The sequence below is a fragment of the Manacus candei genome, unplaced genomic scaffold (genome assembly GCF_025592945.1).
Source record: "Manacus candei isolate 608988 ecotype Guabito, Panama unplaced genomic scaffold, ASM2559294v1 h1tg000028l, whole genome shotgun sequence".
Lineage (NCBI taxonomy): Eukaryota > Metazoa > Chordata > Aves > Passeriformes > Pipridae > Manacus > Manacus candei.
The window spans coordinates 10638673-10710761 of NW_026138076.1; the positions used below are offsets into that span (position 1 = coordinate 10638673).

Consider the following 72089-nt stretch of genomic DNA (forward strand, 5'->3'; position numbering starts at 1 on the left):
AGACAGCATTACCTGTCCTAACATACTGCCAACAGTACCACAGTGAGAACCGAAGAGAGGAACACGTGGGCTGGCTGCAAAGAACCTTTCTGGTTTAAACTTACACTTTTTGGACAAAGACAGAAAAAAGACCTAAGAGAAACCTCCGCTGCTTAAGAAATTTTCTTTTTCTTCTATAATCCAAACAGAATATAGACAAAAGAACTTAAAGCATTCAATGTAATACATTGGAAAGGGCAACTCCATTTATCACCATGATTATTAAAAGTAAATGAAGTGGCAAGGTTCAAACCAATTCACCTTTGTTTCCCACTTACTGCAGCTATTTATAGCCAGGCAAAGCACATGGAATATTGTTGCCACTTTGATTTTGAGATCTAACATTCAGCTAATGCTTGTGAAAATGAGGCACATGATGCAGGGCCACGCGGAGTTTGGCTTCATGTGATCAGGGATGTGCAGGACCTAAAGGCAGGCCACCAACTGAAAAAGCACTAATCAAGGAGAACAGGGAGAAACCTGTCACAATAACAACATCACATGTTCCTTGATAATGCTTCAGTGGAAACCTCTCATAGCATACTCTGTGTTGCCTTTGCATCTTTAAGAAATTAAACTGTAAATCTTCCAAGTATACATATAAAAATTTCTAGCTTGCTTTTTTTCCTACAGAAGCAGAAACCAAAGACAACTGGAAAATCTGTAGTTCACTAAAAAATTAAGTATTTCAGTATTATTTTTCTCCTCCCTAGAATTAACTTGATGAGACTAGTACCTAGTAAGAAATATGATTTTAAAACACTATTTGAGTTTTCAACTGTTGGTGTGCTAACAAAAAAGTATTCCATTTTGCAGCAGAGGAAGGATTCACCATCAAAGGAGACTGGCTGTCAGAGATGAAAGAGAGTAAAGAAATGGAGAGAGCCATTTTAAACATATAAGACAAGACTTTCATCTCATGCTGGACCATGTGGGACAGTGCTGTTAACCTTGGGAAAAAAACTGACAGGAGTGAAAAAGGAAAAAAGATGAAGAAAAAAAAGGAATAATTTACCTTCAATAACTTTTCTGATCTGTACTGACATGTTTCAAGAAGTCTACATTTATGCTTTTCCGTGGGTGAAGGTTTTGCCATGTGTTCCCTACATATTTCTGTACATCCAGAAGTGTTGATACGGGTTTTTTGACAGTCCGTGTGTCCTTCGCCCACTTGCCTGCTCAAGTGCTGTCTTTGGATACCTGGGCAGAGCATAGCTGGCCAATGCATGGACTACTCCTTTGCCTGGGTCACTCACATACCTTTCTTTCACCTCAGCAGTGTGTGACACTAACTGAAAAAGCAGTGTTAAAGCCAGACGTTTCTGCAGTTTGTGTTATTTCTGCCTGAAGAGCAGCTCCACTCCAATTCTGCAGCTACAGAAGCGAGTGCTCCCAGATCCTCCTTGTCAGTCGTCTCATTGGTGCTTGAAAAACTCCCTCTGTGGGATTCCACAACCTCTTCTCCGCAATGCATTTGTAGACTAAATTCTCTTTTCTCTTTGCAAGTGCCTTCCTTACACTTAAGTGATTTTTTTTCTGAGAACTAAATGGATTACTTTTTATCTTGCCCTTGAGGGACATGAAAAACAATTGCTCACAATCTTTTTTGTAAGAACCTTTTCCATGTTTAAGTTCCCTGTCAGCTTTCTCTTTTCCATACCAAATCAGTCAGTTCTTTCAAGTCTTCCCTTTGTGTCACAGCATATACTTTTAAGTCTCACTCTAGGTGCTTTGACCCTTAATAGGTGGCAGCCCAGAGCGGGCTCAGCTGATCTCAGCAATGCAAGCCACGTTGGAAGCGACAGCTTCGGTGCCCACGGAATCTGCTGTTAACATCTCCAGGAACTCTCAGTGAGGATTTTAGAGCTAGGCAAATGGCTTTGTACCTGCCCTTTAAGGGGTGCTCCCTCCGCTTCCAGGCCCCAGCTCGGCCGCTTCCTGCCACTTTCCTCCGGACCACACTGCCACCTGGGTTTCCCCAGCCCCGCGGCCCCGATCCCTCGGGGTGGCTCGGCGGTGCAGAATGCTGCCCCACGAGGAGAGCAAGCTCTCCCTCACCACAGCACTGTGTGGTGGCCACTGGGGTCTTCCTTTCTTAAATCATTTTGTTCAGGGATCTCTATGTCGTGCCCAAACGAAGCAAACCGGGGCGCTCCCCTTCCACCGGGGGGGCGGGGGTAGCTGCTCACCTGCGCCCATCCCCGCGGTGCGGGGCGGGGGCGCGGGGCGGGCAGCGGGGCGGGGCCGGCTGTACTCGGCACCCTCCCGCGGGGGCTCGGGCATCTCTGCACGCCGGGCGGTGCGAGCTGCAGCCGCACCGGGAGCGGGGGGTGGTGGTGGAGGTGGAGGCGGAGGCGGCGGCATGGAGGGCGCGAACCTCGTCCGGGAGCTGGCGCACGCCGCGCTGCTGCTGCTGAGCCTCTTCCCCGCAGGTGGGAGCCGCGGGCGCGGGGGGCGCGGAGCCCGCCGGGGCCGGGGCCGGGGTCGGCGCGGGCGGCGGCGGGGAAAACTTCAGCGCTGGCGGCCCCTTCCAGCGGAGGTCGAGCGGCAGCCCACGGTGTGTCCAGCATCGCCCCGCGCTGCCCTTGCTGGACGCCCCGCCGGGGGAAAATAAAGTCCTTTGTTTGCTGTGCGCGGGTATCTGGGGCTAGGAGAGGCGCAGGCAGGGACCCCTCCACCCCCTTCCCCCGCCTCATCTCCTCCGCCGGGCTGTTTTGACAATAAACTATCTGGTGATCGGTACAAAATGTCCCCGCGGTTCAGTGCTCGTTGAACAATGGGCAGGAACGAGCGTCCTCCGCCAGGTGTCCAGCGCGCCCGGCGGGGTGAAGCCTCCCCGGCGGGCTGATGGGCGCTGAGCCCCGAGGTGTGGCGCTCGCCGCGGGACGGGGCATCGGATCCGGTATGCTCTGGCACTGACGGACTGTCGCGGTGAAGGGGAGGGTGAGCGGTGCCGCTCAGGCCTTCGGGATGTCAGCCGGTGGTAAAACTTTGGTGTGTCGGAGGTTCCCTTCCACTCCTTGCTAAAAAGGGGGTTTACCTGCGTGACCTGACAGCCCTGGCGCACAGGGCTACTGATTTTTAAATACTGCATCTGGCTGTAGCGCTGGGCAACTTTGCACATGGCTTTCGGAGTCGCCGTGCAACTCCTTGCCTGGTTTGTAGGCTTACGAGGAGTTTGGCAGTGTCCAGAGCAAGGTGCTGTAAGGAGGTCGGTGCTAGACCCGTGGAGGAATTTGGCCCTGGGCATGTAAGTCTGAAAGCAGATAACGTGAAAGGTTATTTTACTACTTACCTCAGAGCAAACTGAGGATCCAGGGAAGCGATGCACGGCGTTAGGTGTTTAACGTCTGCTGCCACCAGCAGAGAGGAGCCTTGCAGAGCACTCTGTGTGAGACAGTCAGGGAGGGCTCCGCCAGCTTCTGCCCATGCTGCTGGGAGCAAATACAACTAAAACATCGGGAACTAACTGTGGTGACAATTTATATTTCTTTTTGTAAGCAGTTTACTTAGGGATGTGAGGGAGTCACTCACTAATTTATGAATATTTTTGTTTGTAGTTTTGTTAAGGTAACTTTTTGTGTTTACTCCCTTTTGTTCATTGATAATCTGAACGAGAGTGTGATATCTGAAAATCTGGACTTTCCTATTAAGAAATATCCACATAGGGCTGCAAAATGCTGTGGCCACGGGGGTGGGAAAGTCACCTACCAATGAGCTATTCCTAGAAAGAAATTTAAAAAATATTGAAATGATCAATACCTGCCAACTTTCTTTACTTCATTTATTTCTTACCTGCACTTGAAGGTTATCCTTCATCGTATGGTTAGACTGTCCTTAAAGAGAGCTTGGGGAACAGGTCACACTGGCAGCATCTCCCGAAGACAGAGATGCAAGTTCCAGAGTACTGGAGAGGTAAGGAGGGAACCTTTGTCATGATCCTTCCTGTTGTTCTGGATTCATACACTTAACCTGTGGGAGACTTCACCTCAGGGGTACATCAAACAAACTTGTGTAAACAAAAACACACCGTGTTGTAGGCAGAAATTACTTGCTGCTGCAAAAGACAACTGTCTTTGGGTATGTATGCGTCTCATCTGCGTATCACACAGATGTGTGAGTGTATGAGTATTCCGGGCTAGTTTTATGCTGCTGGAGGAGGTATCAGAGTGATGGCTCCTGTCCTTGCAACTGCCTAGGGAACATCAGAAGTGACAGGCGGGACAGAGCTAATTTGCTGTTCTGGATTGCTCTGGAGCTGGCATGATCCTGGGTTACTTTTGGGTTTGCCTCAGTGCAGACACTTGGCCAGGATAATCTCCCACATTCCCTATTGAGACCTATCCTGTTTATCAGTATACACGTTTATATTAAGTATTTTTCTTTGGCTGTTGGTCAAGAGCTTCTTCCTTTGGTTGCAAACAGGGAAGGAGGATGTAGAAAACAGAGCTTAACATAGCTTCTCAAAGGGTAAACCATTCATCTCTTCTGTCCATAGCCCCTTTCTACTTTTTGTTTTTCTTGCATCCTAACATATGCTTCCACACTTCCTTCCATTTGGGAATTGCCTAATCCTCATTTTGATGCAATATTCTGGAATGATCTTTTGTCTGCCTCTTCTGTCCTCTCTCAGGGCTTGCCCTGTCCCCCACTGCCCAGTACTCTTACAGAGTCTCTGGCATTTCCATCCTGTGGTCATGGAAGACCGGGCCTGGTTCCTTTCAGCATCCATCAGTGCAACCTTTTTTTTTCAGTCAGCTACAGAGTAATAGGAGACTCTCCCTGTGCCCAGAGGGAAGAATGTTTTTGTGATGCTTCCTGCTACCTGTCAGCCATGAGAGAGGAGGCTTGAAGGAGGAAGATTGAATCTGATGAGGATTCTGATTGCTTTCACTCAGTCATTGCCTTGACCCCCCTCAAGCCATCTGAGTATCCTGCCCTCCCTACTCCCTTGTTTCCATTTCTGCTCTCTCCTTCTCCTTTTCCACCCTCCCTCATGGAAGTGCAGATTCTCCTGTACAGAAATGTGGCCCGAGGCCACTGCCAGGAGAGGAATGGGAATGTCAAAGATTGCTCAATATTCAACTCTTTTTCCTGCGTTACAACCGGGAACCCTCTGCCAGCAAGTGCGTAAGTGATTTTTGTTCAGGCTTTATAATAAAGAATGTGACAAATTTGGCAAGAAGTGAGACTCCCATTTGCATCCTGTTTAAATACCATTCATAGAGACTGGAGGCATTTCCATGTGCTTATTTTGCCAGAGAGAACCTCTTGTCAACAGATGACAGCAGCTGTAGTACTGTTAAGTTTTACTGGCTCTCCGTGGGTTTTCCATCCTGCTTCAGCTCTCCCAGAATTCTATCACTGATTGTCCAAACAGTAATGCTTCTTTGCAGGTGCCTGAATTAATCACAGGATCCTGTGTCACCTCTAGAAGGGATATGCTGCACCAGGGCACAGGTGGAATTGGAAGGGATATGTCTTTAGCACATGTAAACACAAGCTAGGACAGGTCTTGAGAGGAACATCTGAGTCATATTCAAGTCAGTAGGAGGTCCTTGCAGTGCAATTTGTCCTTTTCATTCTCTGGTCCGTTCTGAGAGACTCTAATGATACGTTTATAGTCTTTTGATTTCAGTCTGAACTATAATTTGGATTGTGCGAGCTATCAGAAAGATTTTTAAGGCATATCTGGAGATGTCAAACTAAATACCAAATATTAGACATTTGTAGTTTGAAGGAAAGCTGCTTTCTAGACCGAACAGTAAACACCCTGGTGTATTCTGAAGGTAAGGAATAACAAATTCTGGATAAAAAGAGAACGACATGGCATCAAAGAGTTTCAACAACATACATGTTTATCTACAACACACAACGACTGATATAATCTCATCAGTTTTGTAGAAGAGAGGCAGTAATTGCTCAAGGTTAAACCACTTCTCAACTTTTTTTCTCTGTCCACAAAGATGAATGCCTTTGCAGAGATCAAGTGTTGCACATTGTCTTGCTGTATGGTTGTGACACATGATTTTACAGATGTTGTTTTCTTTTTCATCTAGTACAAACATCTTCCAGGATTTTGACTCATTTCCTTAAGTCTCTTTCAGCTGTTCAGAGAATGGCTAGAGGAAATGAGGTCTGATATCCTAATGCATTATATTTACTGTAAACACCCTCTCACTTTAAGTATAGAACTTTGGTTTTAAAAAATTTCTGAATGTCTTTCTGACTACTCCCCACTCCCCTTGCTGATGTTTGTGTCCTTTAGAAACTTATCTTCCCTGGTTCAGACTTCTCAGCCATAACAGGGCTTAAGGTGTTCATTGTAACCTTAGGCAGGAGAGAAGAGCTGATGGTAAAGACATCTAGTAAAAGTGGTGGATTTCACACTGGATTTCAGTGTGTTACGTATTTTGCACATTTATTAAAAAAATCTGGAGAGAATGCACATAGAAATTACTAGACCTTGAAATGAAAGGAATTTTAAAATTACTACTATTCTTCTATATTATTTTACTGCTGAAGCATTTTGCTTGGCTTTTTCAGTGACTCTTAGGAAACCAGAAAGGTTTTTTCCAACAGGACCCTCTTTGACAATGAATCCTACAAACAGTCATAAATGAACGTAATTTTATGTGTGTTAGCAGTCTCCTTGGCTGGTTGCCAAACCTAATGACAACTGAAGTGTATTGTTTGTCCACTGGCCAAGATTGCTGCCGTTAGTGATAAAAGCGTAAGGAGAGTGTAAATATCTGTGTTTGAAGGGAGAATGTGACTCCTCTTTTCTAGGGTATACCAATTAGAAAGCACAGTAAATGTTATTCTCTCAGTGGATTTACTCTAGGGGATTATATTGATTTATTCTGAAAACATAAGTTTTCAGATTTAATGGATTTTTAATGATATTTTTGTGGGGGTTTGAAAAATTGAGCCAGAGTAAACCCATGACAATTTTTCATGTCCAAAGAATTTATTTTTTTTTTTTTTTTTTTTTAGCAGCACAGCTCTTGGCTTTAACAGCAAACAGGCATGTAAATAACAGAAAAGTTTCTAGTGTTGCTATTATGCTATGCAACTCCTGGGATGCTCCATGTGGATCCTGGAGATTAAACTAGAATGAAGCATCACTGATAACATGAGCTACAGGGTTTTTTGTCGCTGGGGGTGAGGAGCGTGTGGGGCGTGCTGACCGCATTAAATGTCTATAATTTTAAATGCCATCTTGACAGTTGAATCTGTGATCACATAACATGATCATTAAATATTTGATACAGAAAAGAATTCTCTGGTCAACTATGCATTGACGGTTGTAAATCTAAGTGATAAAGAGGATGCACAGTCTGATTTAAGTTAATAAGAGATGAAAACTGGCAGGGAAATCAGAGAGATGCATCTCTTACATGTTCTTTGGGAACCTGGCAAATGCCAGGTTAGTCTTGCATCTCCTTTCTTTTCCCATCAGTAATTGTTTTAAGCTAAGCAGTATTCCTCTGCTTATGCTGGGTGAACATATTCCTCATGAGGGATCAGAGAACTGGAGCACCTCTCCTATGAAGACAGGCTGAGGGAGTTGGGGTTGTTCAGCCTGGAGAAGAGAAGGCTTCCACTACCAAAAGGGGCCCCTACAAGAAAGCTGGAGGGGGACTTTTTACAAAGGCACATGGTGGTACGACAGGGTAAACTGAAAGGGGGGAGGTTTAGATTAGGTGTTATGAAGAAATTCTTTACTGTGAGTGTGGTGAGATGCGGGACCAGGATACCCAGAGAAGTTGTGGATGCCCCATCACTGGAAGTGTTCAAGGCCAGGTTGGGATGGATCTTTGGGTAATGTAGTCTAATGGAAGGTGTTCCTGCCCACAGCAAGGGGTTGGAACTAGATGATCTTTAAGGTCCCTTCTAACCCAAACCAATCTATGATTCTATGACATGAAGTGGACTTCTTTTACAGAAAGGCTTTGTGCAAAAGTCACACAGGAAAAAGAAATCAAGCTTTTTGGTTATAACCTGTCATTCAGAGCTTGCATGCTTTGAAGGGGGAGGAAACATCTCAGTGAGCTGGGTAATAGAAATATTTTGGATGTTCACATACCTAGACGGTTCAGAACTGACTAGATTCCTGCTGAAGGGTATCACGAGATTTAAAACTTGCTCTTGGCTCTCTTAATCTGTTTTTTGTTCAGGGCTTAATGGCAGCAGTTATGTCACATGTCCAAGGTTTTGTCCACAGCCCTCAGGACTGGAAACCTCACTCTTTGCTGAATGAAATCTGGCTTTATCATGCATTCACCTGCCTCCTGCAGCCAGGTTTCTAAGAGACACGGCAAGTCTTGGGAAGCTCCCACAGAACTGTAGGAGTAAGGTTGGAGGAGACCTGCAGAGATCTGGTCTATCCCCTGCTCTTCCCTGTAGTAAAACAGAGCATTTAGACTTTGTCTAACCGGCTGTAAGGCAGACTTGTGGTGCAGAGTCTACCACGCATTTTTTCCAGCACACAGTTGTTAAAGGTCAAAAGCTTCTTCCAATACCTAACCTTATCTCCCTTGCTGGTTGCTTAAGTGCATCCTTTTTTCCCCCCCGTCTATTGGATAGAATGAACTTCTGATCACTGTGCTATTTATAATAATATTTTACACATTGACAATGTAACACTGTTGACTTCACTTTTCTGTGTAAACCTTTTCTAGCCTTTTCTTTTAGTGTATCTTCTGTAACTCCTCGTCCTCTTCTTGTTAGCCCTCTCCGACTGGTTTTCATTTCCTCCAGCTACAATGTGTAAAATTGATATCTGACTGCACATGAGAAATATAGTTACCACTTCAATAAAAGTTACCTCCCCCATACTACATGCTCCAATTTGATTCAAAGCATTGTAAATCTGATTTTAATCATGATTTAAATCAGCCAACAGTAAGCCTCGTTTTAACTGTTTTGCATTTGTACTTAATCATTTTGTAAAGAAAGCTTTAACCTCCTTTATTACCATTGAGATAGTTTTAATTAAATATAGCCTTTGCAGTTAGTTACACTTTGATTAATCAATGTGCCTGTATTTAAGCAATTATGTAGCTTGTTATATATACACTCATTCTTCATGTGTATGTTTTAGTATGAAAATAGAAAGTATTGACATTTCTTGTATTAGATAATTGATTTTTACTGATGATATGCATCGATTACAATGAAGGAAACAAGAATTCTGAAATGTTCTTCCGTTAGATAAATAGTACCACATAGAAGCCAGCCAATTCAGAAGAAAAAACTCATTGAGAAATGTTTTGAAATAAAGAATTAACATCTGAAAGGCCTATCTGTAGTCAAAACTGGTGGTTTTGAATCACTATGCTACAAAAATTTTAGAACTAGTCCATCTCATCCTCTTTTTATTCTTAGAATGGTAATGGAAGGAAACATTCATGAGGTTTTCTTAACTCCTGATCAGTAGCTCCCCTTTGAGTGGTCTAGTTGCTTAATTAAGTGGTACTGAATGAACTGAAATAAAGAAAATATTTTCTCTGCACCTGCTAGGAAACTCCAGATGCCAAAGGCTGGTTTATCACTCCCTATAGGTGGTCAGTGACTGAATTCCATGAATCCAGTAGTTTGATTATCTTTAAAATGTTGGCAGCAAGTATAACTTGAATAATTTTTTCTTTTATTTTTTTAAATGATAAGAGGAGCTGTAAGTTTAAATTTATGTAATTGTATTTTCAGAATCACTGTTGAATATTTTTCCCTTTTAAAAGGAAAATGTGCATTATAAAAATGCTATATTTTTACTTTTAATGCAATATTAAATTAAATGTGTGGTTTAGTAGTGTGTTTTTACTTGAAGTGGTTCTGTTTGTAGGATTTGTATGCAATTCTGCACTAGGACCTGATACTGAGGCATTTATTTTCTGCTGCTCAGTGACTGATGGATTCTCTATTTTTGCTGCCTCTTTGTTTGCTATTTTGTATGACATGGAAGTGATTTTTATGCCTGGATGAGCATAACTTTTTAATTTTGAAAAGAAATTATGTTATCTTCTACAAAATAAAAGCTTTGTCCCAATAGTGTTCATTGTAACACAAGCTGTTGAAGTTTCCTATTCAATAGTATGTCTGACTTCCAGGTATTATACATAAAATTGCTGACTTTGCAGTAGTGCTAATATTATCATCCCTAGGATTTGAGGTATGCAGCACAATAAAAGAGGTCAAATGGAAGGAGGAGAAGTAAACCCTGTATTTCTGGTCTCCTTCCATAATCTAGACACATTCAGAAGTGATACTGAAATGGGATTCCCTGCTTAGGCAGATACTCAGGCTTCACCCAGTGCAATGTCCTCTGCATATCCCTCCTGGAATAGGAGGGAGGATGACTTTTCAATAAGCAGCTAGCTATATATATGCCATGTATATGCAGTTTGTGATAGGGCTTATAAAAAAGAAATAATAGAAACTAAATACAATTTAAAATACAATTTAAAAGCAAAAAATACAAGTGGGAATTCTGCTGACATTGGAGATGAAGTTCAGTAGCTGAGTTCTACATCTCCTTGCCAGAAGACTGGGGAAATGAAATGGATTGTCAGAAATATACCCAAGTCTCGGTATTTAAGACATTTGTAAGACAAAATCAGTGACAGATGTTTCTGGGTGTTAGTGTGGTGTCTGAGGTGAGATTTTTCACCCGAGGAGGTTTTGAAGAACATGCCAAAGATTCCTCCAGAAGATGTCCTAGTCACAGTTTCAGAAGGCACGTACAAAGATGCTTCTCTAATACTGGGTACCTCATTAAAAAAATGTTTGTTTGTTCTGGTATGTGTTGTCTGTAAAACAACACTTTTACAAGAATTTTTTACCAACATCTTAGTTAGTGGGAAAGTTTGTGCATTAGTCAGACAAAGGAAATCTAACTTATTGCAGGCTTATTGGAAATCTCTGGATAGATACACTTAATTTATATAGGAAAATATGGAAATATTCTAAAACCTGCTTCCTAAGTAGACACATGTACCTGTATGACATGTGATGCAATGACTTGTATTTCAGTAATGGAACTATATAAATACTGCATCTTATTACTAAACCCAATATTTTTTCCATTAATTTGCCATTTTTTTTCAGTGAAAAGAGAATACAAAGTATTATGAATATAAGGTAGCTGTGTCTTTTCTACAAAATTTGGTGAACGTGTTTGTTAATCTGGCAGTCATTTTTATTCTGTAATCTTCTAGGAAAATGTACAGAACTAAATATCTAGAGAAAGTAAAAAGCAGTGCTCCTCTGTGTGGTATTTAATGTGGTCCATCATACAAGCAATGATAATATAATTATGCAATTATTGGTATATTTTCCCCTCCGGAGGCCTTATGTAGATGATTACTAGTGCACCTTTTAATGAAATTGCTACAATTCAATAAAAATGCTGCCAAGACTTGAAATAATTAGAATTTGCCTTGCCAGAAGTCTTACATCTCCTTCCTCAGTTGAACCTTTTCCAAATAGGCATTAATTCAGATTGCAAAACGATTCACTGTTCTCCAGTTTTCCAGTTTTCTCATTTCTCTTCATTAAAACTACCTTTCACTGCTTTTCAGAAAACATGCTTTTGAGCCCCTGTTGCTCATTACAAGGAACATTTGTTCAAAATGGAGGTTGAAAGATACTGCACCTTTTAATGAAAATGTCAGCAAAGAGAAGTGAGAAGAAAGAGCTGCTCAAGGAATAGATGGGGCGCACGACAGCTGAATATGAATACACTATGCATTAGCGTGCTTCTTCATTCCTTCTAGTCTTTCTCCACACTTATTTTATAATTTGTTTATTTATGTGTCTAGCAGCTGACAAAAATAACTGTGGGAACAGCTGGTTAATAAGTAATTTTGGAAATTAAAGGAAGGCAATAATTCAGTAGAAGTAGAGATCAGTCTAAATGTATAAATCTCAATATTGACAAGTGTTGTGGAAAACAATTGTTCTTTTTTTTTTTTTTTGCAAATCCTACTTCTATATATTTAGCTGTCCTGTATTTCTCTTTGAATAAGAATTATCAGGTAGTTGTTTTAAGCATAGGCCATTCAAGTTAAAAAAAGACATGGGTCAGTCATGCTTTGGATTCAGTTTTGTTCATTAGTGCATTGCCTGTAGATTCCTTCAGTGGTGGGAAGTTTAAGTATGAGACACCATAGTGCATCAATGGGGTATAATAAAATTAATCGTATAGAATAGGTTGTAGCTCATGACTTCAAGATAAGAGACTGAACTGCTGTGGTGCATATGGTGCTCCTTCAAAAAACAAGCCTCAAAACAACAGAAAAAGCCCCAAAGCCATGACTTCTCTGAAAAAGAGGATTCAGGAAAGTATCATACTCAGCCTTGGAGAGGAGGATGGTGTTTGATCCTGCTGTGGCCATTCAGTATTGTGCTAAACTCGAATTGTATTATATTCTGTGTCTGCCTTTTATGAATTCCTCTATTAGCAGAGTGAGTAATGCCTGTCAGAAAGGGCAACCTGCTCGGCAGGCAGGAACAGTAGCCTGTTTCCGTGGCTGGAGTTTCCTCATGCCAGCAAGGGAAAACAAAACGAGTGGGGAAAAGGAAGGTACATCTCTGTCTCTGGAAGGTGCAGTTGCATTTCCCCAGCCCCCTGCCTTGGTGGTGTTGCACTTACATGGACAGGGCAGCTCTCACGTGGTTTTGGAAGTCACGTGCAGAATCTGCTCTGCTAAGCCTGCTTCCAAAGTACAGAAGCAAAGTATTCCTAGCTACATCACTAATTGTTGTGGCAAGATGCCCTCCAGGAGGATGTGCTGGCTTCTACCCACAAGCAAAGGATCAGCCCAAGTGCCCATGCTTATCCTGCCTGAAGATCCTGTGAATGTCTCTCTTGGAGAGTGAGATGTGCGGGGGCTGGAGAGCTGGCTGGATTTGTCTTTGTGCCACCTGTCTCTGATGCTGGCTCTTTCTGATTCACCATATCTCATTCAGAGGGCTGCATAATTTATCTTCAGGTGTAGCTGGGTGTCTGCTCAGTCACCTGAGCTGTTTTCTCTGCAAGGGGTAAGCACCAAGTGCCTTTTACTTGTTCTGTGGAGTGCCCTCCCAGGGCATAATTGTTTCTTGTGGGAGGTCCCTGTAGGAGCAATCCCAGACTGGGGAGCTGAAAGCTTACTGTGGGGCATCACTGCAAAGGGGGACGTCTCACAGCCACAGTCATGGTCTGGCTGCCTCCGGTTCTCCATGCTCATGCCTCCACAGATGATAAAGACAACTATTGTTCTAGCCTCCTGCCACTTTCTCTCTCAGGTTTGCCATGGATTGGAATCAGCTGGCTGGTTCCACACTTGCTCTTTATGTGGGGAGATCCCTGTTTTGCCTTGATGCTGCTTGCAGATGGAGTGAGATTGGCTGTGCCTTTGAGTGCTGGGCTGGCGAGCTCCTGCCTTCTGCCCTCTACAGTGCCCTTCCTCTGCCCCCTTTCCTTTCAGAGTGAGGGGGCAGGCAAGGCTGGATGAGAAGACAGGGGTTGCCCTCATGCAGCTGGTTAAAAATCAAAGCCCCCATTAATCCTCTCCCCTGGTTTTCTGCTTAGTAACATATAAGCACCGAGAATACAAAACCTCAGAGCAAGCACAAGCTCATGAGCTTGGTGTTTCTGCTTGGGAAAGACAGCATTGAAGAGTCTGTTGGTCAGCAGATAGCACTGGCCCTGTTAGATGGGTTAGAAACAAACTGCTCAGTTCTGCAGGGAAACCTAATCAGCTTAGACCCTTAAATATGTGTCTGGTGACAGTTATTTTTTGGTCTCTGAAATGAAGCTGGGGCAGAGGAGATGGTCAGCATTTTGTCAGCAAGGATTTGTGTCATTCATATATGATGAGAGTCTGTGACGCTTGTAGGGACAATCATGTCTTTGGTTTTTTTTGGACTATGTCTTTGAGGAAGACACTAGCATGGGTGTTGGCATGGATGGTTTCTTTTATGAAGTAAGAGCCTGTACTACTATCTACCTTTTCCCCCGCAGCCTGGCTGAAATGGGTTCTGATGTAGCTTTCAGATCAAATCATTTAAAATTGACATTTGCCATTGCTAAACTTTTCATCTAGCATAAGGGAGAGTGTCTGTTTAGTGAAGCGGAACAAAACAAGTAAGCATATGATAGCATCTCTGCTTTGAAAAATCTGGGAGATTTTATACATCAGACTAAATTCAAGTTGTTTCGGTGCAATTAACATGCAAGTTTGATGCTTTATTTTTTTCCTTGGGGCATGAAATGACAGGACAAAGAAAATATAATTGAAAAGGTTTTACATTCATGTCCATCATAGCATATGTCAAGTGTCTTAGTGGCTTTAACAAATAAGAGGCAGAGTTGGAAGTGCGATAGTCTTCAATTAGACACATATATAAATACTATAGAGAAGAATGAGCAGGCTTCTGGCTAGAACCTCTGCACTTGTGTAAAAGAGATGTTTTTGCTTCTCCTCTTCTTTCCGACCTGCAGGGGACTTGTGTGTCTGAAAATATGTTCATTTTTTCTAAGAGGTTTGGGTATGCTGAAAGGGAACATTACCTCCCTGCAAGCCATGTCTTGCTGATATCCCTGGACTCTTGCATCTACAACAGTGCTACTACTTTAACTGATAATGCATATCTCTTGTTTCTGCTCTCTTATGTTGTTGTAGATGAGAAACCGCGGTGAGGGAGGTCTGTGTGATAGCCTTTGAAATGAACCCAGTGCTCAGAATGCATAGGCACTCTCCAATTGTATCTAATCCCCACAATCTTACACAAAAGTTGCGGACATTTTGTCACTTGAAGTTTAGCTCCTCTGTGCGTTTATCACAGAAAAACATTAACTGCTTTAGAAATCATGGTCAGGATCAGGTCACAGCCAGGTCACAGCTTTCATTGTGCGGTGTTTGTACAGCTTACATGATGATGACTATGGAGGTTATGGCAACTGCAAGGGGAAAAGGCAGAAGCTCAGAAGAGACTGCCATGCCCTCACAATGTGTCCCAGCCCTGGGGGAGGCAGGGCAAAGGATTTGCTCTTGCTGAGCAGCAATGAACCTGTTGTCAGGGCGCTGCCAGTCCCATAGGCTTGGCAGAGAGGCTGGTACAGGATGTGAGCAGTTTGTGGCTGTACTGTGAAGCTGTGCTGTGCCTCTGTCTTGGGAGATATTTGAGATGAGTTTAATGTGGATGGGGGTGGGATAAGGCACAGGGGTTTTTGTTTTGCTTTATTTTTCTCTGGAAGCTTGTGTTATAGAGCTGCCACAAACTTCTTGTTCCTTTTAATGTTTAGATAAGAGTTGAAAGAGGAAGCTGCCACAGAGGGACTAACCTTAGGGCTTAAGGTTGTGCAGGAAATCTGTGGCAGAGCTGGGAATAAAATCCACAGTGCTCGACTCTTCATCTTATTCCATGGCAGTCCCACATCCTTTGTTTGCTTGGCAGCTGGAGATGGTTTCTAGTTGCTTGTGAGTTTGATATGGACTTGCACTTGATGTGCTTTTCCGTGCTACGGCAGTGTTGTGCTGAGGCCGAAAAGCTCCAGCATAAACCATATTTTTTCCCCAGGATGGTGCACTCCTTAGTCAGAGCTTTTTTTGTTTGCACATCCCTTAATAGTTACAGGAACATTCTGCTGTCCTTAATCATATCCCTGCAATTTGACCTGCATTTCCTATCAGTATTATATAGAGCTGTTTGATTTTCTAATTCCTTGAGTCTGGTTTTCCAGATGTTCCTTCTGCATGCAGAAGTCACAACTGCTGTACTCCCTCTCTTTCCTCCCTCTCCCTTCATTTTTAGGGCTCAGGGAGCTGCTTGTAATATATTCATATATTCTTTTTTTTGATTACACAGCCTTGTTCACAAGTGATCCCAGCATTGTAGTTTTTAACTCAAATTTGTTATATTACAAGGAGAAGCTAGAGTGGTGGAAGTGAATCTTTTCAGCAGTAGGACACAAAATTAATACATCCAAAATGGATCTTGGGCTGTCCAACTCTGAGCTTGGCAATTTGTGTGATTTTTTTTAATTGTTAATTATGAAATATTTTCCTTTTTCAGCTTATTTTTGTTAGCATATAATAACTACACCTGCAAGTTGCCCTTGAGGACAACTCTAGTGGGTCCTCTAGAACCCCAGTGTGGTACTCTGGCTATGCAGTGTATGGGGAATGTTGGATGTTTTGCAGTGGGATCCACAGTATGTGATTGACAGTGGGATCACAGAACCCACTTGAGTCCACAGGAACCATGTGGGCAGAAGATGGGTTTCCTCTCTTCTCCTCATCCTGAGTTGTTCCTGTGGTCAGATGTCCCCCTCACTGAGATGGGGACACTCAGCTGAATATTGAAGTAGCAGTCCACCTCCTTTTCCAAGTTGTAAGGAGATAGAGAGATGGTGGAGGCATGCCCATGTATGGGTCAGATAACAGAGTAAGGATTCACATCCACACCTGGAAAACTTCAGGGGAGACATAGCGGTGTGTTCCTCCATCCCATTACTCAGAAAGTTTACAGTCCCACTAGTGACTGGTAAAGTCATGGTCCTGCCTGGGCTGAACATAGAGCCCTGGTAGGAGACAGCAGGCACTGTATCCCATGGGGTTTGGCACTTTGAGATTTCTTACTATCCCAGGCATGTAGCCTGCCAACACAACCGATTCCTGAATTACTAGCGTTAGTGTCATGGTTATGATTACATGATTGATGTCACTGGAGTGCCCAAGAGAAACAGTGGGCCTGGAAGAGCCCTATCACTTGGGTGCCGTACAAATGGAGCAGTGTCAGATGTGAGTCTGAGAAAAGATGAAGAGAGAGCAGATGGACACATGCTGTGGGGATTAGTGCACTGGATTACGAGTTGATGCTTAAACTCTCAGATTTCTGTCGCTTAATTATTCCTCCAAAAAGAAGGTACAAAGTCATTCTCATCTTTGTAAACACCATTTTAATTCTTTTTTTAAAGACAGACTGCTATTTAGGTGCATAATACAAAGCAAATGTAGTCATTGCATTTACAACCTGTTGACCTTACACTGCCATAGTTTTCTTGGCAGTGTAGAAGGCAAAAGGAAAAAAAGCCCTTTACATTGTGGCAATTCTTTGCAGAAGGCATTAATTCCATTTGTAAATTATTCTGAGAATTCATAGGCTGCGTACAAGGAACCGTAGCAAAGTCATGTTGAAAGATGAGTGATAGTTCACCACAGTGTGCTTGTTCCCTCTTCTCCATTTTTTCCCCAACTCCGGTACATAACATATTTCTTGTGCTTCTGGAGGAAGTCATGCCCTGCTGCGTTGTTTACCACCTTTAAAAACTTTCCAACAACTTGCTAGATAGTCCTTATAATAAGTGTTGCAAAATTGTGAACTCCTAACCTGAATGGGTAGGATGAGAGCTAGGGGAAAGAATAGGTAAGAGTCATAAATGTTCCACAAAAATGTGAAATTCTGTTTTTCTAATCCTTCTGGCAGTTATTTTTTTGTGGCATACTTGTTCGTATGTTCAGTCATGTGAGTTTGTGCAGGGGATTAGTGGACCGCATGTGGAAAATCTCTGATCGTGCTGGAAAAACAGGCGCTGGTGGATTGGATTGGTCTGTTGGATTTAGCATTGATAAATCTTCATCTGAGGGAGATGGGGAGAGAACCAAGGGCTCCCTTCAAAACCCAGACCACAACAAAGTTATTAGGCTCCACAGGTGGTCTGCCATCCTTTGCTTCCTACTTTGTGGTGGATTTGACAGGAAGAGGAGCAGTTACCTGACCTGGTCTTAATCCGGTATATACTTTAAGAACAACTAAAGCTGTGAGATGAGTGAATAAGTCTGGAGAGTATAACCTCATCCCAACTAATTATCCAATTGTTTTTCTTGAACGTCTGTTGTTATTTGTGTGGGTAGGGAAATTCAACCTCTGAATGGAGCTGCAGAGTGTGTTTTTGCATGCAAGTGGTGTTGGTTTTTGAGAAATGTTCCCCCCCAGCTCAAGCATGGCTATTACATGTCCAGTCCAGCTGTGCAATACTGTACTGTGCATCAGAGGGACATGAAGCGATCTGTATTTATACAACTATTGAGCCAACATTCATGGGGGGAAGAGATAGTGTCTGCAGAACCTGTCAGCATTTACGCACAACACAGTGATGTGTATGGTTGGACAGATCCATCCTCATGTAGTAGGTCAGTTATATTAATCTTTGCACTGCAACCTCCAGTGGGTCCCTTTTACTCTTCAAACCTGTTGGTGATAGCCTACACTTGACCTTCACACACCCTTGTGCCCTAGGGTTGGGTGCTTCGGTGGGTTTGGGAAGGAGGAGAAGCCCAATGCCTGTCTGCAGTACTTTACAGGCTGGTTTTGTCTGGGTAGTTTGGAACATACACTTACCCTGTGTGTCATTATTTGGCTGTCTAAATACCTCCAGGAGGAAAGTGGAGGGAGCAGTTCATCAAGCCAGGCTGGCTTGGTATTTCCTAAGGGGCAAGTAAATGAGTTTGTTGTCCGTGTAGCTCTGGGCTTTTGGAATGAAGCCACTCCTCACCACAGCTGAGAGCATCTGTCTGCATCATACCAGGTGTTGGGAGCTGAGGCCAGGCCATCAGCAGCATGGCCCCTAGTTCTGGTGAAGGAGGGCTGCCCCATGGTGTGATGAGGGGCTACTTTGGTGTTTGATGCATGGTGGGGGCTGTATGACCTTCTCAGGACTGTGCTCCTCGAGGGGGTGGGCAGTGGGGCCAACCCAGTCCAGCCACATGTGCACCTCCCTGGCAGGCCCCAGGCTGAGGCCTTGCTGGCTGCAGGCGTGGAGTGGTGCCATTGAAGGTTATCCAGATCTTCTCCTTTCTCAACCTTCCCTGACTTGTCTGTGAAACTACTGCCAGATTAGATATACACCATATTGCACTTCTGTTTTATGTAGCTCATGTGATTTTTCTCTTGGAAGTGCTCTATGGTCTGTGGGAAGCAGCAGAGAAGTTTTCCAAAGACATCCCCATGAAGAGCCTGCATGGTCATATATAAGACCTTCTTAGAGGTCTTTGCCCTCTTCCTTCTCAAGTGCCAAAGTTCCTGGCTCTGATCTGAGGGGTTTGCATATCAGAGGTCTTCTTGCCTCTACCCTGCTGTCAGGCACCTCTTCGTCCAGAGCAAAGGATTTTTCCAGCTTTTGTTCCTGCCCAACCACTGTTGGCTGGGACCTGTGCTTCTGAGACTTTGGACTTTCACTCTTCTCATTTGAGCTGCTGTATTACAGCTCAGGCTCACACCTCCACTTTGAGGGACAAGATTTGAAATTAAAACTTGTTTTTTTTCTGGCAATTTTTATTTCTAGGGTGGTTGTTAAGTGTTCAGTCATTGAAGCATATATGCAGGGTTAGTGAAACTCATGTGGAAAATTTCTGGTGACACTGGAAAAATGACTGCCAGTTGAGTTTAAGCACTGATAAATAAATTCTAATTTGAAGGAGATGGGTAGAAAATGAAGGCTCCTTCCAGACCACAAACAAAGTTATTAGACTCCACAGGTGGTCTACCATCCTTTGCTTCCTACTCTGTCGTGGATTTGTCAGGATGAGGAGCAGTTACCTGACCTGATCTTAATCCAGTATATACTTTAAGAACAACTAAAGCTGTGAGATGAGTGAATTAAGTCTGGAGAGTATAACCTCATCCCAGCTAATTATCCAATTGTTTTTCTTGAACGTCTGTTGTTATCTGTGTGGGTAGGGAAATTCAACCTCTGAATGGAGCTGCAGAGTGTGTATTTGCATGCAAGTAGTATTTTCATTGGCATGACTACTACTACGCACGGATGTTGTACAGTCTTGTACAACTGGGTGACATGAGTTAGCAGCATAGCTACTGCAGGCTAAGGATTACTTGTAGGACTAAAGAGCTACTCTGAAAGGGGAAGGGTTTGTTCCTGCAAGATCACCTCTACATTTACATATGTTCTTCTGGTGTACAAGTAGGTCCATAAAAGTAAGAATTTATCTGTTTTTTTGGTGTGAACTCCATTTTGAAGGTTCACTAATATTTTCACATCACGGGTGTGCTAACTCAGCAACCCCCTACTTGGTTTGTCTTAACAGTGGAACGAGAGAACCCTGAATGTCCTCCTTTCTCCCTGTGGTCAGTTGGGAAGTGGTTGGGAATGGTGAATTAGAGCTACTAATTTTACAGAGCTTTATTTCATGAGAACTTTTAAAACTTTGTGTTACGGCGTGTTCAGTGAAAAAGAAGCTAAATGGTCATTTAGAGCAGCTTTTGTGACTGGGAGATTGTTGCTGCAGTGAAACTAATTTTGTAGCATTGGGATGGAAGCTTAAATATTTTGCATGATTTTTTTTTTTTTTTAATGTAAGAAATGATGAATTGGAACTTCAGGTAAAGAAATAAGCAAGTATGGAAAGCGTATACTGATGCCTTCATTAAACTGGATACTGCTAACCTAAGTGTGAGTGGAGCTTCTGAATACGTGAGAAAGCAGTTATAAAAAGATCACTGTTGAGTAAGGAGACTATAGTTCTTGGCAACACACTGAGTAAATGACAAAGAATGATTAAAAGTGCTGCCATGTAGAATCAGGCTCATATGTTCTTGAATATAATTTTTAAATAGCTTGGGTCTGTTGTCATTCAAAAGCCAAAACATTGCAGAAAGTGGTGCATCTGAAACTAGTTTCAAAAGGTGTTTTAGAGGCTGGTTTACACCTGCAGTGGTTATTTTCTCTGTGTACCAAAGGCCTTACTAGCCAAAAGGTGTTTGTAGAATTGCACAGTGCCATTGCAGCTTAGTATTTTTTAAGAAATAACTCCTAAAATATTAACTGCACATATGCAACTATATATATGATAACTTTGCTGCAGAAAAAATGGAGTGTTATAGACTGTTGTATTGACAGGCATTGTTTTGTGCTTTTTTTTTTTCCCAGGTGGTTCACTGCCCCATGAAGAGTCTTCAGTGGTTGTGAATAAAGGGGAGGAATTAAGGCTGAGGTGCAATGAGGAGGGACCCGTGACTTGGAATTTCCAGAACTCAGACCCATCGGCAAAAGCAAGGAGTTCTAATGAGAAAGAGTGGTACACCAAAAATGCAACAGTCAGAGACATAGGCAGATACATATGCAGAAGCAAAGGGAGTATTGTCACCTCTTTTTATGTTTTTGTTAAAGGTAAATATCAATGAAGGCATTATTTTTGCTTCCTCCCCACTCCCTTTCCCATTCCTAAAATAATAGGACAATAAATGTTGGAGGAGGGAATGAATTTGAAGTACAGAGGGAGAACGCAGTGTGATAGAAGAAGCCTTCTTCCCTGTCCAGTAGGAAGAAACCTCACTCTTGGCTTTGCTTGCACCAGAGCAAAGTTCTGGATGAGTACCTCTGTACATCCCCATTGTTTTGTTGTGAAGTATACCAAAGCTGTCTTTCTAGACTCTAGCCAGGTGACCTGAGTCTGTTGTATGAGTCAGTTGTACTGTGAGGAAGCAAGCAATATGTAGAAATGTCTTTTTAATTACACGCCATCCATCAGTATAGAGTCATATAAGGCTTGGTCCCAAGCTTTTGATTTAGTGAGGCAGTTAGCCTAAAGGATTTGGTTTTTTTGAGGCCGTGCTTCGGGCCTCAGCCAACAAACAGAAATGATTCCTCTGCCTCCAGCTTCTGATATACCTTGTGACTGATCAGAAACATCTCAGACAAGAAAAAAAAGTGCTTCTTCTCTGACACATTTTTTCAATCCTTTAATACTCTTCTTTTTGCAGTGTTTTCTTCAGATTTCTTCTGGTTTTGGCTCCTAATCTGTGGCTTCATCAACTGCCCTCAAACTGACAGTTTATTATGCCTGGCATTCCCTTTTACTTTCTAAGGAAAGTGGTTATTTTGCTTCTTCTTCACATGGCTCTAGTGGTCTTCCTTCACTGTTGATGGAAAAAAGTCCTACAGCATCCACTTTCTTGGAGACAGCATTTTGTGTCCAATGGGGATGTCTCAAAGAGCCTCTTCTGAACCCTGCCAGTCCTTTGTAAATTACTGCAAGGTTGTTCTCCAAGACAGGGAGATGGCAACACAACATTCTTTTAACAATGAATGCTCTTTTAACCACTCGTGAATTGTCCAAATAGCCATGCATGTTTCTCTGAGACTATGACTAAAAGTAATCTGACATGTATTTTACCTATATGTGGTAAACAATGTTGACTTTATCTACCATGATTGTTTTCCTGAAGGTCATGGTAATTATCTCAGAGAGCTGTGATCATAGAGAAGTTTTTGCCTGCTGTTACAAGAGTGACTCCTCCATCTCAGGACACCAGGCAGTCCTCCACCATAGCATCAGGGAAGTTGTGTGGCCTTCATGCAATACATTGTTAATTTTTTTGTGTCCCTTGTTTGAAAACTGCACAAGCTTCACTTTGACAAGTTTCTGACAGTGAAATAAGTATGTTTGTGAGGTTGGCTATCATTTTGCAATAGGTTCTGGCTTAATGACATCTTACATAACCTATAAGATGCTGCCATGTGCTCTGCTGCTTGTGGCATTGCCACAAGCACCCCATACAGTTTCTACTTGTAAAGCTGAAAGTGAAGAGAGAACAGGACCAAGAACCTTGATCCTGCACAGTCCCAAGTGACACATGAAATGATGGCGTCTGTTTATACCTCACATTCTTCTGGATCTACTAAACCTAAATTTCCTATGTTTCTGTGACCAAGAGTGACACAGTGTTGACAAACCATGGGCGCTTACCTGTTTCACCTTTCTGTTTTGGCTGAAAGGGCCTGTGTTGTGTCTATAGAAGCAGTTTATGTTCTGATCCAAGCAAGACTAGTGAAGATCAAGTTAGTTCAAACACCTACATAAGAGAGAAAAATCTTTTAATTTTGATCTCAAGTATTTTCAGATGCAAGCAATGATTAGCTCCACCATATCTTGTGTTGGAAACCTGTGGTATGCACAGAAAGCAAGTAAAACCCAAGATGTACATGGGGTGGAAATCCGTGAAAGGAGGAACATGACCATGAGCAGCTTTGTTTGTGCGTGGATTCCCTACAGGAAATCTTTTCATGTCTTTTCACTGTGATATGTCCCTTCTAGAGGGGGATTGAAGATGCAAGAGGAGAACCTCAACAATTCTGCTTGCCCCAGTCAAGGCCTTCCCCACAATTTCAGCTGTTAGCAAAACAGGTCTTTGTTTCTTTCTTCTGTTTTCAAAAAATGTTGTTCTTCTTTCTCCTGGGGAGCCGTACTTTCTGCGTAATGAAGATATCTTGGCTCTGTCCATATTGGAGAAAAAGTGGACTGAGTGGAAACCAATCAGTTAAGTCTCTGTTAGCAGGGACATTTAGATGAGCTTTTCTAATCCATCCTGTTCCAGCTCAGGAGTGACATCTAGTCATAGCATTTATCTAAGTATCTCTGTGTGCAAAAGGTCACATTTTCTGTTTGGACATGCTTTACTTTAGTTCTAGACTGATGCTTCAAAACTTGTAGTTTGTGGGGGCATCTTGGGTGGTAGTGTAAAATGAGGTTGAAGCTACACCCTCACTCTAAGCTAGAAACCGGCCAGTAACTTCTCTGTTCAGTGATGAGCAGCATTCAGCTTAGCAGATTGCTTACGTAAAATCCCATGCTTCATTTTCAGCCTGGTACTTGTTGTCCAAAATCTTAAAACCAAATTCTCTTAGTCTTCCTTGTTAAGTCATGGTTTGTTGATCTCTAATCATTCAAGTTGTAAGCATGTTTGCAAAATAGAAAGAAAACTTTTCCCTCTGTTTTTGTGTTTCTAATTCATTCTACTCTGTAGGGAGGGCAGATGGAATCTGAAATAAGCTTTTACAGAGGGTTTGTCATCACACATTCTTTTATTTTTGTGTTTGCCAGGTTCTTTGCATTTCAAGGTCATGACCTATCACGGGCTCCAACTTTGGTTGTAAAAGTTTTTAAAGTACTGTATGTTTGTGTGCTGTGGTTGGCTAAGATGAAATGCTTTAGAAAAGTTACCTTGTGAAAGATTGCATGATGATTTTTCAATCAGATATGCTGTTTGTATGCCCAGTTTTTCTTCTAAGGAGGCTAAAAATAATCCCTGCTTTCAAGGAGGGGAGAGAAAGAGAGAAGTTGTTTGATGCTTCCTCTGGTAGCAGTGTGTGTTCATTTAGATTATGTATTTTACAGAAGTGAAAACCATAATCTAGGTGCTTTTCAACTTCCATTTGCTCATAAATTTCTTCCAAATCCTCCTGTGGGCATGAAACCTTACAGCCCTGCCACTAGCTAAAAGCAAATTACTTTTAATGGTCTGCGAAAATCTGTTTACTGTTGTGGGGATATTTTGGAGGTAAACAAGGCAAAAAACCCCTCCATCTCCAAATATAAAAGCAGTAAGATTATTTTTAGTGCACATGATTCTTTAGTGTGTCTAGTATTGAATGCTACTGCATATCTCCTCTCATGCTGCTCTTTTAAGACTAAATTTAATGTCTCTTGGTAAACGTGAATTGGGCAATACTCAGTTTTACTGTCTGAAAGTAAAACTTTCTTTGATATAAGTGCCCAATTGCAGAGTTCTAGGGTCATCAGAAGTTCCCTGTGCAATGCCAGCTTCTCTGACAGATCTTTGTTTCTCCACAGATCCAAATGTGCTCTTCCTCGTTGATTCTCTGATCTACGGAAAAGAAGACAGTGACATCCTGCTAGTGTGCCCGCTAACAGATCCAAATATTACGGATTTCACACTGAAAAAGTGTGACAGCAAACGTCTCCCAAAAAACATGACATTCATTCCCAATCCCCAGAAAGGCATCATTATAAAGAACGTCCAGAGGTCATTTAAAGGCTGCTACCAGTGCTTGGCCAAGCACAATGGAGTTGAGAAGATATCAGAGAACATTTACCTGAATGTGAGACCAGGTAACGTGGGATTTTTGCCTTTGTATACAGCACCTGGTTTTACTCTTCACCTTCCAGAAGCTGATGGAAGGGACTGTGAAACCTCACCACTGTTCAAAGGAAAGTGATGAGCTTAGAAAGCTTGTTCTGGGCAAATTGTGTTGGGGCACAGATTGATCTCGTGACACTTAGCTTGTAGATGTGCTGAGAAGGTTTGGCCATGATCAGTTTTGTTTTCTGTTCCTGGTGATTTCCAGGAGGTTTTTTCATCATTATGAGAAATGTGGGTTGTGCTGTTGAACTCTGAGGACAAAACTGTGCCTTGAGGTTTGGACAGGTTTGTGCAAGCAAGATGGAGATTTCAGTGCCTGACTCACATGTCTGTCGCCCACAAGTGACAGCAGGAGGAACTGATTGATGGCATTGAAGAAGAGGGATTTGGTGGAGAAGCAGAACTTGGAGAAGAAGGTCCTTGTTTCCGTATCTGGGAGTGAAGATGATCAGAACAGCATTTGTGTACTCAGATTGTGGTGAGGAATGTGTTGTGGCTGAGCTGCTACATGCACCAGTGAGCTTGGCAAACCTGTTGGTGATAGCCTACACTTGACCTTCACACACTCTTGTGCCCTAGGGTTGGGTGCTTCGGTGGGTTTGGGAAGGAGGAGAAGCCCAATGCCTGTCTGCAGTACTTTACAGGCTGGTTTTGTCTGGGTAGTTTGGAGTGTACACTTACCCTGTGTACACTTACCCTGTGTGTCATTATTTGGCTGTCTAAATACCTCCAGGAGGAAAGTGGAGGGAGCAGTTCATCAAACCAGGCTGGCTCGGTATTTCCTAAGGGGCAAGTAAATGAGTTTGTTGTCCGTGTAGCTCTGGGCCCCTGGAATGAAGCCACTCCTCACCACAGCTGAGAGCGTGTCTCTGCTCAGGCATGTGTGTGATGTGGAGGCTGCAGTGGGGTCTGGGGAGAGAGCATCCCCTGTCTGGGCACACTCATAGGCTGTGCACTAGGAGATTACCTTGGCTGCAAGGGCATTTCTGCTCAGGTATCTGGTTGGGTTTTTGTTATTGAAAGGAGAGCAGCACATGGGGGCTATGCTGGTTGGCTTTGTGCTTCCTATAGCATCCATCTGTCAGCGCTGCTATCCCAGTGGTGCTGCCAAGGCTGCTGCCAAAGGAGGGCTGGGCCAGCGAGCTGGTGTGCGTCTCCCTTGTTGCCTGCGCTGTGCCATGTGTTGGGAGCTGAGGCCAGGCCATCAGCAGCATGGAGTTCTGGAGAAAGAGGGCTGCCCCATGGTGTAATGAGGGCACATGTTGTTGTTTGCTTCATGGCGGGGGCTCTGTGACCTGCCTGGGGCTCTGTGACCTGCCCAGTGACATGCTCCTTGGTGGTGGGGCAAGGACTTGAGCAGTGGGGACTTTCTTAAGTGTGGAGTTTGGTGTGGCAAATTTAAAAAGTCTTTTTTTCTTGGTGATTTGGAAATTCTGATGTAGTGAATTTTAAGGAGTTATAAAATTTCAATTAATGAGAAGATAACAAAAGTTGAGTCAGTGCAGGCATCTCTGGCATTTGCCTTTGACAAACAAAAATCAAGTCCATTCTTGCTGTCTCTTATTATTTGTTCTGTAACAAGTGTTTTTTTCATCTGTTTCTTCAGTAGTGTCCAAAGAAAGAAACCAGCTATTTGACATAACTGATGTTTCTCTGACAAAGGAGGGTGCAAGTTGTAGTATTGGACTTTTTCATTTTTTAATGGATAAAAGCTTGTACTTGCTCAATACAGTGGTGACTTCAGATGGAAGAGTGCTGAGCTGGCACCATTGCCAGCAGCCCATTGATGGTGGGCAGCCGTAGGTGGCTGGGGGCACCTCGGCATTCTGCCCACGTTTTCTGTCAGGGGGGAAGCCTGCAGTAAGTGGAAACATCTGCTGAAATCCATCAACAGCATTATCACTCTCAGTCTTGTAATTACCGTGTGGTAGTGTTCAGTCCTTATTGAGTTAAAAGGTAAAAAAGGTAAAACTCCCAGTTTCTCCTTCTCTCAACATTTAAATGCATTGGAGACCCTTTGTTGGGTAATGTTTTTGTAGCTACAACCGTGGCACTCAGACCTCCAGATCTGAGTTTCTGGTGCAGAAAGACAGGCATCCATGAAACAGGGAGCTGTGCAGGTGCACTCAGACTTACACCAACTACAACAGCACAGGTAGAGTTTATGTCCAGCCCACCTCAAAACAATGAGGGGCTTTATGGACTTAGGGCTTGTTTTTTTGGATGTCCATAGATATTTCTGACAGATGAGAACACAGAATGTCTTCTGCACCAGCTTCCTCCTGTCTCTTGGGTACTGCTGAATGCTGGTGTGCATTTTTGTGTGAGCCTTTATATCTGAAGAGAGCAACATGTTTCTTCTCTTCTGTAACCACTTACAGCAACATGAGGAAAACATTATTATTAAAGTACTAATACCTGAAAAGCCTGGTGTTTTCCTAAGTTTCGTACAATTTACCTAAGACAACTACAAAACCTGTGTCAGAGGCAGGAAAAGAGTCTGGATGACCTTATCTGATATATGTTACATTCACAGTTTGAAAGTGAGTCATCCTGTGTAAAAGCCCTAGTGGGAAGTTCACTGGAGTCTAATAAAAGAAAATTTGAAGAAAGGATGAAGAAAACAGAAAAACAAAGCATGAAGGGAACAGGGGAAGAGCTGAAGAGCTTTGTGGAAACAAGAAACACACAGTCCTCAGATATACTTCACTGTTGACAAAAGACACCCAGTAGCAGAACAGGGGTACAGCTAGTCCACAGCTACTTGTAACCACCTACTCCTTGGGTGACAAACTCTGAACCATCACCATAAGCAGAGGTTGTAGTGCTTTCAGAGGCAGGTGTGCAGAAGTCCTTGAGCTTTTCCTGTTCTTCCTAGGCTTTCCATCAGGAGCTTTTCAGGGACCTGTCAGACAGTACTTTCTGTCAGCTGTAATGTTTTGTAATTAAAATTTGCAGTTAGTGCTAGGCCACTGTTCTTGAGTGACTGATCCTTACCATGTTTTCGGTTCCGTAGTGCTACCTTTTAATCACTGTCATGGAGTGAATCATCTCATTGATGGTTCAGTATCGTTCAAGTTTCTTCATGCAAGTTACTATGCTCTAACAAATCCTATCTAACTTTTAAGTGTAGTTTGAAGGGAGGTTGAAGCAGAAATATGCTTGTTGTAAAGGAACAATTGTGTAATATGTTAGAAAAATTTGAATACATATCAGAGCCTTGATTTTATTGGAAAGTTAATGACTGTTGATTTTTATCCCCCCTTGGAAGCACTGGAACTAATGAAAAATAATATGCTTCTAAATTGTTTTCCAGTTCACAAAACTCTTCCTGTCATCACCTTATCAAAAAGCTATGAGCTTCTCAAAGAAGGGGAAGAATTTGAAGTTACATGCATAATCACGGATGTGGATAGCAGCGTACAAGCTAGTTGGATTTCTCACAAAAGTGGGGTAAGTTCCTTTAATTCTATCATATATACTTCAGCACAGTTCACAGACCCTCTGCAGACATTCACATTTGTCTTGGCTACTTGATGCTGTGTCAGTTTGGATTTGTTGCATTTACAAAGATCCAGCATCCCACAGACTGATGAGGGAGCAACAACAGTCCTGTGCCCATGAGGACAGCTGGGAGGAAAAGCATCTGCACAGGCTTCTCTTCCCAAAGAGAAATTAAAATTAGGCTCTTCAATGTGAATTTTAGGTGACCTCTATTGGGCCTCCTAAATATGGAAGCATAGAGTGCCTACACATCACATTGCAATCAATGGGAGCTGCAAATATCAGCACATGGACTGCAAATTACGTATTCTAGTTGTTATCATTAACAGTAAAATACCTGCTAATTAGCATGGGGTTGTGTGTGACAGGAATAGTAGTAAGCATTCACAGGAATGATTAATTCATTTGAATTACATGGTGTGCCTCACTAACTGGAAAAGTTCTGAAAAATGAACCAGTGAATGGGCTTCTGTCTGCCAGAGATAGATGAGGTTACTGACTGTCATCACCAGATTAAATTATTGACAGTCTAGGTGCTCCAGGAGAGTTAGTTACCAGCAGCACAACAATTCTGCAGAAGAGGAGCAGAGAGATCCCCTTCTGGGGTAAGCCAGCATGCTGCCAGCTCTGTCTTTGAAATGAGCAGCAGGCACTGGGGTGTTTTTGAGAATGCTTCTAGGTCTTCTGGGTATACCCTGAAATTTAAATAAATTAAAAACCCTTGTGAAGACCTTTCAGTAACTCCCACCAGCTAATTGGCTGGTCGTTTACTGCTAATGGTAGTGAGCAGAATACGTAATTCTCAGTCCATGTGTATGGAAGAAAAGACTTATGTGATATTTGGATAAATCCCATCGCCTTGGGCACATAATGAACAGGAGTCCCATTCCCAAGGGCTGGGAATGCCATGCTTAGCTAATCCACCAGCTCTGGCAAAGCTGTTCTTGCTAAGTGCTCTCTGCTCCAGAAATCCCAGCTCACAGCTCTGAAGGTTGAGAAGGTCTAAGTGACATGAAGTCGGCATGGGACATGCAGATCCATTTTTGGTCCTGTGCCAAGATCAGCTGCAAGCCTTTCATCTGAGAACTTAATTTCTTCTCTCATTCCCTTCCCTTTGCTTTGTTATATGTGATGAAATTGAGGCCTTCCCTTCAGTTTTTGTGCTTTATCATTTTTCGCTTTATGAGTAAAAGCTACAAGGAAAGTATTTTTGACCAAATAAGTTTGACCTTTCTGCCTTTTCTAGTAAATAGCAGGAGATGCTGTCTTTTAAATACTGACTATCAAATTAATTTTGTATTGAGAGAGTACACATAAATTTCATATTTAAGTAGATTCAGAATTACATTTTGTCCTGAATAGATGAGAGGAAAAAAACACGCTTTTTCTGTGTATGACTGAAGTTATTGCCACTTTTGAAAATTAGTAGAATTGTTATAAACAAGCACATCCATACTACATAAACGTCTCTTGTGATTATTATAGCTCAGGAGGAATCAAAATTGCATTGAGAAACTTTAATTTGTCTAGAAGCTCTTGGAGGCTCCAAGAATTGAAATAATTCAATTGGAAAATCATAACAAGTCCAGGTCTGCATTTGGATTAATCAGTGTAAATTTTATCAGTCTTTCCAACCATACCAAACATTCTCACAGAAACTAAAGTCAACACATCAAAGTATTAATTTTTTCTATGCGTATTCATAGGGTCATGTTATACTTAAGAGAATGAAGTTTCCAATTGCATTTAAGAGTAGTAAGTATATATTGCTAAGGACCAAGTGTCAGAGTGGGTACCAGAGGAAGGATGCTGTGTAAAGCTTGCTGCCAGCAGGGCTCTGCAGCATGCCTGCAATCAGAAGATGCTGTGGCCTTGGGACATAGGACAACACAGTTTAAAATGAAGCCCCAGGACCTTAAATTCTCTTATGTAATTCACAGAATTACATAATCATTTTAACTATTTGAGCAGTCAGTGAACTTCAGGCACCACTTAAGTGGTGAACCACACTTCAGAGTTGCAATAACTTCATATAAGAACTGCACTTTCTGAGCATTAGAAAAATCAGCACCCAGTGGTCACGTTGCATTAAGTCCTACAGCTAGAAGCACTGGTAGTGTAAATAAAACCTTCTGTTGGTTCCTCGCCTTCATCAATATTGGAAATGTATCCAGAATAAGCTGGGCCTGACCTTGGGCACAACACCCTTGTCATCACGCAATGGAAACATTTGAAGAAGTTAGAGTTTTAGTTTCTTGGCTTGGGCTGGTCTCCCCCCCTTTGGCTTTCTTGAGGCAGGTGAGCACAGCCCCACACTCACCCCACCCCACGTTCTGGCCTTACAGGGGAGCTTGAGGAGAAAAAAAAAAAGAACAATAAGAGGAGGGGATAGGACTTAGGAGAGAGAACATTATCTCCCAAAGGCAGCTGATCACACACTTGTTTTGCACGGAGAGATTCTAGTGACAGGTTTGTCATGCTGGCTTATTATTCCAGTTTAAAGTTATGAATATTAATATAGCAAAGTTATAATTACTTCTATTTTTAATTTATCTAGGAAAGATGATGCATACACAGTGTTTTAGTTGTTAATTGTTTTTTACCGACAGATTGTTACAAGCAAAAGCAGAAATTTGGGTGATTATGGATACGAAAGGAAATTAACATTGAACATCCGTTCAGTGGGAGTTAATGATTCTGGAGAATTCATATGCCAAGCAGAAAACCCTTTCGGAAAAACCAATGCCACAGTAACCTTGAAAGCACTAGGTAAATGCTTCTTGTAGAAATCTTAACATTTCTAAGAGCAGGAGATGAAGAGTGGGAACAATAGGGAGTCTTCCCTCCCTTCTTTCTCCTTTTCCCCAAACCTCAGTGAGTAAAGTTGCTTTTCTTAAAAGGTTATTGCTGACTGGTACCATATGGGATGGCTCAGGAAGTGTTGTGGTGTGTATGACTACTTTGATTTCTGTAACCCTTTGCATGTTATTGGAAAGTGATGTTAGAACAGCCACCCAACAGTGTTTCCATCTCTCTGGTTTGTCTCATCCTTCCTGGTTTAATTTAAAATTTAATCCAGTTTTGACAAAACAAGTGATTTACTTTTGCCTAGTGCTGTCCCTGTGCCTGAGTAATTTGGCAGCACAAGCACAAGACACGTCTTTAATACCTGCCTTCCAAGGATGGGAAATTTCACTGACAGTGTGTCAATGTTTTTACGTAAAAGCTATATTTGTACCTCTGTTTAAAATGATGCTTTGAGGAACATCGTGATGTGCACAGACGGCATGAAATTGTTCCAGAGGTCACCCCCCTATTAAACCCACTATCCATCACATCTACATGTTTTGGATCATGACCTTAAACAGTGAGAAAACTCCCTTCCTCCTCTTGTTTAATAACAGGTGCATTTGGAGTCTGCTATATATTAACTTGGATGACACACAGTGCCTTTTGAATTTTAAAGCTGCTCATTTGATAAATTAAGTACAATTAAGGACATCTTGGTATGTTAATAGTATCATTCTGGTCTGTGTAATTGGCTACAACTGTTTCAGTTCCGTACCATTCAAAGGTGTAGTAACTGAGGGAAGTGTAGCCTTGGATCCTGTTTTTCTTTCAAATCCGTTTTTCTGTTTCACAGACACACACTCCTGCAACAATGCTTGTTTTGCTTTCCCTGGTAACATAAAGAAAACAGAAGTGTTTGACTTATGTGGGTCAGATCTTCAGCAAAGCCACAGAGGTTTTAAGTGCCCTTTACCTTGCTCTGCCGTTGGAGGGGGTAGGGCTCAGAACTACAGGGATGTTTTCCTCATTTTTTTACAGAAGAGACTACATTCATATGTAAAAGAGTGAAACAGTGTGAAGTATGAAAGAAAATCTTTTCCCCAAGGGAATCAATGTGAAAGCTTCTATTATAAGAAGAGGGAAGTTCTTGACTGCAGAAATTCTTAGTACTACTACGTATGCAAATGTGGCTTTAAAAAGGATTGACTTTGGAAAGTCTGGGGTTTAAAATAAAGGATGGTATTATAAAAAGTAGAAAATAAAGTAGCAAGTTTTTATTTAGTAACTTTGTATTTAATAACAAAATGCCAGAGAAAAGGTGGAATCTTTTCTTTTTGAGATACTTTTCTCCCCCCACACTCTCAAATTTGACTTAAAATTTTTAAGCTCCAACTTCTGGATACTTTTCACCATTCATTCAGACTGATTATATTTACCTGAGCTGTGAAGCTCCCAGGGTCCTGGGAAGTGGTATATGGTGTGTACTGGAGAGATCCTGGGATTGCATCAAATCCTAAATCACTGTGGCTTTAACATTAGCCAAAAGATTTACAAGAAATAATGTGTATTTTTTGGTAAATTTCCTAATTACTTTTTCTAGCAGTTAATTTATCTAACTGTAGACAGTTACTAGAACTGCATTCCAGGGACCAATAGCATCATAATAAAGTTTTATGTGAAAGCTCTTGTGTCTGATTTTGAATGTAGGTTGCATAGAGGATCCTGTGTTTATACAGATAACAGAAAAAAGCTCTGCAAAGGAACTACAAATCTTCAGTTTCCAGATTTGAAACATTTTTCTCTTTTCTAGTGAAGGAGACATTTTAGAGCATACCTGCCTACTGTGAATTTACTTCATCCTTTCTTCTCCAAAGCACCTGTCAAGTGCTCTGGCAGCTCCATATGCTTTCACCAAGCCCCACTGGCTCTGCTTTTCCCGAGCTCGGGTGCCCAGCTGGCCCCAGCATTTTGATTACTAAAGAGTGGGAAGAAGCAGGGATCTGAGATTGATTTTAGGTCTAAATTCAAGCTCTCAGTAAATGTGTTTCCTTTTAATTGCAATCTGCCCATCAAACTGATAATTCCCTTATGAATTTGTGTAATAGGACGGAAAAATTTGTCTTTTCAAAGTAAATCCTGAAGCTGATGACTTTATTAATGAAATTAAAACTGCTACAGCAAGGATGTTGTTAGACATGATATTTTGGAACGGAACTGCACAATGGTACATGGTATCTGCCAAATAAAAGATTAAGACCCAGCAGCAGATGTACAGAAATGCCTTAGTTTAAGACGATTGGTATCCAGGCCTATGGACTTAGCACATTTTTCTCTAATTACAGCTTTGAATAGCTTCATTTGTAATGTTGTTCTTAATTACACTTGACAAAGAACATTAAAAACTTTAGTATATTGTCATAAATGATTTTATCTTGCTTTTTTCTTAGTTCTTTTTTACCAGACAGTTAGCAACTCTGATTTTTGGAAAAATATAAATACTTGAGTAGAATCAAACATGTCCTGGCATTTTTCCAAAAGCAAATAGAGGATATTTGTCAGCAGAAGATGGAATTATGGATGTTAAGGCACTAAGGCTGCTTTAAGTCCTGTGTCTCACTGCTACATATATAGCTATTGGCCTTGGTTTTGGCAGGTGAGGGTTCAAGTTCTGCTTTGCAGATAAGGTTTTCTGTTACACAGTTGGATATTTGATCACTGATCTTGAAGTACTCTAAGCATGGTTAGAGTATTGTCAATCTTCTAAATGGCCTTGAAATTGTTTTTCTTCTCCTCTTATGACCATCAGCTAAAGGATTTGTCCGTTTGTTTGCAACAATGAATACCACAGTAGATATAAATGCAGGACAAAATGGAAACTTAACAGTTGAATATGACGCATATCCAAAACCGAAGGAAGAAGTCTGGATGTTCATGAATGAAACATTACAGAATTCCTCAGACCATAATGTCAAGTTCAGGAGCGTGGGTAATAACAGGTAATACGCATGACTGTAAGTGCTATTGATTTCACTTTGGAACAGCAAACTAGAGTCTGTTCTGGAAAGAGGAAAGTGGAGATGGTGAGAAAATTGTTACTATAGAAGATCTTTTAGTACATGTGGCTTGCCACAGTAACTGGTGCAAAGACTGCTAACCTCGATGTGGAATAGCACTGAGCTAACCACACCATCTGAGGACCAACATGCTGTATGCTCACGACTCACCTACATTCCTGTCCAATGAGCAACAGTGAGAATTTAGAGTTGTTTGTGTGCAGAAACTCCCTCTGCTGCTTCAGCAGACCCAAGTGCTCTAGATAAAAGCTTATACTTTTATTTCTGCTGTGCACTGTTCTTCCCTGATCCATGGTCCTCCAAAAATCCAGTGAAGCACCTAGCACATGTGGTCTAGATTGTAAATATGGTTCCCTCCTCAGTGAGAAGAGGAATAGGTGGTGGTGCCTGCATGAGGTCTGAGGTGCTGAGCTATCACCAGGCACACATCTGGATGTTGGAAGTCACAAAACTTGTGGGTATTAGAAGTGCAAGGGCTGTTGTAATGCATGATGAGAGTGTTTGCATGGACTGTGTCTGCAGAAAATGACACGCTATTAATTCCCTCCTCAGCTTCCGTGCAGCAAGCTGTGTGCCTTAGTAATGCTTAATTTTTTTCTTTACAGTTATACAAGTGAACTTCACCTTACACGATTAAAAGGAACAGAAGGAGGCATTTACACATTTTTTGTGTCCAATTCTGATGCCAGCTCCTCCGTAACATTTAATGTCTATGTGAAAAGTAAGTAAAATGAACAGTCTGAAATATTTCATTATCACAATCATTGTATTTTATACAGCATAATATATGCACAAGATGTCACAGCGTGGTTCAGCATATGAGAGGCTTTCTGAAGTGAAGCACATGCTGGAAAACTAAATGTCAAGATATAAAAGTGCAGAGTATTTACACAAATCCATGTAGTATCCAGCGTGACCTTACATTCTAGCAAACATATTCCAGAGATTACCAGAGAGCAGCTAGGTAGTTTATACAGAAAAAAAAACAACTGTAGCACCTGGAAACATGATCTCAAAAATAAGTATGTAACATAAACCTTTTATAATTTGAGGTGGAGCAGGATATACAGGCATTATAATTTGCGTTTTTGTCAACCAAGTAAAGATATTAATTGTTCTTAATTTGTTTGACTTGAATTTGAATGCTTGTCAGGGGAATTACTAACATTTAAATGCCTTTTGGCATCTAAATACTTCTGTATAATAATATAAATCACCATTGCTTTAGAGAAATCTGCATAGCTTTACAAATATGTGTGATGTCATCTTTGGGATGTGCTTATTAAGAAAGAGCATTGGCTTCAGTTCCAAATAGCATTCTTCAAGACAAAAGCTAAACTTCAAAAGTAAATCAAGGAAACCTTCAGAAAACCCTGTCCTTAGCAGAAGCATCCACTTAGAGCATTTCATGCTCTCAGCAAACAGATATTGGCAGCTGCTAAAGGCTAGGCTTAAGGAAAATTAAACCAAGAGGGGACTGCAGGCAAACTGGAGAAACTAGGGCGAGGTAGGCAATGATGCCTTTGAGCCCAGCAGGAGGAACTGTATAGAAAGTAAATGAATGTGCTGTAAATGCAGTTTTGTGTTGCTGCTATGCTTTAGCAGCAGTGTGTCCTTTTCCAGGCATAGCTTTATGAAGAGGACTATCAAGACTTCCACAAATGCATCAAGTCCTATATATTAATTTCCGAATTCTTCTCATTTGTCACTGAAGATCAACATTTGTAGCATCTCTATGCAGTGACATAGTTCGGGTCAGAAATGTCACTTGAGCTCCTTTCAGAACATGGCATTTCTTCTTTCATTTCTGAATGTTGTCATTTCTATTGTACCTTTTCTGTTTCCTAGCTGTGATTTCTGAGATGAGGGCACTGGTGACCTCAGATGTCTTTTGTCTCAGTGCATGAGTGTGGGTTACAGTCATAAGGGATAATTCTAGTATTTAACAGATTAATGGAGCAAATTGTTGAGCCAGAAGTTTAATTTCTGTGAAGGAATGGGAGAAATTCCAGATTACCTGTGGAACTGTTAGTTCACATGAAGTTGGATAGTGTTTTCCCACTCACAATGTCATACATGTACTTGGAGCGAGAGGCTGTTCATGGTTCTCCCAGCTCTCCCAGGCTCTGCAGGCTGCTTGGACATAGTCTGGGCACAAGAACTCAAAAAACCTAGCCAAAAATAACCTAAAAAATCCAGTTTTGTCATCATCAGGTGTCAGTTCTCAATGCAGATCTCCATGTTGCTGCTTTTGAGGTATGCGCTACTTGATAAAAGCTGAAAATCCCTGTAAATCATGGTTAGAAAACCAGACTAGGAAGAAGATGGTGAAGCAAGATGGACAAGGCAAGAGGGAGCATAGACAGTTTAGTTCTTTTGAATGGCTTGTCCGTACAACCAGCAAGTCTGTTTCCTTCTTGCTTCAACTACTGGTCTTGTAAGTAGGAAGATCAGTCTTGGGATGCCCTGAGGACATTTAAGCAGTCCCATGGAGCACGTTACCATGTGCTGTGGCCCTGGGCGGACTGCAGCCATTGCTGAAGTAGATGGATTTGAGGCACTTGACTAAAAAAGAGTTTCTTTTGGCATTTTGACTAAGCTTCTGCAAACATTTTTTTCATCTTGAAAAGAAGAGATAAATAGATTGGTCTTTCTAGGGTTTTTTTTTTAACAAAAATAACCTGTTTTCACTGGCTTGTAAAATGCTCATCATTTAGGTATGAGAGACAAACTACATGACAACATACTCTATCATTTGACATAGCAGAGTAATTGCCAAAGGTAAGTTACATGTGGGTTGGTTGTATCCTGATCTTATGGTGCATCCTGACCTGGCATCGTTGTCAGGGATTTTGCATAAATTGCTTGGATGTAGATCGTGATGTTTACACGTCTGGCTTGGGCAAGTAATCAGCAGAAAGTAATCAAACAGGTAAAACAGGATACATAATCAGCAGAGAATGTCTTCGCATAAACAAAAGTTGATGCCAAAGCATTTGCTGAAAGACATGAAAAACCCAGTGCAGAAATACTTTGCTTGGATTTAAACATATTTAGCAATTGCATATGCTAGTCTGAAATAATACTAAATTGCTTTAAGAAATAGTATAGTAATTCATAGTAAATGTGACATAAAGTACGTAAGGAAGGAGCTCTGAAATTAGGAATCAAAAAGAAAATTACAGCTTGATATGCAGCATACTGTACTCAGTTACAATTAAGATATTGTAGAAATCTCCAGAGTGGCAAGGTATGGTGCATCTAGCAATTAGCGGAGGAACCTTCCAAGTAGTAACTGAGTTTAGTGCAAAATAATATCTGAGCTTAATTATAGTCAACAAAATATTATCTACGCAGTTGGGGCTCATGCTGCAAAGAGAAAACTGGTCATGCTATTATAGATCACACAAAGCCAAGTTCAGCTGTTTTCCTCTTGTTGAACTAAGCAGTGAAAAAATGAGGAGTCACCATGATATTGTAAAAAGATTTGTTCCAATCCAGAAATTGTAGATCCAGAAGAAAAGCACTCTCTCTTTGTGTGGGCTGACTGACAATACCTATTAAGTGTTGCTTTTTAGACATTCACTTTGTTAAGAATGAAGAAAGGGAAATTGACAATAAAAAGAAATTAAATGCAAAATTCATGATACAGTACATTGAATTAAAATACCAGTGACCTCTTATAAGTTATCTTTGTTACATTTAGGGTCATTTAATCAATAGAATCAATAAAAGCTGAAAAGCAACTAATAAACTTAGTAAAATTAGAAGTTTAAGACTTTTAATGACCAATTACAGAAGCAATATGCATATATGCTGAGTGATGTAATGGAGGGTTAAGTATTTAAAGGGTTAAAGCCAAAACAATAAGCAAAGTCTAGTCATTAAGAGTCTGTCTGACAGCAGGGGTAATAAGGCAGTGAAAGTCATAAAATCTAGCACAGTAAAATCCCTTTTAAAAAGAAGATGCTTGGTGACAGCTTGGCATCTGTTTGCAAAAGCTAGTCGATCTTTGCTCCAGCATCCCCTGGAGCACCTACATTGGTGGTTGAGGAAGATACTCTGGCTGCCAGAACGAGGTGCAGGTGCTGAGACACATATGTGGCCTGAGCCGGCAAAGGCACAGCCTGGAGGACAGCAGTAGCAGCCGTCTCAGTCCTCTTGGGTACTGGATTAGGGGGCTCTTTGCTGCCTCAAGTGAAATGCATCCCTTAATTTCTTTGAGCCAGGGAAGCTTGGGAGCCCTCAGTGCTGGTGGAGAGAGGCTGATCATGCTAATTGCCACATCAAAGTGCTTCACCAGGTGCATGACAGGTAGAACTGCTCTTAGGTCAGCTGTTCTCGGAGGCTGCTGCAGCTCAGCTTCCCATACCACCAAGGCTGGACCACTCTGCCTGGGCTTCTGGAGGCATTAACTCTGCACAGCCTCTTGTTTCCCTCCATTGCTGCAGGATAAGTCCACATGAGATTGTGGCCATGTGGACAGGCTTTTATTGCACTAGGTTTTTACAGTGGAAAGAGCCTGACTAATACGGGCATTTTTGTTTCCCTCACTCAAAGTCAGAAGATGTTAGATGCAGACCAACTCTCGCACAATATTTTTACCGGGGCTTAATGCTCACACTCCTCTTATATTTGACTTGTCATGTCTCTCATTTCTTGAGTTATGTTGTGCTATAATGTTGCCTAAAACATAGCACATGGGTAATAATTTAGCTAATTACAATTTCACAATCCAGCCATTTTGATTGGAGTTTCAGAAATGTGAATTACATGTATTCTGTGAGCACTGAGGCTGGATGAGATGCTGTGTGCTCTCAGAAAATTCCTCACCAAATGAATAATGCTGAAAATCAATCTCAACATTTTACAACAATGTTTTGTTCTTGGTGGTTTGCATAAAACACATGTGGATTTAGAAATGAAAGAACATTTGGTTCCTGTAACAAGTCACAAGGAGATGGTATGTGATTGAGAATATACGTGTGCTTTATTGCTTTTAATTTAATCAGTGAGTAGAATATTTGTTAAAAATGAACACCATACAGTCTTTGTACATGGTTTTTTCCTGAAATAAATCTGTGTTTTCTCGCTGCAGTCTATACAGTTTCACTACTTTCTAGAATTAGAAGTTTGTCTTACATTTCTATAAAGCTGTATTAGCTGATAATGGACTCTTAACTTGTACCTATCAGGTTAGCAGCATCATTGCTTATAGTTTCTTTTCATTAGCTTCTGTTTGGGTGATTTTGCAAGGAAGCTAAGGTAGTTATGGGAAACAAAACCTCTAATTCGAGTTTCACCAGGAAAAACATCTTGCTCTATTGATGGTGCCCTTGGCTGAAGCCTGTGACATTGGATTAATGACTCTGAAGTCCACCTGACTGCTCTGGTTTCCTCCCGTACTTGAAACAGCAGCTCCTGAACCAACTGCAGGAATAAGTCCTGTTCAGGATGTGGCAGAAGGCATCGGCTGAATGGATTGCTTTCTAAACTGCCAGAGCAATCACAAATTCTCATTTGGAAAGCTGATACATTCTCCCCAATATTAGTTTCCTCTACATGCAGTGTTTCAGAGAATCAGGCAGTTGGGCATTTCATTAGCAATATCTTAGAGGATGTCTGTCCTCTGTGGGATGGGGTCTGCACTGGTTGCCATGCTCTGTAGTTCCTTTTCTGGCTGCGGTGGTAATATTTAATACACAGGGCAGATGTAAGAGGGATGTGGTTTGACAGATTTAGTACAATTATAACGGTGGAGAAACTGTCCTTTTTTACAGGCGGGTAAAGTCATGCCATGCAGAAACGGGAACTGCACTGTTGTTCCAAGCACACAATTCTTTGGGTTGTTTAATCTCTGAGCTTTGCTGGTTTAGGATCTTTCATCAAACCAAATACTCAGGGGAGATAAAGTATTCTTCTGACATCCAGCCAAAACATTCAGTGTAAGAGCTAATATTTTCACAAATGTTCAGCTTTTGTAGGACACCGGTTCAGGCCTGGACATCCTTGAGCATGAGGAGCTCTTACTCACCTGGGCGATTCCATGGATGATGATGCACACATTCTGCTGGGGTGAAGAGCAAATGGTAGTGCAAATTCTGTGTTCTCCTAATGGATGACTCTTGTTTTTGTTTATTGCAGCAAAACCAGAAATTCTCACTCTGGATATACTTGGCAATGGTGTTCTTCAGTGCGTAGCAGCTGGATTCCCAGCCCCTACCATATACTGGTATTTTAGCCCAGGAACTGAGCAGAGGTGAGTTAAGTAAACAGGAGTCTCCAAAGGTGCAACACACTCAATTTCTAATTAAAAATTAGGAACATAAAATGACTTGGTAATAGTTATGTTCAAACGTTGCATCACTGTTTTCATCATTCTTTGTATCACATTGTTTGCAATGGTTTGTGAGAAGGCAGGGATACATTTCATTTTCCTCCTTTCCATTCTGTCCTTGAAAGGAGAATAACCAACACTTTCTGCTGCATAAAAGGCAAACTTTCTGCTGCAAGCTAGCTATGGTTTGTATCAGTTTGGCCTCAAATGACACATGTTCTCTATGCAATTTCACTGAATGCCAGTCATGGAATCACTTGTGAATAAGGTTGTTATAATTTGTTTTATCGTGTAATGAAGTAATTTTTCAAGACATAATGTAATTAGATTTCCATTCACATGAAACATATGACAAGTATACAAGTCCAGAGTTGTTATGAATAAAACCTGATATTTAGTCATTGCATTTTTAAAAAGATTGTAGAGTTTCACTGTGAAGTGAGCATTTGTGAAGCAAGTTTTAAGGTTCTGGTTTACTTCCACCATAGCTGTAGGTCTCATACTAGCAAGTCATGGGTCTCCCTCCTACCTGTGTAATTTGTTTTATGTCTGAAATAATTGTTATTTCATTAATTGTTTTAAACAGTACCCTTTTAAAAATTTTAAATGTGTGCTCATGTATCAATGTGTGCTTCATTTATCAATACATGATATATGAAGGAGAAGCAGCATCTTAAAAGAAAAGAGCTGGCTAATTTTTGACTGCATTAAAGACAATGTGACATCATGAGTAGGCTGTTTGGAGGATAAGAGCTTCAGATGAATCCCTTTTTAGAGCAGTGTTGTTTAGTTACCTGTTGGTCTGGCATTCCAGATAGCAATCCATGGCAGGTAACTGTCAGTATTGTTTCTCCCAGGTGTTTTGATTCACCGACAATATCTCCCATGCTTATCAAAAGTGGTTACACAAATTCATCAGTGCCATCATTTGAACGAATCCGGGTTGAAAGCACAATTAACACCAGCATGTTCAGGAGCACCGGCACTGTGTGCTGCGAGGCCTCCAGCAATGGGGACAGGAGCTCTGCTTTCTTCAACTTTGCTATTAAAGGTAATGACTGGAGTGATTGAGACCATAAAACAAGGGTGTCCTGCAGCTCTTTCTGTAAAAGGATTTTAAGTGGTTTACCTTTACCATAAGAAAGTTGACGGTACTGTGGCCGAGTGTATGATAGCACACTATGTTACATGCTCTGGCTGTCAAAACATTGCTTTAATTTTTCAATTAATATTGTGGTACCATCCTTTTATGGCTCCAGATCTGCAGTGCAGTAGGGGTAGCTGGTTTTATTCTGTCTGTGCAACACAGGGGCAAACCACATACAGCATTACCCTGTCTTTCCTTCTCTCTCTCCCTTTTCTTGTCATTGTCTGTTTTGACTATTTAGGCCATCACTTTTTTTTTTTTTTCAAGGAAAGATTGCATTTTATTTTAGGTTTTTACAATGTCTCGGGAAAATGCAGTCCCAAACTTGCCTGGAGCTCAAAGGTCCTGCTGTTGTAAAAGAAGTAACAACAACATACTGCAAAAAGGCTTATGAGTTTTTTTAGCAGTATTTGTGGGTTTGTGGGGGAAAAGCACTCAAACCTAGATGATTTGAAATGTGTGTGTAAAACTGTACTCTTCTTTGTGAAACCAAATGTTCTGCTTCGTTTTTACTCTCTTACACCCAGATACAACATACAAACAAAAACGCCAGATTTGGGGCAGATGGGTTGTACTGGAATGGTATTCCTTCGCTACTCGGCACAACCTCTACTTGTAAAGACTGTGCTGTAGAAATTACACTTGCGGGGGAGGGTGCAGGGGAAGAGAAGAAATTAGGACTTCAGAAAAAAAGCTTCTCTCTTTAACTTAATTTGACTGAGATCATGCAGACCCCTTGCATTAACTGATCTTGGTGTCACACCTCCTGAATTGATGAAGCTGAGACTCCCAAGGCATCAGACTGGATGGTTTCTGTGCCAACTCCGTCTCCCACAGCTCATTCAGAAAAGACATTCTGATATACCTGAAGCACATCTGGGAAAGTCAAAACCCTAAACTGTGTTTCACAAAAAAGAACTAAGGAAAGGTTTTCACCTGTATCTTTTTAATATAGTTTTTCTTGTTCAGTATTTAAGCAGAATTTTGTGTTTCTTTCCAGAGAAAATCCGTACCCATACCCTTTTTACCCCTTTACTAACTGCATTTGGAGTCGCTGCAGGACTGATGTGTATCATAGTCATGATCCTGGTGTATGTATATTTGCAGGTAAATTCTGAAGCCCTTCTGCCTGAGTTAGAAAAGTGTGTGAGCTGCCTGTGGAGGCTTCTGTAGTGACAGCCAATCTCTTTCTTTTCCAGAAACCCAAGTACGAAGTTCAGTGGAAAGTTGTTGAGGAAATAAATGGAAACAACTATGTTTACATAGACCCAACACAACTTCCTTACGATCACAAGTGGGAATTTCCAAGAAACCGTTTGAGTTTTGGTTAGTTTAGGTTTATTTAACTTCATCTGCAAGGTGAAATCTTCAGGTCTCATAGGAGACTTTGGTCAAACACAGCAGGGTTTTGTCAAAAAGATGCTGTGCAATAATGCAGATAGTGATAATTGCTCATTCTTACCTTGGGACAAAAAACAAGCCGGCGCGTCTGCAATAGCTTCTTTATATCAAAAAATAAAATGTCGAGCCCTTCAGGAGGAAGTACTCCAAGTCATTACAGAGTATTTTGTTTGCTTTATTAGGTAAAACCCTTGGTGCTGGAGCTTTTGGAAAAGTTGTTGAAGCCACTGCTTATGGTTTATTTAAATCTGATGCTGCTATGACAGTAGCAGTAAAGATGTTGAAAAGTAAGTTACTGTAGTATACTCACCAATTTTTTCTCTCTTCTATCTGGTCGGTGTGTTATGTACTGAACATTGTGCTTTGCCTTGCAGCAAGTGCCCATTTAACAGAAAGAGAAGCCTTGATGTCAGAGCTTAAAGTGCTGAGTTACCTTGGAAACCACATTAATATTGTGAATCTACTTGGAGCTTGCACTATTGGAGGTGGGGTTATCAACACATTATTGATTATTTCTGTTCCTTTTTTTATTGCCTGGAGGATGAACCTTGTGAAGAAGAATCCAAGGTGCTGCTATAAGTGTAGAAATCTTAAATACATTCCATGCTTAGACAGGTTGCAGATCATCATGACTATCACCTGTAATTTAGTGAATCCAGATTTTAGCTTCATCCTAAAACCAGTAGTAAGAGCACTGTAGTTGCAGCTAAACAAGAAGGTTGCTTTTATTCTCTTTCATATGAACCATTGTGTGCTTTCTTCTTGAGATATGACAAAGTGTACAGTATAAATTTTTTCTCTCACATGCTCTTTCTCATTAGTGAGAACTGGTGTCTTGTTGGTATCCAAGCTGAAGTCAACAGGCCTCTCTTGTATAGTCTTCCAGTCTTCTGTTTAATCTGCAAATGTGTCTGCTAAGGCACCACTAAAGTTACAAATTCTAAGCAGCAGAAAGTTGAGAAAAATAATTTTCCGAATAAAATATTGCACAACAATGTTTCACGTTTGTTTTCATACATAATAAAAGCTAGAAAACATCTGAAGTGTTAATACAGAATGATAGAGACCTGTACTTTTAATAGCTGTGCATTTTAATATGAAAGATGGTGTTGCTTCTTATTCAAATATATGTTCTTTAAGTTTCTGCTTAATTTTTCAAAGAAAAGGAGCTTGTAAAAATTCAGTTTTAGACAAAGGCAAAACATTTCTCACATTTAACGATTTAAAAATAGAATGAAACAATTTTGTTCATGCAGTCAACAAAGTAGACTCACTGGCCTAAGTGTATGTGTCTCAGCTGAAAAAATGTGGTGTCTGTAAGAAAATCCTGCCAGTAACACTGTTTTTGCTATTGTGAAAGCTATAGTTTTTAACTGCAAAAGAATGGAAATAAACTAGTGAGGTTAGGAAACAATGGCACAGAATAAACTTAGAGATGAAATAACACATAGTGCAATTGCATATTCAAGATCCATAGCTGGAATCATTCACTCAGAAGACACATATTTGATCTATAAACATCCGTGCTGAAGATGACTTGATTCTCTTTTCTGATTTCATTTTAATATTCTAAGACCTTGTGCAATGTAGTTCTCTGTCGCAGCGGGCTGTTCTGTTTGAATGATTTTTCCTATTATACTGCAGAATATAACACTCTACATCATTTCCAAAACATTACTGAAGGAGTGTGAAGCTCTACTGTAAACACAAGTGAATCAAAAGGATTAATGTTTGAAGCTTGAATTACTCTTAACGTTTGGAACAAATAACTTCCTTCAGGAAGTGAGCAAAATCAAACAGATGTGTCTGGCCAGAAACATTATCACACAAAGAAAGAGAAAAAGACTTATTTGTTTAATTTTTGTACAGTGTAACGCTATTGAGGGGCAGAAAATTAATTGGGACACAGCTTTAGCTGGACCATAGTTGTTCATTTGTGAAAGGGAAGATGCTGGGTTACATTTCTATAACTTTTCAAGTCTAGACAGTGCTAGGCAGTGTGATTTTTTTTTTAATAGTCCAGCCTGTGTGCTTCACTGAATACTATCTTTATGTAGGGTTTACTGCTTTGAAAACAATATTCACCAGCTTTATAAACCTTACATGCATCTACAGGTCCCACTCTGGTCATTACAGAATATTGCTGCTATGGTGATCTTTTAAATTTTCTTAGACGGAAGCGAGATTCATTTATTTGCCCAAAACATGAAGAACATGCAGATACAGCAGTTTATGAGAACCTTTTGCATCAGGCAGAGCCTGCAGCGTAAGTATGACCTGCTGAAATGTACTTGTGTTTTTAGAAGATTGGGAAGGAGGAGATATCAAAGTTTGTTAGAGATAAGAGGTGTGGAGAAATCTTTCATGAAACAGGCTTTGAATATTCTTTGCTGCACAAGGAAGCAATTCAATTAAGAGATAATTTGTACAGCGGGTGGTTTATTCTAACAGAGTGCAATGGATTGTATACACTCTATGTTTTACTTCTTTATCAAATTTTCTGCAGTTATTTTATGCACTTCCTTAGTTCCAATCTTCGTATGCATTTGTGTTTGCTGTTCCCATTTAACACTGCCAGTGCTCATTTAGCAGCATGAATTACAATTCCTCCAGTGTTGGGATGTTAGTACTCTGAGCTCTACCAAGTTTCTGCCTTCAGAAATTGCTTTTACAAAATCAAACCAGTGCCTTACAGTGTCTGAGGCAGGCTACTACTGACAGCTCACTATATTTTGTGATGAAACAACCCGTTGTCACAATTCTGAATTGCTCTTGTACTTTTTTTTTTCCCAGTTACTTCATCTGTATATTTTTAACTGCTGCATTTTAGATGCAACATCCCAGGGTTGTTCCAAGTGCATTTCCAAGCAGACTTCCTTCCCTTTGCAAAGTGAGGGAGAAATAACTTACCAAAACCTAGGGTCTGTTACAATACCTGTCCATTTGCCATTGGAGGTGTGCCCTCTTCAGTGAAGGAATCTCGCTGTTTGAGCACATTTTATAAATTGAGTTATTAACAGCAGATTATTTACCAAATTCTCATATTTGTATTTACTGTAAAGTTGTACCTGCTGAATAGTGTATCATAGATGTTTCTGATGGTAACTAAAACTGTTGGTGATCTCATTGCTCCTTTCCATGTTAGCTCTCTGGCTGCATTTATTGGATATAAACTAAACACATATGTCAGGCTAAGGAAGTATATGAGTTCTAATGACAATGAAGTGAAAAATGCCAAAGTACATCCATCATTTCTAAAGGTGCCTAACTACTTATTTATAAATCATATAGTCTGAAAATCTGTACATTTGAATTATACAGGGCAGCATGAAAATTTAGACTTAAAAGAATGTAGTAGATGGCTATCCCAAGCCTCAGCTGATTTTTTGAAATACATATGAATCCCCTATGGAACTTGGGAATCTCTGCATTTAACATTTTTTACTGTTTTTATTCCGCATTTCAATTACCAATTGAACTGCTGAAATATTTGGTAGAAGTTGGCCTAAGCAGAAGAAGGAAGCATTAGCAGATCCTGTGAAACATCTGGATGTTATTTTATAGAGAGTGAAATCTGTATAAACAGTATTCATGTGAAAGGTTTTGTTTGCTCACCTGAGCCAAACTCCAAACTTTGAGATGTATCATTAACTGTATTGTCAAACCTCTCTTTCTGTACAGGCATTTCCTCAACTTTTTCACCCATCCATCCATTAGTTTCCAATCTACTGATGATTTGTAAAGCAGTATATTCAGAAGGTTGGCGTGACCTTGGCTTTTTGTTTGGATGGCTGTTGAGACCTTTTTCATTAAACTATGTTTCATTTGATCTGCTGCCTCTACAGTGATGCTGCCAATGAGTACATGGACATGAAACCAGGAGTGTCATATGCAGTCCCACCAAAGGCTGATAAAAAACGTCCTGTGAAGTCCGGTGAGTTCAGTGACAAGGAATTCTGTTTGCTGGTGGGAGTGCAGAAAGAGGGGCTTCAGAGATTTTTTTCAGGTTTATCATACTTGTGTCTCATGAATGGGGACAATTAAAACTCAGTAATTGGTATGAGAAGGTTTGAAAAAGAACAATATGCTAAATTACAGTGTGTTGTATTTCTCCACACTTAAATGGAGTATCAGGATTGTTTTTTGCATTTTGGTGATGGGCTATTTATGTGACTCTAGACTGGTACTTACTCAAATAACTGTTGTGTTTAACATTAACACAACTCATGTTTCTACATGATTGCACTTGCTCAACTCAAAAGCTGTTTTTGTTTATATTCCGTAGGATCCTACGCTGATCAGGATGTTACCCTTTCTATGCCAGAAGATGATGAACTTGCTCTAGATGTTGAAAATCTCCTAAGCTTTTCTTACCAGGTGGCAAAGGGCATGAGCTTCCTTGCCTCCAAAAATGTAAGTTAAGAATTTTTCAGAGCTGGACAGAACCAATATATTTTTTTATTTTTTTTAGCGTCACTTTCGGTGTTCCAATGTGATCCATGTGTTTAAATGCCGAATATTTCTATATTTTTTTCAACAAACACTGCAAACTGGTACACTCTCTCTCGTACCTGAAGCTTGCCTAAGGGTGGAGTTCCATACTGTGCTTATTGGCCAAAAGTGATGTTTTATATCCCATAAAACAGAATATAGGGTGCACAGTAGTCAATGTGAAGCAGTGCTATTGTATATCCACAGTTCAGGCTAGTAGAATCAGTGCAAAACTATCTATTTGCATGAGTTTTAAACAATGCTGCACCTGCTACTTCTCTCATGTAGAATACTGCCATAAACAGGGGAGCTATCACATTATGTGCTTTTTTTGTAAGTATGGCTTAATTCACAGGAGATGTCTCAATGTTTAATTTTCTGGAAAGATAAAATCAGCTGAGAGACCCACAAAGAATCTTTTTAATCTTTTTTGGCTACACTGAGCATAATAGACATTTCTCTGGGTTTCTTAGGAGAGGTATTGTATAACAGAAAGGGATTTATAAAGAATAGAAGTCTTAAGTACAGCATAATTAGGATTTTCCAATGGTTATTCTCACATCGTATTGGAAAAAAGTCATTTAACATGTAAACACTATAACTAATGTAGGCGCAGAATACTACAGGTGCACCTTGGAAAAATACAAGCCCAAATTTAGGCAATTCAAGGAAAGAAAGGTAATCCTGGAGTCCTGTGTTACTACTGGGAAATGCATCTCAGATTCTGCTGCAAGGAAAGTGCACAGTAAAACTTACTTTTGCACTTGTTTTTTTCCTCCCACTGTTCCTTCTTCCAAACCAAACCATAAACTTCTCTTTAGTTTATTTTTCATCTATCAACAGGGTCAAAAGAGGCCTGACATGCAAACGTGTTATGTTACAGATTTTAATGGTGTTCACCATGCTTCTGCATTCTTCACTATTCAGAACATCTGGTGCTGAGCACACATATTCTGTATTTCTTCTTTTTTCCTATGAAGTAGCCCCAGGATTCACTATATATCATTCCCAGAAGACTTTTTCTTCGTAGTCTTTCCATTTTCACAAACAGACACGGTGGTGTTGAGTAGCAAAGGCAATAATGAATGTAACGTCACCTCACTTCACCTTGAGATTGGGAAGTAATGTGCAGTATCGCTTTGGCAGTGCAGAATTGACAACGATATCAAGAATTAAGTTGCAGTGTGCTAACATGTTAGTCTGCTTGGTCCTCTTCAGTCGTGTATGTACATGCATTTAGCTCCAGCTAGGTAACACAGAGTAGCGTGGGCTGATGGACAAGGTGCCTCAGATCGCCTCAAGTCCTCGAGGAAGGAGGGTCCAAGCAGACCAGCAGTGCAGAGTACCCAGCTGCACTTCTGCAATTTGCTTGCCTATCAAGGCTATGCAGGAGCTGGTGTAGGAGCTTATTCTGAGAGGGTAATTGCCTTAAGCACATGGTGCCTTAATCACAAGACAGGGCTTCCTCTGTTGGACAAAGTCTTTATTCAATGCAAACTGCACTGATTCTGGAGGAGTAAGGCGGAGTCATACTGGTGCTTGGCCATTTCATCGCCATCCTGCTTCAGAGCAGTTATGTTCTCAGCCTTACATATGCAAAGTGCAGAATATGTTGCATAAGGAGCTGAACAAGAGTCCTCTGAGACAGTAGTTGTTATTAAAAATAGTTCCTTGTGTAAGCATGCTAAAGTGACTGCAGGTTGCTTATGCAATCTGCAGTTATTTTCTGAGCTTGATTTGTGTAACTCTTGATATTTTAAGTCATTTTTCATAGGGAATTCTGAAAGCTTTGTATTTCAAGGAAAAAAGAAAAATTGAACTATCTTCAGTTGTTTTTTAGATAGATGTCATCTGTGTACTATATGCCATTAGTAAAGCAGAAGCTTAATACTCTCCTTTCCAGACGGAGAAAGAAATCATTTTGTTAGAGAACCATGTCCATTCTCTAACAAACACACAGGGACTCCCCAGTTGCATACAAAAAAATACAGCTTCTGGGAAACTCAGGCAGTCTTCTGTAGCTGGAGTTATTAACACATGCCCACTTCTCAAGTGAAAACTGGAATATAAGCTAGCTAGGTCACAGAATGCATGACTGTCCACTGAAAGACATTGGAATGTGAAAATTTCCAATATTTTCAAATATTTAGGTCTGCTTATAAAGTTCTTCTAGGTATTTAGTAATTCAGGTTTTCCAAAGAAGTATTTCTGAAATGGAATTCAGTTTAATGTTTGTGTGCTTTGAAGTTGTTACCATAATTTTCCCTATTTTCAGCTTTGCAGGATTTTCCCCTCAACCACAATAGTTACTTAATAGACTATTGGAATTATTTTGGAAACAAACCACATTTTTCCCCTATTTCTTCTTTATTAGGAAGTAAGCCAATGATGATTTTGATAAAAAAGAGGGGAAAATACATTATATTTTAGCTGAAAATGTGGAACACTGAAAAATTCAAAGTGACTGCAAGTGGTCTTTTCTAAAATAAATGCATAGACAACCTCAACAACATGGATCAATGTCATGATCGTAAAGATACTACACCAGAATGTTTAATCATCTGAGTAAGCTTATTAGCACATGGCTTTCAGCTTGCCATAAAATGCATAATGCAGTAACTTATATAGCTAAATAAACATGTAACCAAGGAACAGTCATTTAAAGATATTATAAAATAGCTTTGTTTGTCTGTTTGTTTTTTTAGTGCATTCATAGGGATCTGGCCGCAAGAAATATTCTTCTAACTCATGGTCGAATTACAAAAATCTGTGATTTTGGCCTGGCAAGAGATATAAGGAATGACTCAAATTATGTGGTCAAAGGAAATGTAAGTATATATGATACTTTATCCACTTGTTTTAAGTTAAAGGAGTTCCTGTTATCTTGACAGACAAAGAAAAGTGTTTCTTAGTTAAATGGAAATCTGGATTTCCCAGTTGTGGCATATATCCGTGTTGGTCAGGAAGGTTAGGAGGGGCAATTTCTGACTTAATGTGCTGACAAAACCCTGGGTATATGCATGTTGTTATACTGGCAAACATGTACTGCTATCTGAATATATGTTGTAGTGGAAGAGATGTTTTTGCTGCACTAATATAATGTCTAATCTTTCTATTGTATTTGAATGTACTAAAAGTTACAGCTCTGTGAATAATTGCAAGTTTTGTCATAGGAATATTCTGGTAACCCAATCCTAAATATAATTATTTGAAAACTTTTTCTCTGAGCATTGCTCTATTTGTCCATTACTGAGTATATTTTAAAAATATCTAAATAATCAGGGGTTTGCAGCCCATTCTTTTCTGTTAGAGATCACTCAGACAATAGAAAGTGAATTTTGAAGTGTGAATTTATTAATTAGGGCATAAATTAGGGAGGCAAAAAGACCTTAGTTTTCTCTGATTCCATACAGAGATCTTAACCTCATATGTGTAAATACATCTTTAACTTGTAGCTATAGTTCAATCTCTGTAACAGGATTGGAACAAGACACTATATTTTGATGAGAAAAGTTTAAAACTTCCCATGTAGAAGAGTACCAATCTCATGAGTACTGATGAAACCTCTAGAGGGGTACAAAGGCACTTTGAAGTGATGCAGATTACCTTGGCAGCACTTGAAGTCCTCTTTAAAGGGCTAGTGCAGTAAAAAGAATCCTACTGCAAAAGAAAGTTGAGCTTTTCTGTGGTTAAGCTGGAGAAGTGTGTATGAAGTGTAGGTGTTTTGCATCTCAAACTGATTTATGCTGCTTGGATTACTGTTCTTAGTCTGTGTCATATGGGTGCAGCCAGCTGCTACCTTCAGACTACGCATGCTTTCACTTGCACTGTTTCTCAAAGAAGAGAAGATCCAGCAAGGCAACTCTCCTCCTCAGCCCAGCTGAGGACTCTGTGTTCAGCAGCTGGTCATTAGTTAGGGATGTGACAACAAAGGAACTGAAGCTTATGTGGCCTGGCTTTGGGCAAGCTGATAAAGAGAGAAAATCCCACACCTGAGCATCTATCACCGAAGGGGTGTGCCACATTCCACTTGAGTCAGTCCATGGCACCTCAGATGTTTGAGATATCTGCTCTTGTGCTGTCACCCAGCAGGCCTTTATGTCTCAGGCCCTTATTTTCATGTTGATTAAAGCCTCAAAGTGTCTCAACCATGTGAATCTCATCTATGTGCCTATCGCAGCTAGTCCACGAAAGCAGACTCGCATGTTTGATTGAAGAACCATGTCACAGTCATTTATATTATTTTCCTCCGACTTCCTGATACCCTTTATTAACTAGACAGAGGGAATCCAACAGTGTCCAAGAAATCAGAGTGCAAGCAACTACATTCGTTTGGTAGACCCACAGAAAGGTAGATCAGTAGTGATGCAGCACTTGGAGACTCTACATTGTTAAGATTTTCATTTTTGTTGAATATTTCTACTTCCTTATTTTACAAGCATTTAAAGCACATAAAAAGTAGAAAAGGTTAATTTTATCTTTTTAATTCTGTCTGCCTTATGTCCATTGTCTTAATTCATTCCCTTTTCCCTGGAAAGGCTCGTCTTCCTGTGAAGTGGATGGCACCCGAAAGTATTTTCAATTGCGTCTACACCTTTGAGAGTGACGTGTGGTCTTATGGGATATTGCTTTGGGAGCTCTTTTCTTTAGGTAAGCTCCTTGAAGATCTGTACTTCAGATCTATTTCATTTTGGGGTTTACTGGAGATGCAGAAATCATGTTGCTCATCTGCTTTCTCAACAGGAAGCAGCCCTTATCCAGGGATACCTGTGGACTCCAAGTTCTATAAAATGATCAAGGAGGGATACAGGATGTTTAGCCCTGAGTGTGCACCGCCTGAAATGTAAGCAAGCAACCAGCACCTCTAATCATCTAAACATCAGTAATGATGCATTCTTGCATTAAGGTTCATTGCACTGCCCCATTATCTTTTTTTTAAGTTCTTTTCATGTTTTAAGTAATTAATGTACTCTAACTAGCAGAATACATGCATGTGTTAGAAGCAATGAAATACACTCATGCCTTGTGCCATCTGATCACTTTTTCATGGCATCTGCTCTGTGTCAATAAATTACTGACAGATCACAGTACATAATTAAACATTTTTACTTCAGATAAATAAGTCAGTGAGATGTATCACCAGACTGTACAGCATCTGCATTTGTGCTGTACTTCCTGACAAGAAGGACTGGCAAGAGGACTGGCTACTGATCTTCTTTATTAGCTACCCCTAATTCACTGTTTTGTAAATGGATTGGCATTTAGCAAGGTGTCAAAGAAAACTGTGTCCAGAGCCTCCTATTAGTACTTAGTCTTCCCTTGTCACAAACACAGGTGTTAGCAACACCATTCCTGTTCTTAAAAGTTGTTTAAAGAAGATGGGACTGGGTCACACTTTTCTTTAAAATAATAATGGAGGCAGGATAAAAGCTCTAAGGACTTCCCCATGAGCAGTACTTAATTTCAGTATCTTTACAGGTATGATATAATGAAGAGCTGCTGGGATGCTGATCCTTTACAAAGACCCACATTTAAACAAATTGTACAGATGATAGAGCAGCAGCTTTCAGATAATGCCCCCCGGGTAAGTTATGGATCAAGCAGTTTCAAACAAGGTGTTATACTAGAGCAGAGAGCCCAGGCACTTATTTCCAGTGTTATTTATGTAGCTTTGCACTGTCAGTTTGAGTTGTAGAAATGATATCTGGGCTACTCACTTCTGCTTAGCTGTGTTATTAGGCAGTAGTTGTCTAAGCCCACACCAAAAATGTACCAGCTGGGGGAGACTCTTTGTATGATTGATGTTTCTCACTCAAAATAGACCTGTCACAACAATTTTGATGTTACAACATGTAACTACATACATGTTGTATGTATGTACATACATTTGCAACATAAATTCCTTTATCCCGAACTATGAAAAATTCTATTAATCTGGGAAACAGAAATGAAGTATATTTAACTTTATTAGAAATGTTTTCTGGATGAAAGGGTGGAGCTTTTGGTGCACCTCTGCATCTTCTCACTTGCTTCCCTTAGTTCTATTTATATGACCTTGGAGGTATGTTATGACAAACTGTATTTGCTGCTCTTTTGACCGTTCCTGAGTAAAAACCTATTCTGAGTGGCTTAACTGGACAAAACAGTCTAAAGAAAAATTGGAGGCACATGAAAAACTTGGATTTTCTCTCTCCATAACTTTTTGTGTTATTGGGGTTTGAAAAAGTATATTTAAAACCTGGTTTAAAAATAAAGCTTCTCTTTACCTTCTGGATGCCTTGTTTAGGCACAGAGTACATGGCTTCCTGACAATTTGAGAAAAGAGGAAACTGAAAGCTGCTGGTGTTCAGTTGCATCCTGTAGCGTATTTTTGGCAGGTGCAGACATTACTAAAACAAAAGCAAGAATGTGAAGGAAGTATTAGTGAGGTTTCTGGGGGAGTTTAGTAATAACCTGAACTGTGTGTTTTCGAGCTCAGTTGAAATTTGGCATGCAGTTTGAAGCTGTGGTGTTGTCGAGATTAAGATTCTTGTTTCTTTAAAAGAGCAGTTAAGCCCAAGACCTTTTGAAACTATTTTGATTTGAAATGCCTGAGCTGGAACCCTTCCATGACGGTGTGTAGTGTGAAAAGGCTAGGAAAGGAGAGCTCTCCAAAAACGCATGAAGGGAGCAGTCTGCAGAGTACTGACACCAGTCTTTGGCTTCTGCAGGTTTATGCCAACTTCTCAACCCCACCTTCCAGTCAAGGAAATGCTCCAGATCACTCAGTGAGGATTAACTCAGTGGGTAGCAGTGCTTCATCTACTCAGCCTCTCCTGGTACGCGAAGAAGTCTGAGTGGCTTCTCTAAAGAAGAGGAGCTCAGAGCTGTTTGTATTGTGCAGGGGGTGAGAGAGGAATGACTTCAATATTTTCTCTTACTTTTACTCACTACTACCACTGTGTAGCTGAAACATTGTTGTAATACTGTCCTTTACCATGTACTGTTACACATAAACCTAATCTGCTGAGCACGGTTACAGGCATCATTACAGTGTTAACTGAAGCTGTATATATTTTGCTGTGTTGTGTGTATTTGCAGTAGAGAGCCAGATGTGAAGGAAAAACCAACCAACAAAAGAATTCCTGAGCCAGGATATGGAATGAGATGAATGTAGATCAAACCAAAATTGCAGTGATCCTTCTCTGGATCTGTGCCTGGAATGCATACAGTCATTTTCTAGTTAATCTTGTTTTGCCGAATTTAAGAAATAAACTAATATGAAGTTAATGGCTTTGCAAACCCCTTTCCACATCAGTCAAGCCCGAGAAGCTTTCCCTGGCAGGTATCATAGGTTGGAGGCCAGTGAGGGCACTGTACGTACCTGGGAAAGAGGGGTGAATGGACCAAGACCCTTCCAAAGCTGATCTGCACAGCTGGAAACCCTCCTGGGAGCTCTGGGGTTTGAACCAGAGGAGAAGGGAAAAAGAGTATGGATCTTCATCTTTATTTCCCACCTGCACTGTCAGCCTTGCAAACTAGTTGCAGGATTTCCACGGACGTATGCACTACTTCCCACTGACGCATTCCCTGCCAGGATAAAGCTGCCCAGGATAAAACTCCACCTTTGAGCCTGAACCATTCCTGTGCCCTCCTGTCTTGAGAGCCCAAGGGCTTTGATGTTTGTTTTGCTAATAGTAATGTCTAAAATGTTCACCAAAGATTAGTGGCCCTGCCAAATTGGTCAAAATAGAGGAGGAGGGCTGCTTCCAATAAACTGTGTGTTTGGAGGAGAGGCCGTTTAACGAGTCATCTTATCTAAGTCAGAGCAGAGCCAAAAATTTCTCTCCTGGGGGCCCTTTCTTTATCTTGTCCTGCTGAGGTGAATTCTTCCCGCAGGCAGTCTTGGATGGTGCTAACTAGAAAGGGCTATTTTCCCCACCCTGAGTTGTTTGATCTTTCCATGGTAGTCCAGAGAGGGTAATAAGGAAGAGTCTAACTGGGGAGTGCTGAATTTATAAATGGGATAAACGAAAGAATCCCTTCAGTTTTCCTTGACACACAGGAGGCTTTGGGATCAGCATCTGTTGAGCCTAGGGTTGGGCTCAAGTATTTTCTAACCCCTTTTATTCTCATCAGGAGCACTGCTAGTTCTTTTCTTCCTTTGTTTCTGACCCCTAGAAATATGTAATGGCATTGAGAGAAGCATTCATCAGAGGCAGAGTACTAGCTGAGTACCTATTTATTTACAATGCACTTAAGCACTCTGTAACTTTTACTTTACCAGGATTTTGGTTGAGTTTACATGCAATTCAAAGTATAACTAACTGCCCAAATACAAGGTAATTGTAAATACACACACTGGTGGTATATTTTGGGTTACATTGAATACCATGCTCCTCCTACGACTGTGCATTTGGTTTATTGTTACAGAAATCTGTCTTTAAGAGTTTAGTCAAAAATTAGCCATTTGCACTGAACTTAGGCTGTTGCACCTTTCCAAAGTTAGCCATTTGTTTGGATGCACTCTTGTGCATACTTGTTGAGCATTTTCAGTTTAATGCTATAAAAGCTCTTTTGTAACATGGCTTTCAGAGCAATTGTAGACAAAGTAGTTGTTATAGATGTCTCGGTACTTTACAGACACTTAGCTGAAAGAGGTTTGGTTTTTTTTCGTTCTTGAAATTTATATTTTTATAATTTTGGGGTTTTTGAAACTTATTTTGCAATGGCTTGGTGTTTTGAGTGGGTTTATGCATTGTTTTTGTAAATATGGAAATGTAGCAATAATGTCCTTTTGACTATTCTCAGTCCTTGAGTCTCAAAAATATTTTTATATATATATATATATATGCAAAAACTATATGTATAAAAATGTGTTTGAAAGTTTATGAAACACTTATGGATATGTTGCTCAGTTGTAGAATTGCAGTTCAGAAAAGTTCAAATAAATCTGTAAATACATATTCAAATGCTACTGATGTTTACCCATGTTAAGATGGACTATTTTCATGTAAGTCTTAATAAATTCTTGGGGTGAAGTAAAATCTCAGTGTCTGGCCACACACAGGTCAGGTTTGGCATTCTGAAACATTTTTGCAAATATATGCCAGACAACCTTACTGTGTATTTGTTATGTAAGTCCTTTACCTGTGAATATATGGGACAAATACTTGGATGCAGCTTTATTCTGGAAAGAATTGCAATTAGAAGATTGATCCTGCCGTCTGTTGATGCAGTCTATGTGTCATGAACAGTATTTAAAACAAAGATATCTCAGTGTTATTAAGAGTTTGGTTGCAGAGACAGTTGGAGGCACTCAAAGGCTGCAGTGATACTGAATATCCCCCCTTCCTTAAACACATGTACATGCTCTTGTCCCCTCCTGCACCCTGGCACTAAGCTCAGACTGGGCTGGCCGAGTGCAGCACTGCAGGGGAGGCAGCAGGAAATAACTGGTGCTGCTTCAGACCCCCCTTTGGAGGGGAGGTCATAAAGAGAAAATGAGATGCTTCTCTTGCTGAGCAGGTACCTTGTGTCTTAGTGGGAGACCCCCTGCTTTAGTTACTCCAGGTTTGAAATCTGTGAGTGCCCTACTCACGCTTGTTCATGTGCTGCATAAGAGTTTTCATAGGCCTGGCTGGTGCATGGTTTAATAGTAGATATAGAGCATAAAAGCATAAGTTTCTAGATACCAAAACCCCTGCTATTTCACAGGAGAGACTGACCTCAGCTGTTTTGGTCCTTAAACATTTCTGTCAGCAGACCTCCTTGAAGAGCTCTCCTCCTTTAGTTTCCTTTGTTAAACAGCTTCCCTTTTTTTTTCTTCCACCTAGGTCTTCACTCTGTTTGTTAAAACTAGTTAAGGAAATTAAAACCTAATTTTACCAGGAACCAGGAGGTGCAGGTTTTGTCCCAATTAGCACTGTCATTGTTTCTAGCAATGCTTCAGAAGATACCAAGATTGTGTCTGATTTGGACTCATTTTTTCCCTGTCTTGTCCACCCCCCCATTCAAGCAGAGTTCAGTTCATACTGAGGGATTCCAGTAGCTGAATTGTACAAATAATCTGTGAGTTCTCATTTAGCATAGCCAAAGGAGCTATTTTATGTATTTATTTGGTTAGCGCATCATTAATTTTATTTTCCTGAAATGTTTCCCCTTCTGAAACACCCTAGGATATGGCATCTCTGCTTTCTGAAAGAATCTTACTCTATTTTCTTATTACAATATTCACAATGATTACTGCCTCTATCCCTGCTCATGATCACACAGCCCATTTCCCCCAAATTATTTTATTGTGCCAGTTCTAAGCAATAGCTTACATGGAAAAGCACATCAGGACAACATTTACTATGTATTTTATCTGTCCTTCAAAGCATTTTTGTACCCAGATATAAAAAGAAATCCTCACCATGTTACTAGCATGGACCATCATGGATCAAGTATCCAAAGGGAAGGTTCAAAGAAGACTGATTCAGGCTCTTTTCTTTTTCAGTGACACTGAAATCATTGTCACTGATTTCAGTGCGCAGTTGACAGGACCAGAGGCAGTCGGCACAAATGGTTCCCTCTCAACATCAGTAAACACCTTTTTTTTTATTGTGAGGGTGACCAAGAACTAGAACAGATTGTCCCAGTGGTTATGGAGTCTCTATTCTTGGAGATACTAAAAAACCATGTGGAAATAGTCCTGGGCAATGGGCTCTAGGTGTCCCTGCTTGAGCAGGGGAGTTGGGCCAGATGACCTTGCTTACAACATCAACTCTTCTGTGATTTTGCAATCAGCTAGGGCCCTTTGGAGAATCTTGACTGTAACATGCACTTAGCCAGAAGTAGAAAAGAAAATCCTCACCTTATGCTGAACACTAGGGAGTGACTTGTCTTTTATCCTCTTTACTAAGTAGAGAAGCAAATACCTATAGGCTCTGTGGGAGAAAAGAAAGAAGGTCATGGAAACACTGCGGTATACGTGGAATTAGTGACCACTATCATACGCATCACCACCACCAGATTTCTTTGTTTCTGGTTCTTTTTCACATCTGTATGCCATATGGGCCTTTGGGGATGTAAATGGAGACATGATGTTCCTGGGCTAAGTCACCAGGGAATGACCAGTCACACCCTGGACAAAAATGTTCACAAGAGAATTTGGACAACAGCATTGTTAATTCTACTGTATTGTAGGCTGAAACCAAGAGAGTGAAACGTTTTCGTCTTCCTGAACATGGATTAGGAAACTTCCTACTTGTCCTGTGGGGATGTCTAAGTCTCAGCACAGGAGAAGGAGCAGTTGCATAGACTTTAGCCTCTGGTTGAGAGCTAAAGTTGTAATAAAAATGTGATAACCTACTCTGCAGTTCAGTTGTGGTTTCCAGAAACTTCTGTAACTGTGAGTAATGGTTACAGATGACTTTCAATTGCTATGTTTCCTGAGCACTAATTTCTTAAAAGATTATGCTATAACTAGTAATTTTGTGTCCAAAAGTTGCTCTGAGGCTATGTTTTCTGAAAGATTGTCCATATTTCATAAATTGATCATTGGTCATTCTTCTTGGTAAGAATTATTATCTGTCAGCTGCCAACCAGGCAGCAGAGATTATTTACTAGTAGTGATAGGTCCAGTCATTTAATTTTTCTGTTCATGTTCTGGAAATCATTTTAGCTAGGTTGTGACAGGCAGTAGAAACCAGCAGACCCCAAAGAGCCTGCTGAGCTTTAAGGATGCACTCCTTGCTAAGCAATGTCACAATATCAGATAAGGGGTTTGTGTGGCAGGTTTAGCACTATCCAACCATCAGGTCGCCCCAGCATGTAGCTTTCCTTATAGATCAGTACTCATCAGTGTGTAGTACAAATTACCCCTCTTTTAACAATGAAAACAAATGTTTGTAGAGCATGTTTGTCAGAATACTTGGAACTATATTGATGAAATTAATTAAGTAGGATAAAATCAAATCACTTCACTACAATTAGTTATCTAATTTTTGAAGGTTTATTCTTTTCTTTTAGAGCTTCTGGCATTTTGGGGCATGGAAAAAAATATAAAAATATGAGCAGTACTGGTAACCCTCCCTCCTCCATGAAATATCAAAAACCCAAGGTTTATGATTAGTTTTCAAAAGTTCATGGTTAAGCTGCTGGAGAACTCAGAGGCCTGGGGCATTACCTGAATCTGGTAGTGGGGAGTTGCTCTTCACAAGTAGAGCCCTGGGTTGGAGGGAGGCAGCCCCAGCAGGAACCCAGAGGACATGGCTGACCAAAGCTTTGCTGCATCACTTCTGGCCATTAACTTTTATCTCCATAGAGATTTCCTAGAATTTCTCAGGCTCCTTTGAGTGGCAACAGTTCTTTGGGTTTCACATGTAAGGTTGCAGGAAAAAGAACCAAGCTGATTTTGGGCACTGAAGTGGAAAAACAAAACAATCTTTTTAATCATAAAAATAGATCCCTCCTGTTACTGCAGGTAGTATTGCATTGCCTGCACTCTGCTGTGTGGTCTCCCGTGGGATGCACCAGTAGGACCCCAGGCAGCAAGACTGCTGGGGTTCCACCACAAGGATGGGCATCCCCAGCAGTACTCACCAACCAACTTCTCTTTGGGGCCACGTATGGCACTTCTAGGGTACAGAAGAACATCTGCACTGTATCACATTGGCCCCTTGCAAAGAAGCCACCAGCACTTGACAGGGGACAGGAATTTCTCCAGGAGTGATAGGAGTTAATCCAGAGGATTTGCTTCTCAGATGGCCTCTGTTACTCTGCTGGTTAATCTCAACAGGAAGCATATTACCTGCCTTACAGTCTCTGTCCCAAACAACTGGGATGAAAAAAATATGTTAATCCCTCTTCACTTTTTTTTTTAATTGCTCCTTAATAAAGTTGCCATGCCAGCCTCAGCTTTTGCCATGTTCAATATTTTTGATTTTTCTATGAAGCAGTACAACACTGGTGAAGATTCTGGTTTTGGGCAAACTGCTCAAGGCCTGTCCAGCAGCAGGGAGGCTCTGGCTCCCTCTCTGTAATGTGTGTGTGTGTTGGTGTAGGACAGCTGCAGTAAGCACTGTCCTGCAGGCAAATGCGCTGCCAGGGCAGGCAGAGCAGTTTATCCCAAGCCCCTCTGGCCTCTTCTTTAAATGGTTTTAGGAACAAATCTCCTTTTAATCATCTTTGTAAGCTATTGTTGCAATTACGTAGGATCTCCAGGCCGTATGATGGTCATGTGTGCCGATCACCACCCCGGCACTTTTCTAATCACAAGTAGTAGATGGATCTACCTCCTTGGGATCAGAGTGGTGCTGTCAGCTCTGCCCTGAGCACTGCCTGTGTGAAGGACCATGTGACAGTGACTTGGACCTACTCTTGTCATTTGTTGAAAGCAAGGAGCATTTCTCCTTCCCCTTGAAGGGAAGGAGGGGAGGGAATGGGAAGGCTGGAAGGAGAGCCATGTTTTGTCATGTTTTTCGTGGCAGAAAATAATTCAGACTGAAAACAACACATCTGCTTCCTCATACTTTGCCCTTAGTTCAGAGTTAGAGAAAAATGAGGGTCTTGATTGAACATCAAAGTATTTTGCGTTATACAGTGCAGGGCTGTTACAAATGATGAAAAGAATATCTGTTAACCAATTGGAAAGTAAGAATTTCAATACTTTTATTTACCATCTAGTATCTGGACAGTCCAAGGCATCACTTATATGACAAGAGAAATATTTTCAGAAATAACATCACCAAGGATGTTTTCTGGCCTGATGCCTGCAAGTCTTGTAGAGCAACATATGGCTGGTGTTGCCAGCCCAGAGAGTCCATACAGACTCATCGTCTTTTCAAGGTTTCTTCTTCTGATACCGAAAGCCTCTCTGAAGCAGAGCCCAATATACACATAAGCCCACGGATAAGCACAAATTAGAGCTGTGGACAAGTATCAGTGCACCCTGCCTGCCCACCCAAGCCTTCTCCTTCCAGTGCAAGAACAGATATGAAAAAGTTGCAGTTTTATACTTGTGTGCAGGCAGTTCTAGAGCAAACAATGTGGCACAGAGAATCATGGACCCCATTTGTACTATGCCATGAGATCATTACAGTCGTATGATGAGCTATCTAGGTTGTTTGGCACCCAAACTGTAATCTGTGGTTACATACCACCATAACCACAGCAATACCTACAAATATGGTTAAAGCTGATCTACAGCATATCAGCTGGAGAAGAAAATGTATCTGCTCCTTTGCACAAGGAACTTGAACAAAAACTGTTTTGTTTCTCCACCATGACAAAAAAATGGCCTCTGGGGCTCAGTGGAAATTTTAGAAAACAAGCTAAAATCAGCTTTCCTACACTGAAGCATTATTATTATTCTCTGGGATGGTTCTTCTTCCAGCTAACCTACTAAAGAGCTCAACCATCAAATAGATGGTTATTTTAAATTAAAAAGAGTAATTTTTCTGGTGAAAGATTAGATATGAATTGCACACTGGCACACATTTGTCTAGATTCAAATTCCAAAATATGGAACTACTCAGTGAATCAAGAAGTGGGAAGGAGTGGAGGGAGGAAAGCCAAACTTTACTATGTCAGAGCCGACAGGCTGGGCTGGGCTGAGCCTCTCGTGAGGCAGTTGTACCTCTCATGAATTCTGGTGTAGCTGGAGGTCATTCCTTCCTTCAGTGAGGAGGCCAGGACAGACTTTTTTGCAAACTCACATGAAGGGGAAAGCCAACACAGCAACAGTTTGCAGGAGTGAAGGAACCCTGCAATAAAGCTGAGTTGTAAGAGCCATACTGACAGTGGGATCTGTGGTGTCAAACACCCAACAAAGACTCAAATCGTGAGCAGATCCAGCCTCGAAGCTGATCATCTATTGAAACTCCAGCTGTTTCCCTGGAAAGTGAATTCTAGTATTCAGCATTGCATTCTTAGACAACAGCCCCAGCTGCCTCAGAGGAGGATGGAAACAAGTCACTCATCACCTGCACCTTGGGAATAGCTGCCTCGTGGTGGGCATGTGTCCTCTTAACCCAAGGCAGGGACTGATGTTTGGTACCCTTCACCATGAGGTTGGGTATTTCTTCTAACTTTCCACACTCTCCAGTATCACGATGGATATTTGTGGTGAATCTCTTCCACTATATTTCTCTTCAAGAGCCCAAAAGTAAGCAAAGCCTTCTTCAAAAGAAAATCAGTCAAATATTTTCCTACTTCCCTGAGCAGTTTTGTACAGTCTTGATGCAGTTGGTAACGAGGTTCCAGGTCATTTCTTATTTTGGGTGCCATCTGCTGCAGTGGGAAATAACAACCAAATGTATTTTATAAACACCATATGAATATGGTTCATGTTATCTCGTAATGTCCAAAACCTCTCTCCTGACTATCTGTATACTGAACTTGAAAAGACCATTCCTGAACATCAGTATAGCTTCAGAAAGTCTATCACTTCCAAGCAGACAGACTTAATATAATTCTTTTGCAATAGATTTTAACATTTTAACCCAAGTGTAGAAGGTGGGCTCTACAGGGCTGCTGTGGCAACCAGCTCTACATCTATGCATTATGACTTATGCATATTATGCATATTATGACATGACTATGCATGACAGACTAACTGTGGAGACTCCACAAGATGAAAAAATACTTTAGAATTCACATTATTCTTTCACCTATCCTTTGTGAAGCATTTTTAGTCTTAGTGTCAAGAGGCCTTTTGTCATGAAAAAAGATCTGATTATTTTTGAGAATTCTATCAAGAAAACTGTTTTACCAGCTGCCCACAGATGCAACTTGCTAAACTAACTGGTTGCTTTTGAGGACGCTCACTGTTACTAGGATAGCTACTGCCAAAGCATCTTCTTCCTTTCGTCCTTACCAGTGCTTTCCAGCATCCACCTGTAGTCCTTGCACATCTGCTCTTCTCCTCCATGCCCTACCACAGAAGTATGTGGGAGGAAGTATAAAGAATGGATAAAAGTAGATAGGCTAGATGTGCTAGGGGCCTGGAAGGCATGGATTCTGTGTTATTTTGTCTGTGCAGTTTGAACAAGACAGCTAGAGGCACAGTCACATAGCTCCTGAGACAGTCTGGCACAGGCACCACCAGCAGACATAAAGCTCCCTTGAGAGGTACTCAATGGGGATGGCACCCACCTCCACTGCCTGAAGGAATTACTCTGGGGTCAAGGAGACAGAGCAATTTGGAATAACTGCATAGCTAATTTTGGCTGGAAGGAAAAAATATTCCTGGCAGAGAAACATTTTAACTACTGGCAGCAACATAGTAAGTACCTTCCAGTTTTGTTTGTTCTGCAGCTACAATTAATTGACTACTTTGTAAAATTCTAGATCATGAATAATGAAATATATTAAATAAAACAGGTCTAATACCACTGTCTGTGCCATTCCATTAAGGGCCTTATTGAAACAGAGGTACTTCCTGTTATGTTTTGTTTAAAGAAGTTTTCAGTTCATGCTTAGACAGCAAACAAACCAACATCTGGTCCTTGAGCAGGTAGGATTTTGTGCTGCATGGTATGAAGAACAAGCTGAAATCAAGAAGTATCATAGCTCTTGCCTCCTGGTTTGCTTCCTAACCTACATTTGCGTGTTGTTCATGGAACAGCGACCTGTGGCTGTGATTTGAGGCAGATAATTCAAGGAATATTTTTAAACTATATTAATTATATTCTAACATTTGAAATCAGGTACACAGTGACTACAGAATTACCCCTTAAATCGAGTGGTTGATAAACGTGTAGATTGCGTCTACATTTTCTTATTTTATTTAACTTTGTCTCCCAGGATTTAGCATTTTTATTGAGATCTTTCTGATGTCCACAGTGGACAGCACAAGAAGGAGGCATCACAATGCAACCAGGCTGGGACAGATGCCTGTAGGAGCAGGGGTGAGAATGTCTCTTCCTTACCTCCCACCCGAAACCTATGAGGTAATTTCTGAGCACCAACCTCTTCCATCTGCTGAGCACAGATTCTCTTTTTGATGCTTATCTTTAGTCTGCATGCCATGACCAATCATACCTTTGGGATGTTTTCTTCCCCTTTTCCACCCCACGTTCCTGTTTAGAAACTGATTTTAAGTAGTCTCTCACTAACCAGATTCGCCACTTCTTTCTTCTGTTTTCCTCTTCAGGGCAACATTGCTTTGTATTCATTTATATGTCTTATTTACAAAACTATTCCTAGAAAAGATCATTCTCCCTCTTTTAGTCTCAGACATTACTTCATCTAATTGCAACACCCTGAATGAGGATCTGATAAGTGGGATTGAGTAGAAGGGAGTCCATTTACACTGCTGGCTACATCTGGTCACAACTCTCTTCCCAAGCACTAAATTGCCTCCTACCGCAGGCCTGACATGGTGAAAATACACTTGAGCAAGTGAGAAATAAAATAGAAAACAATGTACCCGTATCTATGTAAAAATTAAAACACTTTGTTGTTTAATAAAAAGTAGCTGGCAAAACCAAGAGCAGAAGTTTTCAGAATTCAGTAAAAAAATCAACAGCCCATAGTGTGATTAGATTTGCAAATAGCCTCCCTCTTCCTGGGGCAGCCATGCCACAGTGGGAGGCTCAGCTTCACCGGGTGACATACCAGCTGTGCTGCACTTCAGCATGAGAGTGGATGCCCTCTCTATTTGAGCTTTGCCCACAAGCAGTGTGCTCTCCATGGTGCTCTTGCTGCACAGCACCAGACCAACGTGGGAAAGATCCATCTACAGAGATGACTTTGAGCAGCAAATACACATCTACGCACTTAGAAAGAAAGCCGGTCTGGACAAAGTTGTAAACTGAGACCTTCACCAAGCCTTGGTCATGTTGGTACTGACAAATGGCAACAAAATAAGATGGAAAATCTTATCGATTGAGACAAAGACAGGATGATTGCTTAACAATTACTGTCATGAGCAAAGCAGACTTGATATGACACTCAGAGTCATGTTTTAGAGATGGTCTTGGCAGTGTTAGGTTAACGGTTGGACTGGATGTTCTTAAAGGTCTTTTTCAACCCAAACAGTTGGTGGAAACAGTCGGTTCAAAGTTTCCTTTTCCTCTCTATTTTTGCTTTTAAAACTTTTTTTACTGTTTTGTTATCCCTAGATGTATGTTTGGATTGGTTTCATTTTAGAGGTCAAGTTTTGCATAGTCCGTTACTTTCCAAATCATTACCCAAACAGGTTTCCAAATGCATTTCAGCCTATCCAAGATCACAACTTTTATTTATTAACTTTTATTTAGTTATTTACTTACTTTTATTTATGTGTCTATTTATTTAGTTACCTTTATTTATTTAATGAAATAGGCACATACTTAAAAAACATACATAAAATACTCTCACATAGGAGCACAGAAGGAGAATCAATATTTAAAAACCAGATTGGAAAGACAGCACGTGTTGTTGCATGTGTGTGTGTGTGTGTGAATATGTACTCTCTGGGTGTGTAATTCGCCTGTTTTAGCAGGGTGTGATGCTAATTGTAGTGTGCTGACTTCTTTGAACATGGGCTTTGTGTGTGGATTTTCCCCTCCTGAGTATAAGAACCATTTAGGCTGCATGTATTTTTAAAGTAAAATTAGATGTCTGTGGAAGGCTTACAGTAATTCACTTTCAATTTAGGGCTGTTTTTTGAACCAGAACAAATAGCTGAGCATCTGTTGCCCTGAAAATGTTACAAAATGCAGTCACCAGGCAAAAATCAAGCATCTCTGAAAATGAGTATTTTGGCTACATAATCAAGCAAGCAATTACTGCATTATCTACAAAGTATGATCATACATTATTAATACATTTTCAGAGAAAAAGGTTTCAGTAAATGCAGTTTTTCTGGCTTTTATGATACTCGAGACCCAGACGTAATTCTAACTGATTGAAAATACTTCATGGCTTGTCATTTCCCAGTTTAAGATGCAGTTTGGTTGGGCATAAGAGACAGCAAAGAAGGAGCAGGAAGAACAGAAGGATATGGACATTTGTGTAAGTGATTACAGACATCCTTCCTCTGTGTCATGCATGTCCGAAGCCAGAGAGCCAATTTTCCAGTGGAAAAGGATTTAATGAATGCAAACAGTATAGTGTGCTGTGCTATATACAGGACATAGTATTCATAAGTTCAGATACACAATCAGGCAACCATTTTTCTCTGAGACCAGAGTTTCATGTGATGCAGAGAAAACATTTTCAGAGCTGGGAAAAGAGCCCAAGTGAGGTGCTCACTGACCTTTGATGTTCTGGGCTGCAGTGACTTTACAGACTAATTCTCATCTTCAAAAGTGTCTTAATTTCAGTTAATTTTGGCTGTCTGAATGTTAGGCATCCTAGCCAAGCTCCTGCCCCAGTTTATTTTTCAGTCAACAGAGAGACTCTTTCACCTGCCTTGGATGCTTACCCTGTGATGGGAGGAATCACTCAAGTTTACAAAGCTGACATTTATACTACTGAAGCTGTGGGAGGTGAATCCCTTAAACATTAACGTTTCAGTCAGTTTGTAAATGACTTTTGGAAATGGAAATTATTATTCCAATTAATTTTGGGAAATGAGTTACCTCAGTCCTGACACAACCAAGCAATACAGTCTTCTCACTGAGCTGCATGTTATAACCTGATGTCACCACCTAGAAGAAAATTTCACAGCCTTGTCTCTCTGATCTCTCTAGATCCTACTGTGCTTCCTTGTCTAAAAGATAGTTAAAAGTGTGTCCTAAAATGTCAGCAGGAAATATTTGTGCCTTATGGACAAACAGCCCAGACTGCTTGGGAACTCGTCAGTCAAGATTGCTTTAAAGAAAACATGAGCAAGACCTAGCTGGAAAAGATCTGCTCAGAACTTCTACTAGTGCCAAAAAGTCTACTAGAAGGAAGTTGCTTTCGAGTGTGTGTGTGTGTGTGTGTGTGTGTGTGTGTGTGTGTGTGTGTGTGTGTGAAAACATTGGCAGACAGGCATCACAATAATTAGTTATACAAATTACCACTAATGGGTGGCAGTACCAAACACCATGGGATAAATTCATCCTTGGCATGAGAAGGGGTAATTAATCCTAAATGCACCCTTGTGATATAGGTAAGTATTATTATTACTCCCGTTTGACAGATACAGAGAGGTGATGTTTTGCCCTTGGCAATTCAGCTTTCCAGAAGACTGACTAACATAATTTATGGTGGAGGATTACACTATTCTCTTTAGATGACATTTCTTGTAACATTGCAACACTATCCCATAAAGAGATGCATGGAGTAGTTAGAGAGTTTGGAAAGCTGATCCACAGCTAGAAAATTCAGCAAGCAGGTTCATGTTGGGGTGATCTGGAAAACCTCTGAATACACAACACGGCAGTGTTTATGCTGGCACAAATGCGTCAGTAAGGAAAACTTGCCTTTCAGCAATAAAAACTTTCTGAGTGTCTTTTTTCCCTTGAAAATTCACATTTTTGGTATGTAAACAATAGCTCTGCTCAGCTTTTGAGGTTTCCTATAAGGCAGTCCCCAGGCTATAGGCTTTTCCCTGCACCCTGTAAACCACCCCTAATTCAGGGCTTGAGCCTGTCCCCCTCCCCAATCCGTTTGCTGATAAAGACCAGCAATGACCATCAGCCCAAAAAGTGCTGCTGCGCATTGGTAAGCCTCCCAAGTAAAGGAACATTTTAAAGTCACACCTTCAAAGATGTGCTATCCATAGCATGAGGAGTCTTAAACCATATACCATATGTTTAGCATATAAAGGTTTCAGCACATAGCAAGTTACAGCTGGACAGATTGTACATTGAATTTCCTCCATAGCAATCTGTAAAGCCCACAAGCTATTTGCATTTCCTATATTTTCTCATTCAACACCAATAAGTTTGACAATAAAAATAATAATAGTAATCTACTGGGACACAGAAATCTAGCTTTCTCGGCTGAGAATGAAGCTTTGGAACAAACAAGAACAAGCAATCTAGATTGGCTAGCATTTAAGCAATACTTTTGGTATATGTTTCTAATGCTACGATGTTGTGGAAAAGAATAGCACCTTATTACAAGACAAAACCACAACCAGACTGAATTACGGCTGCACAATGTTTACTTGATTACACAGGGGAAAAAATTAAAGAAATATGTATTTCTTTATATATATGTGTATCACAGTTCAGCTTTTAATGGGTCTGAGACAATGAGTTTGTCCCTTAAATTTTGCACTTCCTTAAATTTTAAAATTACTTAAAATGTTAGAAATACAAACTTCTGATTTATTTTCTCAGAGAACTGTTTCTTGGGACCATACTGAAACTCTCAGAGGCAAATAGTCTTTGAATACTTTCTTAACTTGAAGCTCCGGATACAGGACACTAGTTTTTTGAGCTAATGTGCATCGGTATAAAAGGTAAGTATTAAAAGATATAAAATAAAATGCCTTTTTAAGCATATAGGTAACCTAGCAAACTAAACCCTGGCATTACATACTTGGACAAATGCCCATGGCTAAAAACATTGCCCCTGTCCCCTAGGCTCTCCTCTCCCCACAGGAGAGCGGGGGCTGAGAGGCATAAATTCAGGCTGGGGCAGATTAGCATGATAAGCAAGTGCCAGGGACTATTAAAGACGCCATCTACTGGTTCCTTCCCCATAAAACACTTGCTTCCCAACAGGAGTGCTTGGGCTGGCCACGGTCTCCTATGGGGATCAAGGCAGGAGCTAGTGCCTGGGGACCACATCAGGTTTCACAGATAAAATCTACCCCTCAAACTTCTCCTTAAATAAGCTGCAAACCAGGCTTTACATGCCAGGACAGTGCACCTGACAGCAAGCAGTGAAGATTTCCCCATTTCTAGCTGGGGTGTCACCGCCAGCTGCTTTCCAGGGCAAGGTGAAAGAGCCCTATGTTGAGAGCCTGAGCAGCAAAAGGCAGCTCAGCTTCGGCTTCTGCTATCCGTTCTCTGAGCTCCCTTAAATCACAGGGAATGGAGCCACTAGAGTGCAATTTCTTTTCCTTTCTGAGTCCCTGTGGTCGTATGGGGGACATTTTGCAATCTGTAATATCAAAGACTCCAAAAGCATTGGCTTTTCATCCACACTCAGAAAAATCCAGGATGCAAAACCATCAAATGTCTTCAGAAACCATTGGGATCAAAATAATTTAGAGTAATTGCTTCTCTCATAAAGGCAGCAGTTGCCCCTCTGGTTACAGCTTGAGCTGCATTGTGCACTGAAGAAAGAAGTCTAAGAAATCTGGTAAAGAGACTTACAAAAGATTTCAAACTGAGAAACACAGTGTAGAAACTGAACTGTCTCTTCTTAAAATTATATACTACCAGAGAAGATCATAGCTACGCTGCACTCTTTTGAGTGTATTTGTGTGCATACACACGCATGTACACAAGGAGAGACGGAGAAGAGAAACCCCTTGACCCCGGTGGTTTCAGTTTAGCCCCGTTGCAAGATGCAGATGGTTTATTATTTTTTCGTCTGGGTGGAAAGGAAGCAAAAGGCCCTTACTGGGAAAGCCACGAGGCCTGCCTGTCCCGTGAGCTGCAGATGCTCAGGAAGCTGAAGCACTGGTGTGGCTTGTGCATAGGAAGCACTGCCCCCCTCACCCAGGCCCAGCGCCCCTGGCCCCCGGCCCCACTGCTGCACCAACCCCCACCACTTATCTAAGGTGCGGCCGGCTTCCTCGCACCCCCGGCTGTGTGGCAACCTGCTGCTGCTCAGTTGCATAATGAAGCAGTTGCATAAGAGGATCTTAAGAAAGGATCAAATAATTAACAGCAAATAACTGCCACTGGGTGTTTTGACAATCTGAACCTGGACCATAGTTGGGGGAAAAATAAAGCAGCATGAGAGACTCTGTTTCCTGAAACGCTGCACAGCTGGTGTAAATCCGATGTCACTTTCTGCAGACAAAGACTCAGCCTTAATTAATCCAGACCAAACCAGCAAGAGCTTAATCATTTACCTATTTAAAAAGCTCAATCTTTAATCTGTGGGCATGGACTTTTATCTAACAATGGCCTATCTTTCACAAGCCCAGGTAAAAACAGAGATCATTGCTTTTGTGACATTTTGCACATCTTCTGGGTCCTGGCCCAGCACAGCCTGATGTGTCCCTGTGTCATCCCTCACCACAGGACCAAAGTGATGCTTGGTTAGTCCATTTTGAATATATTGTGCTAAAGGTACCCAAGCATGACTTGGTCAAGTATAATTCTCTACCGAGAAAAAGATACAAAAAGTTGCCCAGAGATGGGATAAATGGCACCAGGAGGGTCTTCTCCCCCTGAAATAGCTGCAGACACAGAGGACATTTTGCAGAAAACCTGGCTTTGCAGTTAAAGTATCATGGTGGGGTGAGCAAGCAACAATTCTCTTTGATGTCCCCAGCCAGGTGACAGAACTGGGGACAATTTTATTAACTTCCTTGTTCACTGTTGTATCACATTTCTTAACCTCTACAAGAGAAAGAATAAAAATTAGGCAGATGAGTTTGCAGGAAGACATGGCAGTTAGAAACCCTGGAACAGAAGACATGTTGGAAATAAGAAGATATCTCATACATGGGCATTCATGTCCACTACCATGCTATAGCAACTTCTATTTGCAAAGTAAAAAAGATTTCTCATTGCAGAAAGCAGTCTGGCTCCTTGAACAAAGAGCTTTAGCTCACATAGTTATTGATAATCAATGCCAACTAACAGCACAAAGGAGAAATGATCTTTTCTGCTGATAAAGTCCAGGTCTTTGGATGGGATGGTCAATGAGGTACATAGGTAGGAATTCAAAATGGCACTACCTGGGAACCCAAAGACATATATCAGTCAAGAGCCTCCTGACATTGTAATTGTACCACCCCCAATATTTATCACCTGAAGCTCTGGCAGAGGATCAGCATAAATTTGGGAGCCTTTTTCAGCCTTTTGGCAAGGGTAGGGAGAACTCCATCAAAAACTAATGCAGGATACCACCCTTGCCTCAATACGAGATGGCAGACGTGCCAAGGTGCTGGGCAGGATGACTACTCTTTCCTTGGTAACCTGAGGTAGTGCTCTTGCATATAAAGAAAATGATCTGTTATTATTAATCATCCATAATAAAATGACATTAAGTCAGAACCTGCTATTAACTCTTTGGTGGCTGGACTTGTGTTCTTCCAGCATAAGTTATGCACTAACATAAAATGCATTATGCTTTTATGGTAAAATCCCACTGACTGCACCAAGAGGTTAATTAAACTGGAGAGAAGAAAATAAAGAGGCTTTTAGAATGAATTATTCAGGATATAATTAAAAATCAGGCTCACATGAGAAGCATGATACTTAAAAATCCTAAATGTAAACACACTTTCCTGGATTAATGCAAGATTAAGAAGATAAATAGAAGTTATCTATGTGTTGCTACTACAGCA

The 72089-nt window shown here is 40.9% G+C and overlaps 1 protein-coding gene across 5 annotated transcripts; it reads left to right on the forward strand.

Moving 5' to 3' along the window:
- The first annotated feature begins 2386 nt into the window (after window positions 1-2386).
- KIT (KIT proto-oncogene, receptor tyrosine kinase) lies at window positions 2387-56755 on the forward strand. Of its 5 annotated transcripts, none has more exons than XM_051790376.1 (21): window positions 2387-2471; window positions 20975-21214; window positions 24678-24956; window positions 28304-28440; window positions 31101-31260; window positions 34088-34277; window positions 34961-35076; window positions 40500-40614; window positions 41550-41743; window positions 42840-42946; window positions 43039-43165; window positions 43423-43527; window positions 43615-43725; window positions 45356-45506; window positions 47086-47174; window positions 47526-47653; window positions 50437-50559; window positions 52270-52381; window positions 52475-52574; window positions 53210-53315; window positions 54442-56755. In XM_051790376.1, the coding sequence occupies exons 1-21, from the start codon at window positions 2402-2404 to the stop codon at window positions 54565-54567; spliced, it is 2886 nt and encodes a 961-aa protein (XP_051646336.1). In that variant the 5' UTR covers window positions 2387-2401; the 3' UTR covers window positions 54568-56755. The 5 variants fall into 5 exon arrangements, with proteins under 5 accessions (XP_051646336.1, XP_051646339.1, XP_051646338.1 ...); XM_051790379.1 differs by lacking the exon at window positions 2387-2471 and adding an exon at window positions 18437-18508; XM_051790378.1 differs by lacking the exon at window positions 2387-2471 and adding an exon at window positions 18438-18616.
- Window positions 56756-72089: the final 15334 nt, after the last annotated feature.

Coding starts and splice junctions, on each gene's coding strand:
- KIT (XM_051790375.1), top strand. CDS start 18,714: ATGCATGGTGGGGGCTGTATGACCTTCTCAGGACTGTGCTCCTCGAGG. Junction 28,441..31,100: donor GGATTTCTCACAAAAGTGGG/GTAAGTTCCTTT, acceptor TTTTACCGACAG/ATTGTTACAAGCAAAAGCAG. Junction 47,175..47,525: donor AAAACGTCCTGTGAAGTCCG/GTGAGTTCAGTG, acceptor TATATTCCGTAG/GATCCTACGCTGATCAGGAT.